General features: G+C 47.1%; 2 protein-coding genes and 2 pseudogenes across 2 annotated transcripts; 2 read left to right on the top strand and 2 right to left on the bottom strand.

Moving 5' to 3' along the window:
• The first annotated feature begins 34,285 nt into the window (after window positions 1-34,285).
• LOC147725009 (endogenous retrovirus group PABLB member 1 Env polyprotein-like) lies at window positions 34,286-42,736 on the top strand (annotated as a pseudogene).
• Window positions 42,737-44,154: 1,418 nt separating this feature from the next.
• On the bottom strand, window positions 44,155-45,087 carry LOC147725008 (uncharacterized). Its single transcript, XM_086966479.1, has one exon. The coding sequence runs from the start codon at window positions 45,085-45,087 to the stop codon at window positions 44,155-44,157; it is 933 nt and encodes a 310-aa protein (XP_086822605.1).
• Window positions 45,088-46,944: 1,857 nt separating this feature from the next.
• LOC147725007 (uncharacterized) lies at window positions 46,945-49,860 on the bottom strand. Its single transcript, XM_086966474.1, has one exon. The coding sequence runs from the start codon at window positions 49,858-49,860 to the stop codon at window positions 46,945-46,947; it is 2,916 nt and encodes a 971-aa protein (XP_086822600.1).
• A 6,909-nt stretch (window positions 49,861-56,769) lies between these two features.
• Window positions 56,770-57,573, top strand: LOC147725006 (ADP-ribosylation factor-like protein 6-interacting protein 6; annotated as a pseudogene).
• The last annotated feature ends 14,516 nt before the right edge of the window (window positions 57,574-72,089 follow it).

Raw genomic sequence — 72,089 nt, 5'->3', positions numbered from 1 at the left:
GTGAGCTTGCTAGATGAAGGAGTACTTGAGGATCTAGTTCGCCATGGTTGTCTCAAAACCATTTCTTTAAAAGCGTGGAGTTCCTCTTTGATATGGTGAAGAGCAGACATAATCTCGTCTAGTCTGGTGTCTGTCATGGATATAGCTGGGGTTGGTGTCTGAGATAGAGGCGTGGATGTATGAGCATTGGCCTGGTTAGGTGCGTGAACTGGCGCAGGATGGGGTAGTATTGGAGGCGGGGTTGCAATCAGGTGATGGGATGACCTGTTAGGTGTCACCAAATGGCCTGTGGGGTGTTGGTTGGCCTGGGGGGAGTCCGTGTTAGGGATGCTGTTGTGGGGCAGGGATGAGGTAGGAGGAGAGATGAATAAGGAATGGGTGGTGTTAGAGGGCGGAGGAGTGATGGTTGCATCCAGAGGGTGTTCCACTTCTGTTGTAGGTGAATGAATCGTATCCATATTGAGGGGGTAGGAGTGCGTGTTAGGGGTGTCGGTGTGATGCCGGGATGGGGTAGGGGGAGAGATGATTAGGGGTGAGGTGAAGTTAGAGGGTGGGGGAGCCCTTATAGTGCCCGTAAGGGGTTCAGTTTCAATAATTGTGCCCGTTAGGGGTTCTGCTTCAGTCGTAGGTGCGTGGATCACTTCGGTGCAAGGGTGGGGGGAGTTCGTGTTGGGAGTGTCATGGTGAAGCGAGGCTGCAGTGGGAGAAGAAATGTTTATGGAGGGGGATATGATCAATGAGGGGGGCTATGATCGTAGCAGGTAAGGGTTCAATTTCTGTTGTGAGTGTGTGTGTTGTCTCAATTGCGTTCGGTAGCGGTGGCGTGTGAGGGTTAGCTGAGGTGATGAGAGGTGTGTTGGTGGGAGGTGTGTTGGTGGAAGTGGTGGCGGAGGCATTTGGATCCGATATCCGTGGTGACCGGATAGCAGGGGAGAAGGGGGTGATAGAGGGTGTTGGAGCTGTGATATCCTGTGCAGGTGGAGGTGGATTGGGTAAGTGGTATGTGGATTAGACACCTGTGCTTTAAAGATGTTATCCAGTAGATTTAAACTACGGTCTGTGGATTGTATGAGTATAATACCGTTATTGTAGATAGTGATGGTTGCTGTTGCTTGGAAGAGCAGGGAGTGTGCAAAAGAAATCACTAGACCATGTGTGGGTTTCCTGGTGGCAGATATCGAGAATAAGGCTAGGAATGCTTTCCACCATTGGGCTCCACGTTTGGTGTGGAAAATGATGTCCGTGGTTGTGGTCCCATTGAGTAATGAGAAGTAGGGATCGGCGAAGGGAGTTTCTGGGTGAGATTTTATAAAATTGTGTTTGAAGCGTTTAGCAGCTTTTTTTGAGAGGTTGGGGGTAAATGGTGTTGTAAGTATGTGTACCTGTGAGTTCCATGCTATGTGTTAAGGGTTAGGTAAGGTGAGGGAGAGTAGGAGTGTGTGCGTGAGGAGGAGCGATGGGATGGGTGCGTAGATGTGTATCGGGGGAATGGGATTGCGGAGAAATCCAAAACCTAGGGAGCAAGGAAGGAGGGAAAGGAAGACACCGGGTATCTACTGGCTGTGAGGGGGAAGTGGGGTAGGATCAAGTGTTGTCAAGAAGGGAGTTTCCTGCGTGCCCGGTGCTGGGCAGGCACTGGGGTAAAAAGAGATAGGCAAGGGGTGGATGGAGGGATTAAGGTAGCTCAGGTCTGGCGTGCGGTGGGGGAGAGTGACCGTCGGTGGTTGACTGGGCTACGGAAATCGTGGGGGTAGTTCCCTGGCTGTCAGCTTTTAAGTGGGCAGTGTGGGACGATTGTAATGCGGTCTGACTGTGAGGTGAGGGAGTGGAACTGTCGGTGGCCGGCCGTGACAAAGGAAGATCAGGGCTGTACCACAGTGGTGAAGGCACTCCAAGATGGCCGATTTATAGCCTGGGACTACCTCAACTGTTGTGTGGTCTTTTGTTTATTTCCATCAGGTGAGGGGGAAACAATGTAGTCTTATTTTACCAGCCACTCCAAGATGGCAGATTCTTTAGTCGGGTCCTCCTCAACTGTAGTGTGGTCCTTTGTTTATTTCCATCAGGTGAGGGGGAAACACTGTAGTCCTATTTTACTAGCCATCAGATTAATGGGGAATGAGGGAGAGTCAGAGAAGTCCTTTTTCGCTGTCTATCAACCTATGGTATTATTTCAAGTAGAGTGAGAGTAGTTGCCAAAAGAACGTGGGGGAGGCACCTTGCCCGAGTTTTATGGACAATCAGCCATTTTGAGATAGGTAGAGGTCCTTACATCCATGTTGTAATAGTAATAGATCTAATTCTGTGGGAAGGGGCCAAGAAGCCAAAAACAAGTCAACAGATAAGAAAAACAACTACCTCAGTCGCGCTGTATGAGTTGCAGTCCCATCTGCTGTGGGCCAATCCGTGCACCTTGCTAGAAGCCTCGTGTAGACATGTAGACCTCGCCCTCCACAGCACTCTAGGTCGTGTATTGCTTCAATGAAAAGTGTAAACAACAGACGCATAACCAGCGTTGATGTGTGCTCATTGCTCCTGAAGGGGGGCGAGGCGGCGTCGCGACCTCACTCCACGGGCCGCCACGATCAGAAATGGAGCCAAAGTTCAGCAATCTTAAAGCGCTCTCCAGCGCTATGCATCTGCTGCTATGGGGGAGGAACCGCCATTATGATCTGCGGGACACCTGCGGCAGCAGCGAACTTTCTGTGCCCTTCCTGAGCCAGTTCCAAGGGTCCCGCTGAGTCCAATGGGGGTATCTTGATGTGGTTTGACCAGGTCGATTAACACAACCCTGTTCTCCTTTTTTCCAGCAAGGGGCGGCAGCAACACTGTTCTTGATCTGTGCATTGCTAGGACAGGTTCTGGTTGTCTGTAAGAAAGCCCAAATTCCTTCTTGTCCGCGATCTTTTCTCCGACTAGATCCCCAATCTTTGGAATCCAGACAGGCATTGCTGGGACGGTCGGTTTCTCTTCAGTGGTTGTTGGCTTCAGGAGTACGTTACTTTGTTTTTTCCTTATTTCATTTAAGTCCTGCAAAACAGCCAAACGATCTTTGATATCAAAGGGTTTTTGTTCCACCACTGAAGTCTGACAATCGAGGTCCGCTATTATCATTCTAGTTCCAAAAAGGACTTCATATGGAGTGATACCCCCTAGAGAACTTCTTGGCAGATTATTAAGACTATGTTGGACACTTATTAGATGTTTGACCCACCCGTCACCCGAGCCTAATACCTTAGCTGTTATAGATTGCTTTAAGTCCCGTTTTTTTCTCACCACTACCAAATTTCCCTCAGGATCGAATGGACTAGAATACCACAATGCAACGCCCAGATGGCCATGGCCTCCTTGTAAGCTCGAGACCTAAACGCAGGACCCTGGTCAAAATGTAATCAAGATAGAAAGACAGTAAATGAAGCTACACCGTTTTTATTCACAATGTAGGTATATATTGAATATCTTAACTTGAAATGGACATTCAAAAAGGCTGTGGAGTGCCCAGGGGAAAAGGGAAGTGATAAGGTGAGGATGGTGAGGATAAGGAGTAGTGACAATAAAAACAACCAAATGGCTCAAACACATCTATCAGTTAATTTGAATATAAACCAACAGAAGACCATAGGTTCAATACATCACTATATCGAAATCAAACTTCACAAAATACATTAATATAATAATTTTGGCCTGAAGCTGATAACCAAAAAACAGTCATCGACGTTTCGACCCTCTAATTGTTGCAGGAATTAGTTGTACCCTTGCTGCGGGGTCTTCATCAGGACCGGCTCGGTCTCTGGATGAGATACATCCACAACATCCTATTGATCTGGGATGGGGATTTCAATCAACTGACATCTTTCTATACATGGCTCAACCAGCAATCTCCACATCTCAAATTCACGATTCAGTCTGATAACCATACCATGAATTTTCTGGACATTACCATCTATGAAAACTCAGGCATTTTACTTACAACACTTTTCCGTAAGCCAACTGAAAGGAATTCCCTGATACAATATAACAGCCACCATCCTCGTGCTCTCCGTGACAATCTGCTGTTTGGGCAGTTCCTACGGATCCGTAGGAACTGTTCCAATAAGGATCATTATTTTCAAGAGTCAGAAGATCTTTCCAATCGTCTCCAACAACGTGGATACCCGAGACAACTAGTGAGAAGAGCAAGGAAACGCGCTTGGTTCTACCCTCGAGAACAGTTACTCACCCCTGAAGATAGAACTGACCAACAACAAGAGAGAATTGTCTGTGTGACAACATTCTCAACTAAAAGCAACAAAATAAAGCGCATTGTGAATCAACATTGGGATTTGATTGCAGATGATGTTAAACAGACGAGTACACCATTACACGCCTTCAGGAAAGCGAAAAGTGTTAAAGACTATGTAGTACGGTCTTTCCTACCAACTCCAGAAGATCCAACTATCACCTCTCTATGGAATCTCCCACCAATCATCGGTCATTTCAGGTGCGGACAATGTAAGGCCTGCAACAGCACTATACAAACGAAGGAATTCGAGCACAACCAACGGAAAGTCCAGCTCAAATCTCACAGCAACTGCAATACTTCCAATATAATCTACGCAATAACATGTCCATGCAATTTGATTTATAGTGGGCAAACACAACAGAAGGCCAAAATGAGAATCGCGAAACATATGAGCCGGATCAGATGTGAGGTACAGGGTGCACCACTGGTAGACCACTTTAAATCGGCCACGCATCCCCCAGAGAGCCTCAAATGGGTCGTGCTGGAGAAGGCAATCTTGGGACCTCGTGGAGGTAACATCACCAACATTCTCAATACACAAGAATTAAAGTGGATGCTTTTCTTTGATTCAATTCAAAATGGCCTCAATGAACATGACAGCTCCTTCTCCCAATTAGCGACTCTGCCCTAATTTTCCTCTAGATATCTTTCTGATAGTGGTCTATTGGGTTGTTTGATCTACTCTATCCTTAAATAAATGGCCTATACCGTCCTGTGATTGATACGCCATTTGTGGGATGATCGGAGGACAAATGTTAATTACATTTATTCTATAACATTTTCTCTCACGTACTGAGCTGTTGGGGAGACGGCCTCTAGTAATTTTACCATCGTGCTATTCAATGGCCTTTACCATCATATGATAGGTACGCCATACAATGATTGTTATATGTATTTATTTTTCCTTACAGGTCACTTCCAGCTGTTCTACGACCTGTGATTCGCATTTTGATTTATGATGCTTTCATGGTGACTTATTCTGACTTTTATTATCAATTGATGATGACTAGTACGATTTTATTTTCTGAGTGATGATCAACTGTTCCGACTGTTATGAGGTGTATACCAGATTGTTTCTGTTATGCGCATCATTAACTAGTGCAAATCATGTTTGGTATCTCCTGGAATTCGTTCTCTATATGGGAACTTAACCAGAATTTAATGCATCAGTAATCTGTTCTGGGTATATCATAATGATTCATGTTTCACGATTGTTTCAGTTATTTATGGGCAATCATTATGCTTTCCCCGATCCTTATTCACATGCCCACTTAATAACACAATGACTGGTATTCATTTAAAAATTTTGAATTTTACGTAATTTTGTTATACATTGGGGTTTCATCATCCAGTTAAACACTTTTAAGTTCTGCCGATAATAACAATCTCGAGGCAATATCACTAGTCAGTTATTGGTGGTTCGCCCTTGCCTTTACAGTCAGTAGTCTGTTTATGGTGTCTACTCGCAACCTTGCGCACACGTGACGTGGTTGCCTTAGTTACAGCCCCAACAGGAAGCGCAGTTCGCCATTGCGAGACGCGAGCTCACGAGACGACGGATTTATTCTGCCTCCGGTGAGTGTTCTAGGCCAATTCTGACATGGTACTTTTCAGTCAACAGTCGGCTGTTATACTAAATGGCCCTTAATCTTTTCCCAGACAGCGCCAATGTGCCGTTGCCCCTTACGACGATCGAACGTGGACGTGATCTGCTGAAGTCTGCCTTCGGGTAAGCTTCTTCAATTACTTTACGTCACACAGTCGGGTCTGCTCCCGTTCATATTGCTAAATAGTCCACCTTTGTTTAACAGATTCTCCTTCCTGACCTCGGTCCGTGATTCGTTTTGATTCAACCGTCAACGCCAGTCCTCATTGTGAGTCCATGTCCCATTAATATATAATATGTAGTATGTGACATTGCATATGTGCCAACTACATTTAATTACCACTGCTATTAAAGTTATGTCCATTTTGTTTAATTCTAGACCTGAGGGCCTTTAACCTCGGCACAACATGTAAGTGCTTTTCTAGTCAGTTATTCGCTATCAATACCAGTTTAAAGCATGTCCTTACCCCGTAATAATTTCCTAATTCTTTTAACCTCAGGATTTGAAGTTAATAACATGAGATGTTTATCACCCTTCCTACTATCAAATTGAAGAAGAGCTACAATTGATTTGGTATGCTCTATTTTTCATAGTGTGCTACATTCTTTGCTCCCGCTGTTGACCTATTGCTAGGAGTCAAATTGTATCCAATTAATTATTGATATGTATTTAATTAGGTTGTCTGCCCCCATCCCGTCCTGATGAAGACCCCGCAGCAAGGGTACAACTAATTCCTGCAACAATTAGAGGGTCGAAACGTCGACAACTGTTTTTTGGTTATCAGCTTCACGCCAAAATTATGACATTAATGTATTTTGTGAAGTATGATTTCGATATAGTGATGTATTGAACCTATGGTCTTCTGTTGGTTTATATTCAAATTAACTGATAGATGTGTTTGCGCCATTTGGTTGTTTTTATTGTCACTACTCCTTATCCTCACCATCCTCACCTTATCACTTCCCTTTTCCCCTGGGGCACTCCACAGCCTTTTTGAATGTCCATTTCAAGTTAAGATATTCAATATATACCTACATTGTGAATAAAAATGGTGTAGCTTCATTTACTGTCTTTCTATCTTGATTAAATTGTGGCAATTGATGACTATACACTGGGACCCCTCTTTCTCAGTATCGATATTACCCAGGTCCCAGTGACTATGTTTGGGTGAACCCGTTTGTTATACTCCACTTCGAGCAGACGCTGGTCTGCGAGGTTCTTTTTTTCTTTTTGAATTTATTTCAATTTAGCACACCATGGTAGAAAGGGAACTTCTTTCTTATTCTGAAGAATATATCGACAAACTTCTTGAAAATCCTGATAACATTTTCCTATCCACCAATATCCCTACCATTGATTTCACTCTGAAGGACAAAATATCGCGTTTAGAACGGTTGGAGAAGAAACTAGTCCACACTCGGTGGCATGGTCACTTACTAACGAGATATCTTAAAGAGAACATCATCCCAGTTGGCTTACAAATCAAAATTGAGCCAGCAATCTTCATCGAGGTGCCCAAGTTTACGGAGGGATTTAGTCACGTCGCGAACAACTGCTCACGCCACTGGATGGTGTTGGGTGTGGAAACTGCTGCTGAACAGATCCAGCTTATTTCAGCTGAAATCACGGCACTCAAGGCAGAAATAGCAGCTGATGCCAACGTTGCCAGTGCTAAGGAAACATTGAATAATCTAGAGGCATCACTTAAGGATTTTTATCTTACCACACAGAATCGTAAATTGGAAAAACTTGCCCATGATATACGTCTATATGATAAAAGGAAAACTTATCCTTACCTCCAAGAGGATTATTACCGCCAGGACAATCAGGGGCGTTTCACTAACAGAGGACACGGGTCCTATCGTGGTAGACGTAACTACACTACCTTTTCTGATTCATCATACAGTTCAGAGGGCGAACAGGATCAAGCAGGCCCCAGTTACTCCTACAACTACCAAGACTACGGATACCAGCAAAATCCATATTATCCTCCTTTTTTAGGACAACGACAAGGACCATGGCCACCTCCGAGAGGCAGGGGCAACAATCGGCCCAGGGGCCAACAACGTGGTCAGCAACAGAACGCCACGAATTGGGATGGAGGCCGTGGTCAAGCTCAGAAGCAGGTCCACTTCCAGCAGGAGCAACATGGCAAAAGGGTAACACGCAACAAGACTTACCGGTGGTAAATCCTACATCTACTCCCAGCCCGGTTGTCAATATTTCTCAATACAATCTGAACGACGATGAATTGCAAGTACTAAGTAAAGGATTATCCTATGTCCCTACAAACAAACCGGATAACTTTACAATACGAACTGAACTCTTCCAATTTTTTAGAAAGATCCGGTTGAAATATTTCTTTCGTAACTCTGTGCCTTATCAGAATCCATCCCACACTGGTCTTAGGATACCTTCTACTTTTGTTCCTCCATCCAGTACAATGTCACATAAGATTCTGGCATATGAGGCTGTTGTTTGGAGAGATGTGTAGGAAGGTGGATACCTGACTATGGTTACCCCCAACTTTTTGCCTAGTGTTTTGCTGGTTTCTGACTTAGTTGGCCTGGGATCCTGCTATTCAGGACCCCAGGCTTCCTGCTCTCTCTGTTAAATGGACTCCATGTACCATAGGTACATAAGCAATTGGTACTGGGCCACCTTATCAGTCCCTGTACAGTATACCTTAGGTATCCAGGGCATAGGTGTACCCAGGGCCTACCAGGGGCTGAGGCATGTATTATGCCACCCCTGGCTGGCCACCTAAAACTGACACAACTGGCTGCACGGCATCTGGGGCAAGGTGGTGTAATCACCCTTTGCTTTAGATATAGTATACCTATATCTAACCCTAAAATGGACACATATATTCCTATCAGTCACTCCTATGGCAGGCCTTATCGATCCGGAAGGCAGAGTGCTTGGAATTATGTGAGATGGTGCTCTGGCATGAGCTGAGCCCGTTTGCAGCTGGCGGAACCAAGTCCAAATAGCTGTTCCATGATAACGCTATACCATATACTCTTAAGTGCATTATAATCCTCGCGGTTAAATGCTAACTTTGGTATAACATTATCAAAACATGTCGAGTAAGGTGTCATACGAATTGGAATACTAACCCCTCGCCAATTCTGGCGACGGGGTTAGCATTCCACCCTTCTAGAGGGACACGACATGTATGTAACTGTGAACCCCGGTTAAAGTCAGACATAGCCTCAGCTCCACAAAATGGATGCTGCCACCGAGACACAAGTCTGCCCTCCTGCTGCTGGGAGTCCTTCCTGCAACGGAGGCATGGACAAAGGGTTTCCTGTCAGGGGCGGTGCCAGCACCATCCCAGACAGGATTTTGTGTATTCCAGGTAGGCAGGGCTGAAAGGAAGGTGACTGCAAGTGGCACCCCGGTGCTCACTGTGCATATGCCGGCTCAAACCAGTTCCTGGGGCACACCAGCCCCTGAGCTGGGGAGAGACCAGACAAAGGAGAGGGGTGTAACCACCCCCCTCCTAGTCCCACCCATAGGGCAGGACTTATTCGCGTGCCAGCCCCTTTTCTTAGTATAAAGACAGGAGCAGGCCCCCTTCCCAAATTAGATAATTCTGAATCTTGAAACTACTTTCCCCGAAAGGAACTCTTGACTCTTCTGAAGACTCTCCCTTGTGGCTAAAGAGTAGCCACCCTGCACCAGCAGGCACCATCGAAGCTCTTGCGGTTTGCTGAAGTCCATCCTCCGGATCAAGACTGCCCAGCTCGACGAGACCCGGATTCCCTGCCATCTCTGACCTCTACCTACATCATCCAGCACAGCTGAGATTCGTGGGTGCGACGAGACCCGTGGGACCGGCCATCTTCAAGACCTGCACGACGCTTCACCAGCACAACCCCCGAGAGATCCTCGAGTAAGTGCACTGGGGTTTGAGAAGCCCTAACCCTAAGCAGCTCCAGCACCGTAGTCCAGCCTCCCAGCATCCACGAGATCTGCGTGGGGCCCTTCTGCTTCTTTGCTGCTTGCCACGTTGTCCGGTCACTTGCCCTTTGGCTAGTGACCCTCTTGACGACGTACCACGACGATTTCACCACTGGTCTGGTTGCTCCAGACTGGCCCTTGCTCCCCTCCAACAGAGGAGCACCCTGGACCCTCCTGGTCCACTCCAGACGCCATCTTGAGTCCACCGCGTGGGCTTGCCTTTGCCAAGGCTTGTTGCTCCAATCCTGGGTTCAGCAGCGCCGACAGCAGACACCCTCGTGGGACAGCTCGCCCCTCCATCCTGGTTGCCGACCACGCCTCCTGGTCCGAGAGACTGCAGAGCCAAGCGTCGCCCACTCACCTGGTCGAGGTGCACTCATCCGGTGCCATCCTGGTGCCCATCTGATCACTGGCTAGTGATCAAGAACTGAGTCCCCTCTGCTTTCAGGTCATCTTCAACTCCGATCCAGGCTTGGATCCCATCGAACTTCATCACTGGTCGCCTGCCAGCAACTTCTTCTTTCAGGCTCCATAGACTGTAACGAGGATTCCCGACGTCTTTTGAACCCTATGCAGCCGCAGCCCCTGGGCTAGGTAACTCGAGCATTTCGGTGCTCCAACGTAGGTTCACTATCTAAGTGTCCAGATCCTTTTTCGTTTTCAGCCTAACTAGTCGGATTCGTCCGATAACACTAACTTTACGAAATCTGGCATCCATAGACTTTGTCCCGCATCCCGCGTGAGAGTGCACACTCTGCACCCGATCTCCCTAGGCCTCCTGCTCGTAATCTTAAGGTTCAGTAGTGTAGTTCTAGCGATCCTGAAGCCTCTGGATCTTGTTACTTACCTGCTAGTATTTCGCATTCCACTTTTGTAGTATATGGTTTTTCGTGCCCCTCGGGCATTTGTGTAAATTGTTCATTTTAAAGTATTTTCTTAAGAGTTTTGTATTGTGCTTAGCTCCCTGACTCATAAAGAGTTCAGGGTAGAACTGTTATTAATAAATATCCTATATTTTTATAACAACTTGTGTGGTGTCCTTTCACTTGGTGTTCAAGGGGTATATGTGATGGTAAAACAGCTGGCTTAACACGACCTCTAGAGTTTAGCCTGAAGACTGCTCGTGTCCCCGCTACTAGGATAGCTGGTCTGAAAGGTTGACTTACAACCAATCATCAATAAGGGTTGTTTGGTATGATACAAAGTGATCACTAGAATAGTGAGCACTATATATCAGCCCAACTTCTCACATTGGTGTGCAGCGGTTGGGATTTGAGCTTGCTGTTGTTTTACCTTGCACGTATCCTAAGAATATCAATTGAAAGATCACATAAGTACCCAGGTACATATAACTTAACTTAGAATACTCTGAGTTCTACTGAACCAACTGTTGTAGTGCAACAAGGCTTAGCACACCTTGACTACAACTCTTAGCAAGGGATCAGTAGGTAAACCCATAGTGTATGTAGGTGCATCACTTACACCACACTAGAAGCATGTCTACCCATGGAGAGTCTGCAGAGACTCCCCTTGTGGCTGTTGACCCTCCACAGGTCACTTCCAGATATGCAGGCCTTAGCTTCCAGGAGATGAGACAATTGTGTACCTCCAGGAAACTAAAACAGGGTTCTAACCCTACCACTCCTTTTCTGTTAGGTCTCTTAGAGACCTTTGATGCTAGGAAAGCTTCTCAGACAGATGGGAGCATGCCCCCCTTAGAAGGTACTCGTGGTGACCCAGACTCCAACCTCCCTGAAACAGAAGTAGAGGAGGAGGAGGATGAAGAGGTTATTTCTGGGGATGAGGCAGACAATGGTCCTGAGCTAGTCAGGCTTACTATGGCCAACTTAGACCTACATAGGGAAAGATCTGGGGGACCCCCAGTACTGACCCTAATCAGGCCTAACTTTGGAGTTAGAAGAGATAGGTCTCATTCTAGGGACTCCAATAGATCTGTTCACTCTCATGCCTCTGCTCAGAGGAGAATGATCTCTCCCCAGAGGAGACTGACTTCCCCTCAGAGAAGAGAACATGAAGCAAGGATGAAACAGGCTAATCTGAGGATTCAGAGGGAAGAACTTGCCCTTGCCAAGGAGAAGCTTGCCTTTGCTAGAGAGCAACAGTTGTGTAGGGTAGTCCCCACTGGTGGCAGCATTATCCCCAAGGATAAAGACAGGAGTTTTGATACTAGACACCTGAGTAAAATAGTGCCCCCCTTTAAACAAGGGGATGACATCCACAAGTGGATGACTGCTTTGGAGAGGGCCTGCACTGTCCAGTGCATCCCCCCAAATCAGTGGGCAGCTATATTGTGGCTCTCCTTTGAAGGTAAAGGTAGAGATAAGCTCCTCACTACTAGAGCTGAGGATGCTAACAATTACCAAGTCCTGAAGAATACACTGATTGATGGGTTTGGCTTAACAACTGCGCAGTACAGGTTGCTGTTCAGAGACACCCAGAAAACTCAGTCTCAGGATTGGGCTGACATTGTTGATTGTGCCACTAAGGCTCCGGAAGGCTGGCTACTGGGTAGTAAAATTACTGACTTCACAGGATTGTATAATCTTATTATGAGAGAGCAAGTCTTAAATAATTGTCAGAACCAGTTATTACACCAGCACCTGGTAGACTCTGATCTGACCTCTCCACAAGAATTGGGTAAGAGTGCAGACAAATGGGTCAGAACCAGGATTAGGCCTAAGAACCAAGGTGGTGACCAGAAGAAGGAATCAACCAAGCCTCAAGAGAAGGGTGGGAATAAATCTACAGATCAAACCACATCAGGGCCCCAAAAATCTTCTGAGGGGGGTGGGTCCCAGAATCCTTCCAATACCCAGAAGAAACCTTATTGCCAAACCTGCAAGCAGGTGGGTCATTGGAAAACTGACAGCAGTTGCCCAAAGAACCCCAATAAGGAGAACATACCCCCAAGTAACATTCCCAAGCCCCCTGTTACTACTAGTAGTAATCCCCCAGGTGGTGGGAGTGCCCCCAAGAATGTGGGTGGTTTTACTTTGGGAGTTCCTGGGGACTCTGGCCTAACCAGGTCCCCTAACTTAGATACTCTTGTCTGTGAGGATGGCATGGGGTTTGCCAATTTCACTGATTGTCCCAACACTTTGGGCAAATACAGACAGGAGCCCCTCATCAATGGTTCAAAAGTTGAGGCCTATAGAGACACAGGGGCTAGCATCACTATGGTGACTGAGAGCCTAGTCCCCTCAAGGCAACTTATACCTGGTGCCACATACCAGGTGACAAACATTGATGGAGTGCAGAAGAGTCATCCCATAGCAGTGGTAAATCTCAGCTGGGGAGGTGTCACTGGCCCCAGGAGAGTGGCAGTGTCATCAAACTTGCCTGTAGATTGCCTACTGGGGAATGATTTAGAGATCTCAGCCTGGGCTGAGGTAGAACAATAAACCAATTCTAAAATGGTAAATCTTCCTGAACAGGTTAGGAGGGCTGTGCCAGTCTCAGCCCAATCGCAAGTAGATTCCCTCCCTGAAAAGGTTAGCAGGGCTGTGATGGTAACAACCCATACCCAAACTGAGTCCCTTCCTGAAAAGGTTGGTTGGGGTGTGATGGCCACAGCCCAAACTCAGACTGATAATAGTGTTGTGAAGCCTGAAACTATGGATCACTCCACTCAAACAGAGAGCATTGAGGAGGAAGAGAAATCTCCCTCCCACCTGACTTTAGGAAAGGTTCAGCCTCCTCAGGGAACTGATCTTGCCCCTTGTGAAGGAGCTGCCCCAGAGGTAGTCAGGCCTAGCCTGGCAGATCCCCTGATACCAGTGGACCCTTCCAAGGTGGGACCCAGTCTGGAGCAGGTAACCTGCCCCTCTCTACCCTGCCTCAGTCAGCCCAGGGCTGTGGAGGTCAGGGAGGCCAGTGGTGGACCCCAAAGGGCCCCCTGTCCAAAAGAACTCCCCAATCAGCAGATTAAGGGCACTGAAGCTAGTAGTCCTAGCCACGTGAAAATAAAACAAACTCCTGAGGGATCCCCCTTAAAATGAGTTAGGGACCTCCCACAGATGGGCACTGTTGGGCACAGCCAAACCTGGGACCTAAGGGCCCCAAACCTGACCTGTCCCTCCAGTAAGCCAACCAGAGGGACCCAGCCTCCAGCTTTAGGTAGCCAGAGGTTGGCCCTGAGAGCATACAGCAACTCAGTCCTGGAAAGAAAGGCATGTGTGGTGGATAGTGATTGGAGGAAGCTGAGCCCAAAATTAGTGGAGCCTCACTTCAGTACTCCATATCAGCACCAGCCTTTTTCTTTACCAAAACACACCACAGGTAGAGATTCCCTATGGTGGAGACCCTCAGATACCCTTAGGGTGAGGGATTGCTTAGTGGACCATGAAATAGGGGGTAACCATGCCAGTGCATGCACCTCCTCATATGGCCACTCAGGCAATATAGGCTTACCTGGTCAAGGATAGCCTTATCTCCTTTCGTTTGGGGGGGTTATGTAGGAAGGTGGATACCTGACTATGGTTACCCCCAACTTTTTGCCTAGTGTTTTGCTGGTTTCTGACTTAGTTGGCCTGGGATCCTGCTATTCAGGACCCCAGGTTTCCTGCTCTCTCTGTTAAAATGGACTCCATGTACCTTAGGTACATAAGCAATTGGTACTGGGCCACCCTATCAGTCCCTGTACAGTATACCTTAGGTATCCAGGGCATAGGTGTACCCAGGGCCTACCAGGGGCTGAAGCATGTATTATGCCACCCCTGGCTGGCCACCTAAAACTGACACAACTGGCTGCACGACAGCTGGGGCAAGGTGGTGTAATCACCCTTTGCTTTAGATATAGTATACCTATATCTAACCCTAAAATGGACACATATATTCCTATCAGTCACTCCTATGGCAGGCCTTATCGATCCGGAAGGCAGAGTGCTTGGAATTATGTGAGATGGTGCTCTGGTATGAGCTGAGCCCGTTTGCAGCTGGCGGAACCAAGTCCAAATAGCTGTTCCATGATAACGCTATACCATATACTCTTAAGTGCATTATAATCCTCGCGGTTAAATGCTAACTTTGGTATAACATTATTAAAACATGTCGAGTAAGGTGTCATACGAATTGGAATACTAACCCCTCGCCAATTCTGGCGACGGGGTTAGCATTCCACCCTTCTAGAGGGACACGACATGTATGTAACTGTGAACCCCGGTTAAAGTCAGACATAGCCTCAGCTCCACAAAATGGATGCTGCCACCGAGACACAAGTCTGCCCTCCTGCTGCTGGGAGTCCTTCCAGCAACGGAGGCATGGATAAAGGGTTTCCAGTCAGGGGCGGTGCCAGCACCATCCCAGACAGGATTTTGTGTATTCCAGGTAGGCAGGGCTGAAAGGAAGGTGACTGCAAGTGGCACCCCGGTGCTCACTGTGCATATGCCGGCTCAAACCAGTCCCTGGGGCACACCAGCCCCTGAGCTGGGGAGAGACTAGACAAAGGAGAGGGGTGTAACCACCCCCCTCCTAGTCCCACCCATAGGGCAGGACTTAGTCGCGTGCCAGCCCCTTTTCTTAGTATAAAGACAGGAGCAGGCCCCCTTCCCAAATTAGATAATTCTGAATCTTGAAACTACTTTCCCCAATAGGAACTCTTGACTCTTCTAAAGACTCTCCCTTGTGGCTAAGGAGTAGCCACCCTGCACCAGCAGGCACCATCGAATCTCTTGCGGTTTGCTGAAGTCCATCCTCCGGATCAAGACTGCCCAGCTCGACGAGACCCGGATTCCCTGCCATCTCTGACCTCTACCTACATCATCCAGCACAGCTGAGATTCGTGGGTGCGAAGAGACCCGTGGGACCAGCCATCTTCAAGACCTGCACGACGCTTCTCCAGCACGACCCCCGAGAGACCCTCGAGTAAGTGCACTGGGGTTTGAGAAGCCCTAACCCTAAGCAGCTCCAGCACCGAAGTCCAGCCTCCCAGCATCCACGAGATCTGCGTGGGGCCCTTCTGCTTCTTTGTTGCTTGCCACGTTGTCCGGTCACTTGCCCTTTGGCTAGTGACCCTCTTGACGATGTCAGATCCGAACTCGGGGGTTGGGATACTCACTCCGTTTTTCTTCAACAAAAGTTCTTAGCAAGTGGGTGGTGCCCGTGGGGTGAAACCCTCTGTACAAGGGTTGGAGAAAACAGAAAATGATGCACTCTTTCCTCAAAAAAAGTGTCTCCCCAGAGCACTCTATAGCAACTTTTTCAAAATAATGTTCAACAACTTGATATTGGGTTTTTCATGTGTTTTAATTTTCTTTTAAACACGTAGTTCATTTTTTCTTAGCATGATTCATCTCATGTTTTAACATTTCAACTCGTTGGCCCAATGCATTTCGGGCATAGCCCTTCTTCGGGGGCCCTGTGTACAAAATGATATAAATACGGTATCACAATGCAAATTCATCAACATGTCCTTTTAATTTTCACTTTAGTTCATATACAGAGGAAGAGACTTGTCAGTGTTTTTAATATCACAGGTTATCTATGATTACGCTAGTATAGACGCGGAAAATGTGTTCAAAAGGCTGAAGAGGTGATTCAGATTACATGCCACAGAAGTAAGCCGCCAAACCTTAGCTTAAGCTATACATATCTTTTCCGTCGTCCGCGGAGAAACGTATTTTGACTGTATTATCACTTTTTGCAGACTCACGTTACCCGCCAAAGTACTACGGGGCATTCACTGTCCCATTACAGGTCAGATTTAAACGTAGACACAGAGCACTTTTTTGAGCACCGTGTTCGTTTTAAATACCCCGTTCACCTCACACCCCTTCTCATTTTCACTTCTGTGGCATGTAATCTGAATCACCTCTTCAGCCTTTTGAACACATTTTCCGCGTCTATACTAGCGTAATCATAGATAACCTGTGATATTAAAAACACTGACAAGTCTCTTCCTCTGTATATGAACTAAAGTGAAAATTAAAAGGACATGTTGATGAATTTGCATTGTGATACCGTATTTATATCATTTTGTACACAGGGCCCCCGAAGAAGGGCTATGCCCGAAATGCATTGGGCCAACGAGTTGAAATGTTAAAACATGAGATGAATCATGCTAAGAAAAAATGAACTACGTGTTTAAAAGAAAATTAAAACACATGAAAAACCCAATATCAAGTTGTTGAACATTATTTTGAAAAAGTTGCTATAGAGTGCTCTGGGGAGACACTTTTTTTGAGGAAAGAGTGCATCATTTTCTGTCCTCTTGACGATGTACCATGACGATTTCACCTCTGGTATGGTTGCTCCAGACTGGCCCTTGCTCCCCTCCAACAGAGGAGCACCCTGGACCCTCCTGGTCCACTCCAGACGCCATCTTGAGTCCACCGCGTGGGCTTGCCTTTGCCAATGCTTGTTGCTCCAATCCTGGGTTCAGCAGCGCCGACAGCAGACACCCTCGTGGGACAGCTCGCCCCTCCATCCTGGTCGCCGACAACGCCTCCTGGTCCGAGAGGCTGCAGAGCCAAGCGTCGCCCACTCACCTGGTCGAGGTGCCCTCATCCGGTGCCATCCTGGTGCCCATCTGATCACTGGCTAGTGATCAAGAACTGAGTCCCCTCTGCTTTCAGGTCATCTTCAACTCCGATCCAGGCTTGGATCCCATCGAACTTCATCACTGGTCGCCTGCCAGCAACTTCTTCTTTCAGGCTCCATAGACTGTAACGAGGATTCCCGACGTCTTTTGAACCCTATGCAGCCGCAGCCCCTGGGCTAGGTAACTCGAGCATTTCGGTGCTCCAACGTAGGTTCACTATCTAAGTGTCCAGATCCTTTTTCGTTTTCAGCATAACTAGTCGGATTCGTCCGATAACACTAACTTTACGAAATCTAGCATCCATAGACTTTGACCCGCATCCCGCGTGAGAGTGCACACTCTGCACCCGATCTCCCTAGGCCTCCTGCTCGTAATCCTAAGGTTCAGTAGTGTAGTTCTAGCGATCTTGAAGCCTCTGGATCTTGTTACTTACCTGCTAGTATTTCGCATTCCACTTTTGTAGTATATGGTTTTTCGTGCCCCTCGGGCATTTGTGTAAATTGTTCATTTTAAAGTATTTTCTTAAGAGTTTTGTATTGTGCTTAGCTCCCTGACTCATAAAGAGTTCAGGGTAGAACTGTTATTAATAAATATCCTATATTTTTATAACAACTTGTGTGGTGTCCTTTCACTTGGTGTTCAAGGGGTATATGTGATGGTAAAACAGCTGGCTTAACACGCCCTCTAGAGTTTAGCCTGAAGACTGCTCGTGTCCATGCTACTAGGATAGCTGGTCTGAAAGGTTGACTTACAACCAATCATCAATAAGGGTTGTTTGGTATGATACAAAGTGATCACTAAAATAGTGAGCACTATATATCAGGCCAACTTCTCACAAGATGTACAACAAACATTGCAAGAAAAAACCTACACCAAGTTTAACTAAGCAGAAATGAGAAGGCGGCACTTCAATCCCTTGCTTGCAACAATGAGGTTATCATCAAACCAGCCGACAAAGGCGGGGCCATTGTTGTTCAGGATGTGTCCAAATATGAAATGGAGATATTTCGACAACTGAATGATGGTATTAGCTATCAACAACTGAGATCTGATCCATCAAAAGCCTTAGCTCTTGAAATTTTGGAATTGACCCAGGAAGGCTGGGACCAAGGGTTTTTGTCAGAAAACGAGTTCCATTATCTGAATCCTAAAAATCCTAGATTAGCCACCATTTATACCATACCGAAGATTCATAAAAGCATGGTTGACCCCCCTGGACGTCCCATCGTCTCGGGCTGCGGTTCCATGCTTGAGCCACTCGGGCGATATATTGACTTTTTTCTGAAACCGCTTGCGGAATCCACTAAATCATACCTGCGTGACACCATGCACACAATAAATATTGTGGAGAATTTACCTTTCGACCCACAACATCAAATCCTGGCTACGTGTGACATCGTCTCTTTATACACGTGCATTCCCCAAGAGGAAGCTCTTGCTGTGATAACTAGATGTCTCCAACAACGACCTACTCCAGTGACAGTACCAACGGAGTTCATCATTGCCTTACTCAGGATAGCTATGACTAAAAACTTCTTCATATTTAAGAACCAGTTCTTTCTCCAGATCAAAGGCGTAGCGATGGGGGCTCCATTTGCCCCGGATGTGGCTATTCTATACATGTCAGCATTCGAGGATGACACCGTCCTTAATAATATCAATCCATTCAGAGACCGGCTCGGTCTCTGGATGAGATACATCGACGACATCCTATTGATCTGGGATGGGGATTCCAATCAACTGACATCTTTCTATACATGGCTCAACCAGCAATCTCCACATCTCAAATCAATCAATCAATCAATCATACCATTTGTATAGCGCGCTACTCACCCGGAAGGGTCTCAAGGCGCTTTGGGGAGGGGTCAGCTACTGCTCGAACAGCCAGGTCTTGAGTTGTTTCCTGAAGGCGAGATGGTCCTGTGTCAGCCGGAGGTGGATGGGGAGGGAGTTCCATGTCTTGGCTGCCAGGTAGGAGAAGGATCTTCCTCCGGCGGTGGCTCTTCGGATGCGTGGTACGGCAGCGAGGGTGAGGCTTGTAGAACGTAGCTGACGGGTGGGCGTGTAGAAGGTCAGGCGGTCGTTGAGGTACTTGGGGCCCAGGTCGTGGAGAGACTTGTGTGCGTGGGTAAGGAGCCTGAACGTGATCCTTTTGCTGACGGGGAACCAGTGCAGGTCCCTCAGGTGGCCGGAGATGTGGCTGCGTCGGGGGATGTCCAGGATGAGTCGGGCGGAGGCGTTCTGTATGCGCTGGAGTCTTTTCTGTAGTTTCCCGCGTAAAGGGTGTTCCTGTAGTCCAGTCGGCTGGTGACGAGGGCCTGGGTGACCGTCTTCCTGGTTTCGGTAGGGATCCATCGGAAGATCTTTCGGAGCATACGCAGGGTGTTGAAGCACGATGAGGTGACGGCGTTGACTTGTCTGGTCATCGAGAGGGAAGAGTCCAGGATGAAGCCCAGGTTGCGTGCGAGGTTGGTTGGCTTAGGAGCGGTGCCCAGGGCGGGGGCCACCAGGAGTCATCCCAGGCGGAGGGCGATGGTCCCAGGATGAGGACTTCCGTCTTGTCTGAGTTCAGTTTCAGGCGGCTGTTCTTCATCCATTCGGCGACGTTTTTCATCCCTTCGTGCAGGCTCGTTCTAGCGGTGGCGGGGTCTCTGGTGAGGGAGAGGATCAGTTGGGTGTCGTCGGCGTAGGAGATGATGTTGAGGTTGTGCTGGCGTGCGATGGTTGCAAGAGGTCTCATGTAGACGCTGAAGAGGGTGGGGCTGAGTGATGATCCTTGTGGTACGCCGCAGATGACTTCGGTGGCCTCGGATCGGAACGGGGGGAGGCGGACTCTCTGTGTTCTCCCGGCGAGGAACGAGATGATCCACTCCAGTGCCTTCTCTTGGATCCCGATGTTGCTGAGGCGTTGGGCTAGAGTGCGGTGGCAGACGGTGTCGAACGCTGCAGAGAGGTCCAGGAGGATGAGGGCCGCTGTTTCCCCGTTGTCGAGCAGGGTTCTGATGTCGTCGGTGGCTGCGATGAGGGCGGTCTCGGTGCTGTGGTTGGCTCGGAAACCGGACTGCGAGGGGTCGAGGGATCCGTTTGTCTCGAGGAAGGCTGCAAGCTGTCTGTTGACGATCTTCTCGATGACTTTGGCAGGAAAAGGGAGTAGCGGGATGGGGCGGAAGTTCTTGAGGTCGGTGGGGTCCGCTGTTGGTTTCTTCAGTAGGGCGTTGAGCTCAGCATGCTTCCAGCTCTCCGGGAAGGTTGCGGTGTTGAAGGAGGTGTTGATGACGTCCCGGAGTTGGGGTGCGATGATAGAGTCTGCCTTGTTGAAGATGTGGTGGGGGCAGGGGTCGGTTGGAGATCCGGAGTGGATGGTGTTCATCGTGCGGGCTGTGTCTTCAGTGGTCACCGTGGTCCAGGTGCGGAGGGTGGCGGTGGGGGGCGTCGGTTCGGCGGTTGGGGGCGTGGGTGGTGCGTCAAAGCTGTTGTGGATGTCGGCGATCTTGCGGTGGAAGAACAAGGCGAGAGAGTCGCAGAGATCCTGTGAAGGAGTGATGTCGTTGTTGCCGATGCTGGGGTTGGAGAACTCCTTGACGATGCTGAAGAGCTCCTTGCTGTCGTGGGCGTTGTTGTCCAGTCGTTCTTTCAGTGATTTCTTCTTGGTGGTGCGGATGAGCTGGTGGTGCTTGCGGGTGGCGTCTTTGAGGGCGTTCATGTTGTCTGTGGTCTGGTCGAGGAGCCAGGCTTTCTCGAGGGTGTGGCAGTTCTTCTTGGAGTCCTTGAGTTCTTCGGTGAACCAGGAGGCCTTCTTGCTCCTGGGTCTGCTAGGAGGGTTCTTCAGTGGTGCGAGGTCGTCGACGCAGGCGGTCAGCCACTGCGTGAAGTTGCGGGCTGCTTCGTTGGGTTTCGTTGTGCTGGCAGGTGGGTTCTGGCTGAGGCAGGTGGTGAGCTGGCCGGCGGTGATCTTGCTCCAGCTCCTGTGAGAAACCTGTTGCGGGTGGCGGTGGGTCGTGGTCCTTCTGAAGCTGAAGTGGACGCAGCTGTGGTCGGTCCAGTGAAGTCCAGTGGAGTGGCTGAAGGTGATGTGCTTGCTGGATGAGAAGACGGGGTCAAGCGTGTGGCCGGCGTAGTGGGTGGGGGTGTTGACCAGTTGCTTGAGTCCGAGGTTGGCGAGGTTGTCCAGCAGGGTGGCGGTGTTGCGGTCCTTGTTGTTCTCCAGGTGGAAGTTGAGGTCGCCTAGGAGGATGTAGTCAGCGGAGCGGAGGGCGTGCGGGCTGATGAAGTCCGTGATGTTGTCGCTGAATTGTGTACGTGGTCCAGGGGGCCTGTAGACGAGGGTGCCTCTGAGGGTCGTCTTTGGGTCGGTGTGTATCTGGAAGTGGAGCTACTCGGTGGCGGTGAAGGTGTAGTTGGAGTCGGTTGTGATGCGGATGGTGTTCTTGTGTACGATGGCGATGCCTCCTCCGGTCAGGTTGACGCGGTCTCTCCGGATGATCTTGTATCCGTCTGGGATGGCGATGGCGATGTCGGGCGCTGAGGAGGCGTCCATCCAGGTTTCCGTGAGGAAGGCGACGTCTGGTGAGGTTGTGTCGAGCAGGTTCCAAAGTTCGATGGCGTGTCTGTGGATGGAGCGGGTGTTGAGCAGGATGCACTTGAGGTGGCTGTTGTTGGTGCTTGGCTTGGTGGCTGCGGTGCAGGTCCGGAGGCAGGTGAACTTGCAGGCTTGACAGGTGAAGGGTCCGTGGGTGCGTCTCGGGGTCGCTCGGTGGCAGGCTCTAGGTCGGTCGGGTTTGAGTGCGATGAGAGTGGCGGCGTCGTAGGTCCGCCGGGGGCCAGGGGTCCTGGCGCTGGGCGCGGTCCAGGCGCGGACGGGGACAGACGGGCTTGCCTTTGGCGCGCCTTCGGCGCACAATCAGCGCGCCCGCTGCGCGTGAACGCTGCGCGTGCGCGGGGGTGACATAAGAGGGCAGCCGGGAGGAGGGTCGGCGGCGGGTCGGCCAATGGGCTGTCGGGGGGCGGGGCCGCAGGGAGGCAGCGGCGGGAAACTCTGGTGCTCTGGCGCGGGCGGGCGGCTCAGCGGTGGCTGGGTCGCCCGGGCGAAGGCAGGCAGGCAGGCAGGTGAGGCAGCAGGAGGAGCGTGGGGGGCGAACAGGCCACAGGAGTGGCACAGTGGACGCTCCGAGGGGTGGACGCGGCTCCCTTAAGAGAGCAGCCGGGAGAAGGGTCGGCGGCGGGTCGGCCAATGGGCTGTCGGGGGGCGGGGCCGCAGGGAGGCAGCGGCGGGAAACTCTGGTGCTCTGGCGTGGGAGGGAGGCTCAGCGGCGGCTGGGTCGCCCGGGCGAAGGCAGGCAGGCAGGCAAGTGAGGCAGCAGGCAGCAGGAGGAGCGTGGGGGCGACCAGGCCACAGGAGTTCAGACATGATTCAGTCTGATAACCATACCGTGAATTTTCTGGACATTACCATCTATGAAAACTCAGGCATTTTACTTACAACACTTTTCCGTAAGCCAACTGAAAGAAATTCCCTGTTACAATATAACAGCCACCATCCTCGCGCTCTACGTAACAATCTGCCATTTGGGCAGTTCCTACGGATCCGTAGGAACTGTTCCAATAAGGATCATTATTTTCAAGAGTCAGAAGATCTTTCCAATCGTCTCCAACAACGTGGATACCCGAGACGACTAGTGAGAAGAGCAAGGAAACGCGCTTGGTTCTACCCTCGAGAACAGTTACTCACCCCTAAAGATAGAACTGACCAACAACAAGAGAGAATTGTCTGTGTGACAACATTCTCAACTAAAAGCAACAAAATAAAGCGCATTGTGAATCAACATTGGGATTTGATTGCAGATGATGTTAAACAGACGAGTACACCATTACACGCCTTCAGGAAAGCGAAAAGTGTTAAAGACTATGTAGTACGGTCTTTCCTACCAACTCCAGAAGATCCAACTATCACCTCTCTATGGAATCTCCCACCAATCATCGGTCATTTCAGGTGCGGACAATGTTAGGCCTGCAACAGCACTATACAAACGAAGGAATTCAAGCACAACCAACGGAAAGTCTAGCTCAAATCTCACAGCAACTGCAATACTTCCAAGATGTCCATGCATTTTGATTTATAGTGGGCAAACACAACAGAAGGCCAAAATGAGAATCCTCATACATATGAGCCAGATCAGATGTGAGGTACAGGGTGCACCACTTGTAGACCACTTTAAATCGGCCACGCATCCCCCAGAGAGCCTCAAATGGGTCGTGCTGGAGAAGGCAATCTTGGGACCTCGTGGAGGTAACATCACCAACATTCTCAAAACACGAGAATTAAAGTGGATGCTTTTCTTTGATTCAATTCAAAATGGCCTCAATGAACATGACAGCTCCTTCTCCCAATTAGCGACTCTGCCCTAATTTTACTCTAGATATCTTTCTGATAGTGGTCTATTGGGTTGTTTGATCTACTCTATCCTTAAATAAATGGCCTATACCGTCCTGTGATTGGTACGCCATTTGTGGGATGATCGGAGGACAAATGTTAATTACAGTTATTCTATAACATTTTCTCTCCCGTACTGAGCTGTTGGGGAGACGGCCTCTAGTAATTTTACCATCGTGCTATTCAATGGCCTTTACCATCATATGATAGGTACGCCATACAATGATTGTTATATGTATTTATTTTTCCTTACAAGTCACTTCCAGCTGTTCTACGACCTGTGATTCACATTTTGATTTATGATGCTTTCATGGTGACTTATTCTGACTTTTATTATCAATTGATGATGACTAGTACGATTTTATTTTCTGAGTGATGATCAACTGTTCCGACTGTTATGAGGTGTATACCAGATTGTTTCTGTTATGCGCATCATTAACTAGTGCAAATCATGTTTGGTATCTCCTGGAATTCGTTCTCTATATGGGAACTTAACCAGAATTTAATGCATCAGTAATCTGTTCTGGGTATATCATAATGATTCATGTTTCACGATGGTTTCAGTTATTTATGGGCAATCATTATGCTTCCCCCGATCCTTATTCACATGCCCACTTAATAACACAAGGACTGGTATTCATTTAAAATTTTTGAATTTTACGTAATTTTATTATACATTGGGGTTTCATCATCCAGTTAACCCCTTTTAAGTTCTGCCGATAATAACAATCTCGAGGCAATATCACTAGTCAGTTATTGGTGGTTCGCCCTCGCCTTTACAGTCAGCAGTCTGTTTATGGTGTCTACTCGCAACCTTGCGCTCACGTGATGTGGTTGCCTTAGTTACAGCCCTAACAGGAAGCGCAGTTCGCCATTGCGAGACGCGAGCTCACGAGACGACGGATTTATTCTGCCTCCGGTGAGTGTTCTAGGCCAATTCTGACACGGTACTTTTCAGTCAACAGTCGGCTGTTATACTAAATGGCCCTTAATCTTTTCCCAGACAGCGCCAATGTGCCGTTGCCCCTTACGACGATCGAACGTGGACGTGATCTGTTGAAGTCTGCCTTCGGGTAAGCTTCTTCAATTACTTTACGCCATGCAGTCGGGTCTGCTCCCATTCATATTGCTAAAAAGTCCACCTTTCTTTAACAGATTCTCCTTCCTGACCTCGGTCCGTGATTCGTTTTGATTCAACCGTCAACGCCAGTCCTCATTGTGAGTCCATGTCCCATTAATATATAATATGTAGTATGTGACATTGCATATGTGCCAACTACATTTAATTACCACTGCTATTAAAGTTATGTCCATTTTGTTTAATTCTAGACCTGAGGGCCTTTAACCTCGGCACAACATGTAAGTGCTTTTCTAGTCAGTTATTCGCTATCAATACCAGTTTAAAGCATGTCCTTACCCCGTAATAATTTCCTAATTCTTTTAACCTCAGGATTTGAAGTTAATAACATGAGATGTTTATCACCCTTTCTACTATCAAATTAAAGAAGAGGTACAATTGATTTGGTATGCTCTATTTTTCATAGTGTGCTACATTCTTTGCTCCCGCTGTTGACCTATTGCTAGGAGTCAAATTGTATCCAATTAATTATTGATGTGTATTTAATTAGGTTGTCTGCTCCCATCCCGTCCTGCAACAATTAGAGGGTCGAAAAGTCAACGACTGTTTTTTGGTTATCAGCTTTACGCCAAAATTATGACATTAATGTGTTTTGTGAAGTATGATTTCGATATAGTGATGTATTGAACCTATGGTCTTCTGTTGGTTTATATTCAAATTAACTGATAGATGTGTTTGCGCCATTTGGTTGTTTTTATTGTCACTACTCCTTATCCTCACCATCCTCACCTTATCACTTCCCTTTTCCCCTGGGGCACTCCACAGCCTTTTTGAATGTCCATTTCAAGTTAAGATATTCAATATATACCTACATTGTGAATAAAAATGGTGTAGCTTCATTTACTGTCTTTCTATCTTGATTAAATTGTGGCAATTGATGACTATACACTGGGACCCCTCTTTCTCAGTATCGATATTACCCAGGTCCCAGTGACTATGTTTGGGTGAACCCGTTTGTTATACTCCTGGTCAAAATGTAGTGTGCCGACTGCGTATGTGCTGATAAAGACTCGTAAATCTTTTATAACAGTTTGAGCGTCAGCCGAGCTCTGAGGCCACATCCAAATGAATCAGGTCTTAATATTTGTGGGATTGCATTCGTCCACAGGGACGTCTGCGTGTAGAAAGTCTAATGCTGTCTAACAATGGTGTCTGTCCCGGTTGGCTATGATATAGTCCGGTATCTGGCGGCGTTCTAAGCTGCGATCTCTAATTCAGTTGATGCAGTCAATCACAAACATGTGAATGAGAGCATTCATCCCTGGCCACCTGTACATCTCTTTTACCTTTAATATAGTTTTAGATATCCCTTGATGTATCAGACCATCGCCCAAATGTGCTTCGTATATCAAAGCTACTCTAAGTTTCCCGTTTGGAATCACTCTACCCCCCACTCCAGGGATCCCAGCAAAAGGAACGGAGTTTGCATCAATTATGTATGAATATTCGAGTGGAAACTTATTAGGTAACGCTGCACCACTGCCTTTGCATGAAGCATTGACGGCTAGCATTATTTCACCGTCTATTTTCGTTTTTGAATGAGTGATTGCAGCTACGGAAGCCATTTGCATAGCTGCCTTCGTGGCTTCATCAGCCAATGAATTCCCTGCAATGTGAACGCCATTGTGTTGATGATGTGGTTCTGAAAATTCTGGACTTATGTAATTATTCTGGACTCAAGAATAAAAACTTCATCATAACATGACAAATTTAGTATCAAAAGACCGAGAATGACGAGTACACCATGTACAAGCATTTTCAGCGTATTCGAGTGACGATTTCACCTCGAAATCGCCATTATCGTTCAGAACCCTTGGCTTCCATTTTATGTATGGCAGCCATTTTGCTAGTTGCCCTTTACATAGGCCTATAATCCAGCTGAATTCGATCCCAAAAGGACACGTACACCTTAATCGACTTTCCTATGACCTGTGCAAGTTGGAACCATTGCCCCAGGCCGAACTCGTTAGGTCAGTTCCCCTCCCAGTGGCCGAACAAGATAGCATCAAAGCTCAACAAGCCATAAAACCATTTCAGCGCACACACCTGCCGTATCTTGCTCGCATCTGTCTCTACTCTCTTTACCTCACTTGCTTTATGGTGGGGAGGTGCCCGTTTTTATTGGGGGTCCACCGATATCTGATGAAATGTTGGGCCTTGCCGGGTGATTTGTTGTAGGCAGCACGAAGTGAAATATGGACATGTCATCATGACTCTGCTTTTTCTTTGTATTGAAAATATGTCAATGATCTACTGTAAAACCAAGAATGTTTGCCTGAAGCTTAAAATTCTGTATAAGAAGAGAAGCCTGACTTTGTAAATTTGAGCAGTCTCCTGAGAATATACTTCCCGTGTGTTGTACTTCTAGGACACTTGTTACCTTGGTTGCAGCCAATAAAATCAATCCTTGACTTCACCTAGAAGACTCTGAGTTTCTGTGGTCTGAATCAGGAAGGACTCGAGGTCTCTGGGTGTACCCTGACACCGCTGGGTTGCCGGTTCTGTGCCGGTTCTTAAAAACCCAATACCTCAGCTGGCGCCCAACGTTTGGGGCGATTCCAGCGGTACCAGCCCAGCCAGAGGTTCGTGAGGAGCTTCGTGTGAAATTTCCGGAGGACGGCCAACCACTTCATCGACCCCTGCATGTCGACATGGTCCGAAGGTCTTTGCTGCTAGGTTCCCCGCTTCCCGACGGCTACGAAGGACTGCTGCCCTGGCTTTCGCCCTGATTTGGACCCTTGAAGTTTGGTAGAGCGAAACACTAAGACGAGTCTTCTGGTGACGTCATCGATATCTCAGTTAAGTATAAGTGGAGCGTCTCCCAGTCCTTAGTTGGCTTTGATTTGGAGCTTGCAAGCGCCAAAGCCGAAGGACTCGTGTATTCACGAGAAATATCATAATCGATAATCCTTTGAAGTTTGGAGCTAGACTAGAGAGCGAAGATGCCTGGTCTTAGACTTGGAAATTTGTTTTGTCTTGGTTTTAATAATAGGGACTCCCGATTGGAGGACTCATGTCCGGATCCTCCGGTTGGAACTCCAACCTACGAGTTATATGTCAAACACGGAGTAGGCCCCATCACCTACAATGAAGTATGGATCAAATACACCAGAAAAGATGGTGTTTTGAAATGGCCCCAATATGGTAGCTTTGATACCGAAATCCTAGATAACCTCGAAGTTAAACTTTTCAAAAAGAAAGCCCGGCCGGCGATGTTCGACTCTTTTCGCCTATGGCGTAAAGAGGCCAAACAAAAGGAAATTAAATTAGAGAAGAAAAACTAGAGAGAAAGGGGTATTTCAGTAATGCAAGCTGCTATGCAGTTTAAAGACAATGAAGAAGAACAGATGAGCGAGCAGTTGCACAGGCAACGTAAGATGGCAATAGATAAGTGCTATCCAGTTTTGCCGCCTCTTAAACAAAATGCAGCGAAAAACATTGAAAAAGATCCATTAATGACGCATTTATTAAGTTCACCACCCCCCTATGCACAGAATCCTACAGCACCTCCGCAACCCTTAGTTGCACAACCAGTGATTACATTGCCTCCTGCTCCTTCGGTGCAGCCTCCTCAAGGCCCACCGACCACATCTACCTCACCTGTGCTTTCTACGACTTTGCCTAGTGCACCTTCTATTTCTCCTAATACTCCCTCTGCTATTGCCTCTACTTCTGCCTTATCTCACCCCGTTTTTCCACCAGTTCTTCCTTCAGTTTCACCTTCCGTTCGGCAGAAAGTGGCCAACACTGTTACTAACCTTTTCTCACCTCTTTTCGGGTCGCCTACTACGACCCCTAACACAGGACGAAGACAGTTGCGAAGTCGACTGCCTGACTACCAAGAGAGAGATTTATTGAATTGTTTAGCGCGTAAATGGGTTATGGATACCGTAAAGTATGATGTAGAGTCTGTCATGGAAGTCTTCCGTCAATGGGAAGCACCGACTAAGAGATATGTTTTTGAACAAATGTGTGTTTTCCTTTGTGAGGATTTGGAAGACAATGATCTGGAATGCAACCCGCAAGAGTTGTGTTGTGTACGGTTCAAGTTTGGAGAGGGTATGATCGTAGGTCCCGAGGTCGAGAGAGCGGTTGAAATATTGTTATCATATCGGAGTAAGGGGAGCAGTTCTGGGTCACAATCTGCATCTAGTAGGAAAAAGGCGCGACAATACCCCATGAGAGAAGTTCCCCCACAATGGAGAGAGGGCGACACAACTGTTGAACCCCCTATTCTGCCACACTTTCAGCGTGTATGGGTACATGTCCCATGGAAGCGAGCTGAAGTTTTAGCACTCAAACAGACATTACCTGATCCCCGTAAAAATCCTGCAGGGTATTACAAAGAGTTGTCACAAACTGCTGGGTCATGTATAATGAATTTAGCCGATATCGATATGTTATTTGGGAATGTTGTTCCACAGCCTTTATGGGGTAAGATTCGTCACACCGATCATGATCAGGAGTTAGGTGACTCATGGGCTAATATTGCTGCTGTAGATGCCCAACAAGTTGGTGGTGCTAAGCCTGAGCCTTTAGTAGCAGAGCTTCCTGGTAAAATAGTTGATTACATGAAAACGATAATGCCTGCAATACGTGTGAATTGGGATAAGTTGTCTGCATGTAAGCAGAAGAAAGATGAGACGGTCTCAGATTTCTTCACCAGGTTTGAAGAAACATTTGTCGATCACAGTGGTCAAGATATGACCACAGAAGGTGGTCAGAGATTGTTCGTCGATAAATTCGTGCACAATCTCCTTCCAGAATTGTGTAAAAAGTTGAAGGATTCAGAAAGTTCTTGGGCTGTTTCATCTTCAGCCCAGATATTGGCTACTGCACAATATTACGAAAATAGAGACAAGGACGAGAAAGATAGAGCAGAAAAGAAAACCAAGGAGTTGAAAACGAAGGTTTTGCTACAGCAAGCATATCCGCCACGTGGTGGTGGTGGTCAAAACAATAGTGGTCAGAATAACTATCAGAATAATTTTCAGCAGCCTCAACAGTATCAGAGGAACCCGCAAAGAGTCGAGTACACTCAGCCACGTGTCCCTGTAGGCCCCAACCAATGTTCGTATTGTAAAGAAGAGGGTCATTTCAAGTATAGTTGTCCTATTTTGTTACAGCGTGCAAATGGTGGTTCTAGTGTAAGAGGTCGTGGTGTTCAGCAAGCGCCTAGAGGTAGGGGACGTGGAAACGTCCCCCAGAACACACGTCCCCTTCCACCCCAAAACTCTATGAATAGGTTCGATCAGCAGAACAACGCATCTGACAGGACAGCTCAATACTATGTTGATGATTATTATACAGAAGATGAGTATTTGGAAGGTAATGATTGCTAGGACAGCCATAGACAAAGAGAGGGAGTTGTTTCAGTTCCAATAGATCAGAGTGGACCTTACGTTGAGGTGATTACATCAGGTGTGTCAGAGCCTTTTCTGTTGGATAATGGTGCTACAAAGAGTTCTATTATGCACTCCAAACTCCCTGGCGCACCTTTGTCTGGCGAAATGAACGTTTCTGTAGGTTTTTCTGGAGCCCCAGTTAGAAATCCGATTTCTGACCCTTTGTCTCTTTCTGTTGGTCCTTGCGAATTCGAAGCACCCCTTATTCTGACAACAGGTTGTGGTGAAAACTTGCTAGGATTGGATTTGTTAAAAAGATTGTATGCAACTTTGTACTGTTCTCCTTCAGGAGTACAACTTACTTTAGGTAAGAAAGTGGTTTCTCCCATGTATCTGTCAAGGGATAAACTTCCAGCAGAATTGTCGTTTCTTCCAGATATTCTTTGGGCTGCTGGTCCTAATGATGTGGGTCTTTTAGAAATACCACCATATGTTGTAACATTGAAAGCTAATGTTCCAATGCCACGAATTCCCCAATATAGAATCTCTGGTGAAGGAGAAAAAGCTTTGCTAGCGATCGTTTACGAATTGATTGAAAAAGATGTGATTGAAGAAACACGAGGAAACGTTTGCAATAGTCCTGTTCTGCCTGTTTTAAAACGAACTGATCCCTCTCAGCCACCTGTGTACAGATTTGTGATTGATCTCAGAGAGGTGAATAAAATAGTTGTGCCACAATTTCCAGTTGTCCCCGACATTACTACATTATTGACTATGATTCCAGCTTCTGCCTCTTGGTTTTCTGTGATTGACCTGAAGAATGCTTTCTTCAGCATCCCGATTGCTGAGGAGAGCAGGGATATTTTTTCCTTCAGTTTAGGAGGTCGCAGCTTCCGCTTTAAACGCGCTCCCCAGGGCTACTGTGAAAGTCCATCAATATATAGTCAAGCTCTAAAAACACAGCTTGATACGATTGTTTTACCTGAAGGTGCCACTCTTGTACAGTACGTCGATGATTTGTTTATTGCTGCAGATACTGAGGAAATTTGTAAGAAAGCAACGATATCATTGTTGTGCCATCTGTGTGATTTACATCACAAGGTGTCACTTTCCAAACTGCAATATTGCCGACAAGAAGTGACCTACTTAGGTCACCTCTTATCGAAGGAGGGAAGGAAACTGACCCCAGAAAGAATACAGGCAATAGCGAAATTCAGTGTGCCAAAAACGCAGAGAGAAGTGCGTGCTTTCTTGGGCATTACATTGTACTGTAGACAGTGGATTCCAAATTTTTCGTTATTGGCCAAACCTTTGGTGGCATTAACGTGTAAAGACACACCCAATCCTATTCCTTGGTCTGAAGAGTGTCAGAAAAGTTTTTCTGAATTACGCACAGCATTATGTTCGGCTCCTGTGTTAGGTACCCCCAACTACAGTAAACCCTTTACATTATATGTCCATGAAAAGGAAGGTTGCGCATTGTCAGTTCTGACTCAGTTATTTGGGGACAAACAGCGTCCATGTGCATATTTTTCGTCGACTTTGGATCCAGTGGCTAGAGCGTTGCCAAGTTGTTTAAGAGCCACAGCGGCAGCAGCTGTTTCTATTCGACAGTCTGCTGGTCTAGTAATAGATAATACACTAGTCGTGATGGTCCCACATGCAGTAGACACGTTGTTAAATAGAACCAAGACACAGCACTTAACTAGTGCTCGATTGTCGGGTTACGAATTAACATTGTTAGCCAGTCATGTGCACATAAAACGGTGCAACACTCTGAACCTAGCTACATTGTTGCCAATTGTAGAGGAATTAGATGCTTCAGAACAGCATGATTGTTTCCTTAGAACAGAGGAAGAAACGAAAGGGAGAATAGATCTCCTGGACACTCCTCTTGCTGAATGTGATGGTACATTATGGGTGGATGGTTCATGCTTCAAGCTCCCGAATGGTGACACGACTGCAGCATATGCTGTTACGACTTTGCATACAATTGTTGAAGCTGCACGTGTCCCACATAATTCAGCTCAGGCAGCAGAATTAATTGGACTTACAAGAGCATGCGTGTTGTCAAAAGGAATAAAAGTGACTGTCTATACCGACAGTCAGTATGCATTTGGTGTGGCTCATAGTTTTGGAAGATTGTGGAGAGAACGTGGGTTCCTGACTTTGCATGGAGCTAAGATTCAGCATGGTCAGTTGGTAAATGAGCTTCTTGAATCACTGACCTTACCCCTGCAAGTGGCGGTTGTGAAATGTAGTGCTCACAAGAAGGTGAATGATGATGTTGGTCGTGGAAATGCATTTGCTGACGAAATCGCGAAAGAGACTGCAAGGAATGTGATGAGCTGAATGTATGTTGCAGGCCCTGCAAGATGGACTGGTGATGTTGGAATGTGTGAAGACACGATAGAAAGTGTGAAGTCCATTCAAGCTGAGGCCACAGAGAAAGAGTTGAGCACGTGGAGAGAAAGTACGGGTAGAATGGATGCAAACGGTTGTTGGGTGGAATTGTCAGAGCATCAGAGATGGTTGTTACCCATTGCATATGTGCTTGCAGTGGTTACAATGGCTCATGGAATGGCTCATATCAGCGTAAAAGGGATTTGCGAGTTGTTGGCTCCAGTATGGCAAAATTCAGGAATTCCCAAGTGTGCAGAGAATGTCGTCAAGAATTGCATGGTATGTCTGAAACACAATCCTGGTAGGGGAACCCCAACTCCAGCTGGTCATTTTGCACCTCCTACGTATCCGCTCAAGGTTTTGCAGTTAGATTTCATTCACATGGAGAGGTGCAACAATTTAAAATATGTACTCGTTGTTGTTTGTGCCTTCTCAAGATGGGTAGAAGCCTATCCCCTAAAAGACAACACTGCCTTATCCACAGCAAAAGCCCTTGTGAAAGAGTACTTCCCCAGGTTTGGAATGCCTAGAATGGTCTGGTCTGATAATGGAAGTGAATTTGTGGGTCGTGTGATGAAGAGAGTGTGTGAAGGGCTAGGTATTCGGCAGAAGTTCCATGCTGCAAATCACCCCCAATCAGCTGGATTAGTAGAATGCTACAACGGCACTTTAAAACTTAAACTGGCCAAAATCCAAGCGAGCACAGGTCTTAAATGGCCTGATGCTCTACCCCTAGCACTCCTGTCCACCAGAATGACTGTGCATTCACGAGTGAAACAGCCCCTATGAAATCATTTTCGGCCGTCCGGCCAACATATGGGGAGTGCCTAGACCCACCAAGTTCAGTGAACTCGAACACCCTGTTTTGCTTGATTATCTGTATGAATTGACGGCTAAATTGCGTGTTTTGCATCAACAGGTTCACGACACCCTGCCTTCGGTCTCTGAGACTCCAGGTCACTCCATCGACCCTGGCTCCTTGTTAAAAACTTCCAGAGAACTAAGAACGACCAGCCCAGGTGGACCGGACTGCACCTCGTCCTTCTTTCCACAAGATCGGCTGTTCGAGTCGAAGGGAAGGCCAACTGGATCCATGGGGTCCACTGCAGAAGAATCCCTTCACCTCTGCCATATGACCAGTGGGCCCAGAAGGGTGTTGCTGACCCAGAACCTAAAACCGTGCCACGTGTCATCTCTTTCAATGTTGCACATGTAAACTCTTGTTCCAGGATCAGACAGTACCCGGAAGAGAACGTTACAATTTGAGACCGAGACCTATGAACAAATAAAAGATATTTCTTTTTCCTTCCAAGTACTATTTTTTTAAGTGCAGCTCTCCCATCTGAAGAAAACTTGCTTATTTTTGTTTTTCGAACCACCATCCGGGTTCCGCTGCTAGGGCCGTGATTGCTTAAAGTCTTTGGGGTGCAGCTGACGACGTTAGGTCGGCAGTTCTGGTTGGTCTAAGGGAGTTGCCCTGGACTGACAGAGGCATTTCTTAGCAGAATCAACCTGCCGTCGCGGGCAGCACTTTAGAGAGGATGGAGTTTTCCGAGATGGAGAGACCTGCCAAACCAACGAACTTTAAACGCAAATTATGTAATGTGATGACAAAGAAAAGCTTTTTAATATTGTGCATTTGTATGTTATTCAGTATGATGATATTTTTAATAAGTTACGTTCTATTCTCTTTCCGTGTAACTTTTGCACCCACTGCACCACCCATCCCTCCTCCTACTGTTTCCTCTCATTCTTTCCACCCTCTTCCTGACCATGAATCCAATAGGAGATTGGAGTTCATTAATAACTCCTTCGTTCAGCTGTTGCACCAACATCAACTCGTAATGAACACGACTAACTGTTGGGTGTGTGGTCTCATGCCTCACACAACGGATAAAGGTATCCCTTATCTGGTCCTGCCATTTAGCCACAATGGTTCTGTGTGGGCATACAGAACAATGTTCATATACGCACATGAAGTCTACCCCCTACGTTCTGTAACAGACAATCCTAAAAATAGTGCTCTAGTTAAGGGTATAGTAGACATGATTAAGGAAGGTATTTCTTATGAGACTATCCCGAGAGATGAGACACCAGTGTACATAGGATGGAACATAACCGGATATGGAGCTACTCTGAGTGAGAAACAGCAAGCTAAGAGATCTTCCCCGATTTGGATTGTACCCCATCAGGGTCATCTGTGTCTGCAAGGTAATGGCACGAATCCCAGAGCTCAGTTAGGGAAGAGTATCTGCACTAAAACGTATGTTTTTGCAGCCCAGACTTCCCCTTCGTTTTTAGCAGCTAAGGGTACCTATTTCATCTGCCATGATAGAGCCTATACATGGTTGCCCCTTGACTTTTCGGGCTCATGTTTTGTTTCATTTCTGTTGCCCCCCACCTACACAGCAGCGGCAGATTACCACAGGACAAGGATAGTTAGAGGCGTCTTGAGTGAAGAAGACACTGCAGGTCAAGAATTTGGGGACTTTGCAAAGGGTTTTCTGCCGTTCTGGGGATCCATGGCTAACAGCAGGAACATAAGGTAATCGACAAGGGTAGTTGAGTCCACCGTGATTGAAACTGCTGGTGCCCTTAGTAACTTGACTGCTGAGCTCCAGTCGGATCGACTTATGACCCTTCAGAACCGGGTCGCGTTAGATGTCATACTTGCAGACCGAGGTGGGGTATGCAGATTGATCCAATCGAGTTGCTGTGTTTTCATCCCAGATAAGGCTCCAACGGTGTACCAGGCCATCTCCAAACCACATAAGATTTCCGAATCTATTCATGTGGATAAAGGAGATTGTGCATTAATGGGATGGTTCTGGGAACTGATATCCGCCTGGGGATGAAAAATTCTGATGGTCATTGGGACAGTCTTAGCCATTCTTTTTCTGTTCTGTCTATGCGTGCAGTGTGCTCCTGCAATATGTGGCCTCGGTGTCACATCATGTGTAAGGAAACCTGTATCAAGAGACGAACTTAGTACTAGAATGATGTTACAGCAACATCTCAATGACTTTAGGAATATAGATCTGGACTCAGATTAGCATGAGGATAGATTAATTGCCTATGTAAGGGCAAAAGGAGGGTTTGTGGTTCTGAAAATTCTGGACTTATGTAATTATTCTGGACTCGAGAATAAAAACTTCATCATAACATGACGAATTTAGTATCAAAAGACAGAGAATGGCGAGTACACCATGTACAAGCATTTTCAGCGTATTCGAGTGACGATTTCACCTCGAAATCGCCATTATCGTTCAGAACCCTTGGCTTCCATTTTATGTATGGCAGCCATTTTGCTAGTTGCCCTTTACATAGGCCTATAATCCAGCTGAATTCGATCCCAAAAGGACACGTACACCTTAATCGACTTTCCTATGACCTGTGCAAGTTGGAACCATTGCCCCAGGCCGAACTCGTTAGGTCAGTTCCCCTCCCAGTGGCCGAACAAGATAGCATCAAAGCTCAACAAGCCATAAAACCATTTCAGCGCACACACCTGCCGTATCTTGCTCGCATCTGTCTCTACTCTCTTTGCCTCACTTGCTTTATGGTGGGGAGGTGCCCGTTTTTATTGGGGGTCCACCGATATCTGATGAAATGTTGGGCCTTGCCGGGTGATTTGTTGTAGGCAGCACGAAGTGAAATATGGACATGTCATCATGACTCTTCTTTTTCTTTGTATTGAAAATATGTCAATGATCTACTGTAAAACCAAGAATGTTTGCCTGAAGCTTAAAATTCTGTATAAGAAGAGAAGCCTGACATTTTATAAATTCGAGCAGTCTCCTGAGAATATACTTCCCGTGTGTTGTACTTCTAGGACACTTGTTACCTTGGTTGCAGCCAATAAAATCGATCCTTGACTTCACCTAGAAGACTCTGAGTTTCTGTGGTCTGAATCAGGAAGGACTCGAGGTCTCTGGGTGTACCCTGAAACCGCTGGGTTGCCGGTTCTGTGCCGGTTCTTAAAAACCCAGTACCTCAATGACTCAGTGTATGAATCACGTGAGTGTTTTGTAGTCCTTGTCGTAACTGAACTACTTGTTCCCAAAGCAACTTATGCTTGATTGTGGCACCTTTTGCATCTTTGAAACCGTTTTGAATCCAGTTCTGCAAGTACTCATTGTAAGATTGAATACAGTATTACGAATCGCACACTATAAGTGTGGGGAATTCACAATCAGTATTTTCAAGCGCCATCTTGAATGTTTGTAGTTCAGCTTGCTGAGCTGTACAATGTCCTAGAGATTGTGTTTTAGTGACAATAGGTCGGAATTTACCATCTCGCCAACGACCTTTAACGATCGCGCGTGCAGCACTTGTTTACCCCTTGTTTACCCCCTGTAGCGGGCTGTGCTGAACCGTTAGTATAAATTATACATTCATACTTCTCTAGAGGCAGACTTTCAATAGGCAGAGGACATATTGTTCATATTGTAGAAATTCTTGTGTTTTCAGATATGGGTCAAAAACGTATTCAACGTCTGTTGCAGCAAGAGAATTAACCCATTGTATCCATCTTGGATGTAATGCTTTAGCATTAGGAATGCTTGCTTTTGTTACTGCCTCTAAGGCAGGTACAGGTGTAATGACCATATTGTGCTTACCCTGTGTGAGGGCTCTCTCTTTTGCTATTGCAGTTTGAACAGCTGCCAGAATTTTTTCTGTAGAAGTGAATTTCATTTCTGCTTGTGTGTACAAGTGTGATTTGTAAGCTATTGGTACTTTTTCTCCCTCGTTAAATGTTAAGTACGTGAATCCGCATCATCCTGAAATGATTCAGATCACTAAATTGCGTACGTTTACGCAAGTTTGTAAATGTTTTGTTGTTAACATGTCTGTTTGGACCGAACACAAAATTTCTGTGTTTGTGTCCAATTAAGTGTTTTAAAATCAGGTTTGATTAATTCGTAGAGAGGTTTAACCCTTTCTGCGTAATTTAGAATGTATGTTCTTCCGAAGTTCAGGAAACCTAGAATCGACTACGTTTTTCAGTGTTTTTGGAGGTTTGAGCAGCGCACACTTTTCTAAAAAGTTGGCTGCCAGGCTTTTGCCTTCACTTGATAGCTCATATCCCAGAAAAGGGACATTGAGGTGGGCAATCTTCGATTTCCTAAAATTTAATTTGTACCCTTCAGAGGCGAAGACCCGTATAATGATGTTCACCTTGTTCAAGTGCCTATCCAAGTCATCGTCTGTTTGATAGATGTCATCTACATATGACAAAGCTTCGTCCTCATACGTTTGTAGTAATTTGGTTACCCTAGCTGAAAATATCCCAGGACTATTCTTGAATTCCTGAGGGAGACGACAGAAGTGACGCTGTGTCCCCATAATTGAGAAAGCGGTCAAGTACCTGCTTTCATGTGCAATGTTTTGACAGAAGAAACCGTTAGAAATATCTAAAGTGGTTTTGTACTTTTTACGCACAATATTATTCATTAATGCTGCACTGTGTACATTTTTTACTGAAAAAGTGTGCAACAGGAGATTAGATGTCTGTAATCCAATACTAGACGCTATGTATTGTCGGGTTTGGAGACAGGAAACAAAGGATTGTTCATTGACGAGGTGCATGTTTCAATCACCCCTTGGTATTCAAGTTGATCTAAGATCTCCCTGACCTGTTTATTTAGATTCTTGCTTAACTGGATACTGCCTTTGTGCAGTTGGATGAGTTTTCATATAGATTTTATGGCGAGGAGAATCCTCATCCCATCCTACATGATTTTTGTATAATGCAGGAGCCTGGGCTACTGCCCATTTACTGGCATATGTATATTTTAAATGAATTGGAATGTGGTTGGAGAAGGCTGGCATAATGATGTCTTCGCCATGTGGGCACTCTCTGACAAATTCTGGTGGCCAGTCTTGTTCAGCGAGAAGAATGTCATAACCCTGAGAAAGTTGCTCCCAAAAGAGTGCTCTTATTTTTCTTGTTATATCTCCCTCCATCCGGAGTGTTACTTCATAAAATTTAGGTGGATTACTAGCCCTAGTATCTTCAGTTTCAACTTGAATGTATTCATTCAAGTCCACTGTCTCCAGATAATCCTTCAAATTCTTGCGAGCTATGGTGACTTCTGCTGTGCTGTCCAACATTGTCTGAGCCCAGTCCCTGTTCTTGAATTGTGTCCTCAAGATCCTCAGCTTGTCTGATTTTTAGACTTGCTACCTTCTTTTTGGTGAATTAAGTTTTCTTGCTTTTCTGAACGTGTTGATCGTCTTTGGACTTCACGCGTCCTTCCTTGTGTTCGGACCGTCCTCTTCTTTTGGATTTCTGTGACGAAGTCTGAAAGGTACGAGAGAAACGTGTATCAGTTTCTTAATATCTATCTGTTTTTCTCAAATTATCCCTATTCCTGAGGTTGTACCTCCTTTCAGAGGACTCCTTTTGAGGAGACCAACCCCTGGATTGAGAACGCTTCTCTATAGAAGTTTGTCTAGTGTTCTCCCACTTCTTTTGAGGAAGAGTAGGAGTGTTTTAATAAAGACCTTTTCAGGACTTTCAGTCAGTTGGTGTTTAACTGGTTTACCACCCAAACTGTCTCTTCCTAATTCGTCATAGGATTTTTCAATTATTCTGGCTCGTTCTTGAGGTTGCTCAGTTACATCGAATTCCCTTAATTTCTGGCGGATCGCCACGGATGCTGCTTCACCTTTACTATTAGCTAATGTTTTTGTTGAGACCTGTTTGAAATCTTTCATTAATTTCATACCCAGGGTTAAAGCAAGCTCTGCCCTTTATTCATTTTGAATCTGTATCAGGACGTCTGGTATAACCGCCATAAACGGAACACCATGTGTTTTGGTGTAGATTGCAGCAAAGACTGTATCCCAAGTGTTGCAGTCCTCCAGATGTGGTTCAATCCCCATTGGTAAACAGATTGTTAGAATTCTGTGCTTTTCATGAGGGGTAGTATCAGGAAATACTGCTTCAATTTGAGTAATTTTTTGAGCTATCCAGAATGGAATGTGTTCCCGTTTTGCGGGTAATTTACCAATGACTGAATGTAGAGTCTGGGGTGTAATTTTATTTGTGTTCCCCTGATAAGGGGCTTGTTGTGGAATCCTAATTGCCGGTTGGACTGTTAGTGTCCGCATGACATATTGGACCAATTGTCTATAGATTTTAATTAGCTCTTTGAGTTGAACTAATAGTTCCGCATCTGACATTTCATTAATTTCAGGATGTGGTGTATAGCTGGCTAAGACCGGCCATGTTGCTCCTGGTCTACCTAGTGGACCAAGCCTGGTAATGTGATTTATATGTTTTAGGGAGCCTTTAAACCAGAGCGCATGCTCTTGGTATGTTAGTGGAATTTCGATATCCTCAAAAGGGATGTAGTCCGCTGGTGGATCATCTTGTAGAAGTGAAACATTTTTGTTACTGGATTTGCTTCAGGGAAGACTATCCATGAATAGAATACCTCTGTCTGGTGATACTCTGGTGCCTCTATCACAAAAACGACCCTACCACCTCTTGCTGATAGGCCATTTCTTATAAGTTTTATAGTGATGGCTTTCCTTACATTTTCTGGAATGCTTATCGCATCCTCGTCGGCTTCATTAAAGCCTGTTGTGTTAAAAGATGCAACAACTGGATCAATCGCAGCTCCACCCCTCTCGGTGTTATTGCCGTCCGGCATTTTGTTGACTGGAAGTTCGCAGAGCAAGTTTCAAGGAAACACAGATAAGGTGATCAATATTTTGGAAAACTGAATCCTTCAACGTTGAACAAACCAAAAACTAATACATTGTATATAAATAAATAATACCTGATCTAGGTTTGTCTGGATATAGCAATAACAGATAGCTCAATAAATAAGAGTCAAGATTCGAGGTAGTAGGAGTTTTGCAGGTTTATTACAGCATAAAGGACAGGAACAGGACAGCCTGCATAGGAATAGGATGGCAGGGCCCGGCAGCTGCCGGGGCTGGATCTGGGATGAGCGCGCTCGCATTTAATAACAATACACACGCATATATAGTAAAACAGTTGCATTACAGTACATATGATAGGCGGAGCAGTGGGTGGAGCAAAGGGTGTGACGCGTAGCAGTCGCGAAAGATAAGGGTGAAAGTAGGTGTAACAGGGCGTATACATAGACATGTGATGCAAACGTAACAGAATATGTCATGAATGGGGCGGAAACAATGGAGGGGGCTACCTAAGGAGCCGGGACCTCTAACCTGGTGGTGCGCGCAAACTGGCAATGACGTGTTACTAGGAGAAGCTGGGGCTATGAACTCTGTGCTAGGAGTAGAGACTGAAGTCTGGAGAGTCAGGGCGACATGTACCTAAGCAGTATCTAGTATCTGATGTTTAGAGAACATGTTGATATAAACTAGAAGTCAAGAGGGGAAAGGCTAACAGACACTAAGACTGGAGCATGCATTATTCTACATGTAGTGCGTGATGAAGAATATTAAATGACCATTAATACAGTATTTCTCTTACATGGAGCCGTAAAGGCTAGACAATGATGGAAACTATTGATGCGATTCAGTAGCTTTAGGAATGCAGAGAAGGAGGGCTGGACTGATAACTAGAACTCTTGGCAGACTCGTAGGCAGAGCCAGGCTGAACCGGGCACTGTGAGGCAGGAAGTAAGTGAAGGGTCAGGGATACAGGTGGGGGCCGCATCGCTCCTTAGCGAGGGCTCAGGAGACAGAGGCTGAATCGGGTGTCCAGGCCCTTTTGAGGCCTGGAAACGGGGACTTTACAATGCAATAGCGTGCACACTGAGAAACGTGGCAACATAACTTTACATAGGCCTGATATTCGTAGTATTCACGAGAACTGGAAATTGGCATACTAGAGGTGGACACAACTGTAATTGCGTCTTTAATCGGACATGGGGAATAACATATGCATATTAATCATGCACACATGACATATGATGGAGGACGCGTAGGGACACAGAACATGGCAAAATTTACTTTTCCACATTCCCTCCTTGTCACTACGTTTCCATCAGGAGACATCAATATTCATGATACCATCTATCATTTCATACAGTATCATTTGCTCGTCTCGAATTTTCTTGGAACGGGTTTTAGAACGGGACTTGGGACTAGGAATACAAGAGGTAGCACAAATGCCACAAATCGCAGGGCCACATTGTATACAGAGGCAGCAGCTAAATATGATCGCTACTGCAATACCTAGAAAGGACAAGACTTTCCATCCCCAAGCGGAAATTATATTCCAGAACCAACCGGACCATGTCCAGGTGCCATGTCCAGGTGCCTGGATTCTGGTGTAACATATGGGCAATTTTATGGAGTCTGGTTATAGCTGAATAAACAGACGGCGCGTTATTTGGAATGAAAATGCAGCAACTAGATCCGATGACTCTACATGCCCCGCCCCTATCGGCCAGTATGACGTCAAGGACGAGACGATTCTGCAAAACGACAATTCTCATAAAGGATTGCTCTTCAGTCAAGTTACCTAGAGCAGAGGTAGTCTCAATCACTACTGCTTCGAGGGTTCTGGTTAACCTACGGATTAGTTTACTATTCACTACAGTACCTAAGTAGGGGAAAACACCTTTATTGATATCTATGTATTGTTCTAGAGCAGTTTCAGTATAATCGACAATCGGGAGGTCTCTCTTGTGTCTAGTATGTACTAGGTGGGAATTCCTATGGTAGTCAGGTGGGGCTAGGAAAACTGGTGGCAGTAGAAATGCAATGTAACAGGTTCCCTCCCAATCGAGGGGCAGACGAACATATGCGGTTTGACCACAAATAAAATAAGAATGACGTGAAGCTTTGAAAATAGATTTCCCACTGTCACTATACTTGACAATAGTAGTACAACCACTATGTCCTACATGTACGGAACCATTATTTCGGACACATAATTCGCCTTTGACTGGTAGTACTGAAATAGCAGGTAAGTCTGGAGTAGAATCAGACTGAACATTCAGGACCATGAAATTCGAAGAATAATTACCTAAATTATAAACTTCATTCTCTAGATCTAACCCGGTTCTGTGGGGAAGACCTTGCTTGTCTGGAAAACATGTACTGTTTAGAAAAGACATATCTGTTGAGGATGACGTTAACGTGGACCATGCTCCACACGAACCATTATGTGAAAAAGGATAAGGAAAGAGTGGCAGAACTCCCTTCGGTGTCTGGAAAGGGGGGAGTCGACCACATACCCAACAATTAGTGGCATTGCTGGTCTGGTGTGAATGATGTAACATGCGGATAAAAGTATTATTACGCATAGCGAGGCGGTAAGAGAGTTCATGAGGAGGCAGATCACTAAACGTGTGCTCTACTGTAACATTAGAAGACTTATTTACATGAGAAACTGGAAAATACAGATAAAATGCATAACTGGTGCAGGAAATCATAATGCTGAGAAACAAAACGAAACTTAGAAAAACGATACATCGGATTGAGTTTTGACTAACTCTCTCACTATGGGGGTCTATTTTATACATGTCAGAAACAGTCTAACCGTTTCACCTAGGGGAGGACTTAGACAATCAAACTGGCTGACTTATTTTACTAGACCGGAGTTTCAGTTTATACTCCTGCTGCGGAGTTTTCTCTAACAGGGAGGGTGCAGTATCAGTGTCTTTTGCGGGACAGTCCTTGAAAACAATATTTTGGCAGTCTTTCAAATCCTGGGAAATGTTCTTTGAAACTGGTTTCAATCCATAAAACTTCTTGATGTGCGAAAGATGCACCCAGCCTTTGCGTCCCTCCAACTTCACGGCTGTACGGGTGGCGAGGAGGACCTGTCGGGGCTCCTTCCAGCGAGGCTCCAGCGGACTTGATCGATCAAAATTGCGCACTAGGACCATGGATCCGGGAACGATTTCATGCGGTGCCACCTCGGTATTGTCTGGAAATGCGGCGGCAACCTGTGAACGACAAGAGTTGAGGGCAGACATCAAGGAAGCTAGGTAATCTGTCAGCATATTACTTGAAACATCGGTAATACTTCGGGGTCTAGGTGTACCCCATATATTAGGGGGGCGGCCGAAAATGACCTCATACGGGGACAGACCTGATCTGGAATGTGCGACCATGCGCATATAGAACAAAGCGACTGGCAGAGCTACTAGCCAGTCCACACCTTTCTCTTTACATACTTTGGCGATGCGGATTTTCAGGGTCTGATTATGTCTCTCTACGAGACTGCTGCTTCAGGATGGCGTACGCAATGGAACTTCCACTGGTACCCTAACAAAAGGGAAACGTGTTTCATTAGCTTGGATGAGAATGGCTGGCCGTTATCAGAATACACGACCCTAGGGAGTCCATAACGGGGGAAGAATTCACGAACCAACTGCTTGGCAGTGGTCGTGGCTGTATAATCTGGGACTGGATATGCTTCTGTCCACCTGGACAAAGCGCATACAACTACAAGAACATACTTGAAACCTCAACATCGCTCCATCTGAATATAATCCATCTGGAGGACTTCAAAAGGGTGGTCAGGAGGCTGGAATCCCCCTTGTTCCACCGGGACACTTTTACCTGGATTAAACTGACAACATATCATACAGGTACGGACTTTCTGCTTGGCTGCAGCTCGTAAATGCTTGTTGAACCAAATGTTCTGGATACTGTCTAACATAGCTTTCTCTCCTAAATGTGCTGGACTATGTGCGGTATTGATAATGACTTGAACCATAGAGTCGGGGAGAAACCATGTGGCTCTTCCCTTCGTCACCCATCCTTGATCTGTCTGGACCCCTCCTTGTTCGGACCATTTCTTGATTTCATCGGGAGTAGCATGTAACTGGATATCTATGACATCTTGAGTAGGGTCTTTAACTGTCATACATGTAGTCGGATCTGGAGTGTGTGTCATGTTAAATGGAATGTCTGGAGTCTGAGCTGTGAGCTTGGCTGTGCGATCTGCTAGATCGTTACCTTGAGAAATAATGTCAGTGACTTTCGTATGTGCCTTGCACTTCATGATAGCAATGGATGTCGGTAAATGTATTGCATCTAACAGAGCTTGAATGAGGAGACCATGCTGAATCTTGGTTCCATGAGAAGTCATGAAACCTCTCTCCTGCCAGAGCACTCCAAAGTCGTGTACGACTCCAAATGCGTAGCGTGAATCTGTGTAAACATTAACTTTCTGGTTCTTGGCGTGTATGCAGGCTTGTGTCAGAGCAACTAGCTCTGCTGCTTGAGCGGACAGAGTGTCAATACGGTGTGTCTCTACAACTTCAGTGTCAGTGGTCACTGCATACGCGGCCACTAGTTCTCCTGTACTTGTTCTCATGCATGAACCATCCACATAAAGTGTCAGGTCGGGATCTGGTAATGGAATATCTGTCAGATCTTGTCTTGGCTTTGTCATGATGTTAACTACTTCCACACAGTCGTGTGTGTCCGGACTTGAAGTAACTGATGGTAACAGTGTAGCAGGGTTCAGGATGTTGCAGCGTCTGATTTCTATGTGTGGCTGAAACAGTGTCAATTCATAACCTGTTAAACGTGCAATGGTCAAGTGCTGAGTCTGTGTTCGGTTTAAAAGAACTTCCACGGAGTGTGGAACTTGTACTGTCAAGGAATGTCCTAATACTATGGAATCACTTTGTCTGATAGCTAGTGCTGTGGCTGCAACTGACTTGAGGCATGCAGGCAGAGCCTGGGCTACAGGATCTAATGTGCTCGAAAAATAAGGACAGGGCTTGTATTGTCCTGCTTGATCTTGTGTGAGAACAGATAATGCTGTACCTTCACGTTCAGTGACGAAAAGTGTAAAAGGCTTACTGTAGTTTGGTGTAGCTAGGACTGGAGCTTGACATAGGGCTTTCTTTAACTCATTAAAACTAAGTGTATGTTCAGATGTCCAAGGGAGAACAGTCGATACGGCTGCCTCCTGTGTCGTTAACTGTATCAGTGGCTTGGCTAGAAATGCATACTGAGGAATCCATTGTCTGCAATAAGAAGTAAGGCCGATAAAAGCACGTACCTCCTTCTGGGTCTTGGGCTGAGGAAGACTCGCTATTAACTGGATACGGTCTGGTGTCAACTGCCTACCCCTCTTGGACAGTAAGTGTCCTAAGTAGACCACTTGCTGGACACAGAATTGAAGCTTTGAAGGGGACACCTTGTGCCCCATCTCGGCTAGGAAATACAGAACCGTCAGTGACGCTCGCTCGCAGTCACGTTCAGAACGGGCTGTGATCAGTAGATCATCGACATACTGGAGCAGGGCAGTGTCAGTTGGCATGTGAACATTATCAAGTTGTCTCTTAAGTGCTTGACTGTAAATACTAGGACTTTCTGTGAAACCTTGAGGAGCTCGTGTGAACTGGTAGCTCCTTCCATTTAAACAGAATCCGAAAAGAAACTGGCTGTCTGGATGAATGGGAACACTGAAAAATGCGTTCTTGAGGTCGATTACAGTAAAGAACGTGGCTTCGGAATCAATGGCTGTTAATAGGGAAGAGATATCTGGAACAACTGGGTACTGAGGAATAATACATTTATTAAGTTCTCGTAGGTCAATCACTAATCGATATACTGGGGGTGCATTTGGATCAGTACGTTTCATGACTGGAATGATCGGAGAATTGCATACATTGGAGTCAGTTTCTACAACTACTCCTTGAGCTATGAGCTCATCAATAATTTTGGATAAGGCTGCTACAGCCTCAAGTGGCAATCTGTACTGTCTGATTCGTGGTAACACTACACCTGGTTTGAGAGTCACACGATGGGGTGTGATTTGCATGTAACCTACATCAGTTGGACCTTGCGCCCATAAATGCTGCGGAACATTAGACAATCTGGGATCAAAATCTCGTAATACATAGTGACCCTTGAAGTCACGTAGGAACAATCGTATTCCCTCTGGGGAACAGCATATAACTGCACCTAACTCTTTCAGTGTCTTAATGCCTAATAAGTTTTCTGGACATGACTTTGTAAGTAACAGGTCAGTAGTACGGGACAATGGACCTACTTCTAGAGTAACTGGCTTTGATATTTCATTCACTATTGGCTTTCCTGAAAATCCAAGGGAAACATTTCTAGAGCCTGAGAGCGGAGCCCCTGGAACTTCGGCGTGACTAATTGTGGTCCTACTTGCCCCTGTGTCAATCAGAAACTTTCTATCTTTCCCTAATACTTGACTGTGAACATAGGGACCCTCTTGATCTACAGGTATCTCGATGAGAGGCAAGCCTACCTCCCTCTCTAGGCTGTTTCATGAATACGGTTGATACTCTGGATACTCGGACTGTGCATACTGGTACATCTGCTGTGTAACATGCTGTGTTGCAGCAATAGGCTGCGGTACTGTAACTGTCTGTTGTGCATTCTGTGGCTGAGGAGTCTGTGAAACTTGTTCTTGTCTAGGTGGACGTGGTCTTTCTTTAGTCTTACCGGTAGCTATGTTGTGTTTCAGAACTGCACACTCGTTTATAAAATGACCTGGCTGTTTACAATAATTGCATTTCCCTTTAACGGGAGCTGCAGGATGACTGGCTTGATTCGGACCCCTCTTCTGGCTGTCTTGTGGAACAGATTGTGCAACTAATACTTTCATTTTCGTGTCTTTCATACGTTTTCTCTCATGTTCTTGCTCTTCTCTGATTCTATTCTGGTGATATTGGAGCATCTGTAACATCTGGGACGGGGTATTAGCTTGCCAGGTACTTTCGACCTTCAAAACTCGATTTTTAATTTGTGGACTTGAATTCTCGACTAATTTAGTAACAAAGAGATGAGGGTATGACTCACTACTGGTCTTGAGGCCACTATTGATGCTAAAGCATTTCTCAAATCTAGAATAAAAATCACTAATATCTTCGTCTTGTTTCTGTTTGCAGGCTGAGATGGCATCCCAGTCTTCCTTTTTAGTTGTTAGTAATCTGGGTAAAACTTGAATCAATAATTCAGGTAATTCTTTACATTTCGCTCCAAGACCGGTACCTGGTACTCGTGCCTTGTCTTCAGCTTCTAGAACTGCCCAATCGATCTTTTTCTCTCCCACCTCCCATTCTTTTTCCTTGAGCTTTTCATACACCCCTGCGGGCAACAGAACCTTTAACATTTTAATTATATCTGGATACGTGTATTCTCCCATACGGAGCATGTCTTTTAATTCTCGGTGGAACCCTGCTGGATCTTTATCATGACAGGGAATTAATTTTTTCATCTCTAAGAGTTCCATCTTTGTGATCGGGGTGTAAACAAACACTCGTTCTAGTTCGCCACCCGTTCCTCTAACTGGGTGGACTTCTCGTAACGGATTCTGTCTCTCCATGTAAAATGGTTTACTTTCTGGGGGTGAGACATGAACAAAATGCGGGTTCAGAAACGTTCTATATTTGTGGCGCTGTTCTAGAATGACACTAATTAAATCGGTACCTAGACCTTTCCATCTATACTGGAGTAACTCGTTCAGGATATCATGTAACGGACCTGGATCAGAGTGCTGACCCTCATACAGAGTAATGAGGTGCTGGATCATATACATACCCACCAGTCGCTGCTCGGCTGGGGGCAGTTTCAGAAACATTTGTGCCACTATTTCGTCTGGAAAAGTGGTAGAATCAGTAATCCATCGGACTGCTGATCGGGCTAGTTCTTGTTCATGCATAGTACTTAACTCACTGTAACCGATTCGTGATTTCAGAATATGATCGGTAGCTTGAAATACTTGTTCTAGAGAACCTTGTTCTGGTGCTAGATGGTGAAGAGCTGACTTGTGTTCTAGGCGTAAATGGCGATCTGGAAATCTAGATTTTCCTACATACGCTATTCTGGCGGGATTCTCGTCGTCTACCTCTTCAGTATCAGAGTTACTTTCTTTCTCGCTTACTTGTGCTGCTTTACGTTGTTCGTGTAACTTTATTATTTCTTTACGGATTTTCTTGTACATACTCTCCATACCACTGATGGTCTTGTGCTTACCCTCGGCTATATTATCACTCCACCTTGTCAGGATTCTCATCTCGGCTTGATCTTTGGACGGGTAATCTTGTTCTCTTACTAAACAATTAATCAGAAACTTTAGTATCATGAGCTGGATCTCAGCTTTCCTTTGAGACATGGCTTCGCCAATGCTTTCTGGATCATCCCCTGTACGGATGAAACGATATATTCTGTCTAGATCTTCTTTCATATTCGGTAAAGTGACTAGATACTCGGTCACCTTTCTTACGCGCAATGAATATAAAACCATATTATCCTCGCCTGGGACTGGATCATAGCCGCATTCGGTAAGGGCTTTCCTTATTTCTGCAACAGACTGATGTCTGGGCGTACGCTGTGACGCTTGAGCATGTAATTCGACTGACGTTAAACGCTTGTGTGGCGGCGGGGTTCCTGGAGGACCTCCTCCTGCGGCCCCTAAACTAGAATCATCGACTGATGCTCTTCGTACTAGCGCGGCGGGAAATTGAAATGTGGGCTGAACTTGTATGGCGGGCTGAACCTGGGGGACCGTAGCAGGTACTCCGGTGTCTGGAGGAGCGGGAAGTGCCTGATTTACAGGGACTGGCGGAGCGGGAACAGGATTTGCATATTCTGGGACTGTGTCGTCCAAATAGGACGAAATGAAAATATCAGCTGCGGTCGGTTTGTGACGTAGCTTGGTCGGAACTAATGGTGGCGGATAATTACTGGATGCCTCCGGGGTCGCTTTTGGCAAGCCCTCGGCAAGAAGAGGGTACATATCCTTAATAAGGGCGGTCCTCTGTCTGTCTGACTGTTTGGTTTTAACTCGTTCACCTATCTCGATTAATTCCCTTTCTTGGGCTCGTTCTAAGGATTCTCTACTTAGTTCTGACTTTCTGATTTCTTTTTCTGTTCTTTTATGAGATTCTTTGCGCCATAACTCGATGGCATCTTTCTGTGACTGTCTGGCTTTCTTTTTCCATAATGCCTCTTCTACTCTCATGATGCACTCGGCATCCCACGTACCTGATACGGGCCATCTATACTTTTCTTCCAACTCTTTGGTATACTCTACCCATAAATCTAGATATAATATGGCACTTATGCCATGCTTCTGATACATAAAATGACCTGGACTGTCCCTGGGCGGGACGGGAACTGCTGCTTCCAGCAGACCCTTTCTAGTTTTTAACTGACGTAATTTAGAAAACAAGGGCATGACTGAGCTGTGACTGAGACACAATACGTAATTACACAATAAACACGATAATTACTTCACACTCATACCACGACATTAAAATACATGAAGAACATTTAGAATAACAGTTCGAAGATACTGCTACCTGGAATACGGAACACAGAATACATGAATTTTCTCGAGAACAGAACTGACTAGAACAGAAACTAGATGCACTGCTGAAACAGTACGAAACTCACCGGTCTCGTAAAGAGACACGTCAGGACCCGCATCCACAGAAGTGGACACTTCGTTTGTGGGTCTGTGTACCACCAACCCACGGACCAGAGTCAATTAGATTGACCCTGTCTAGATACTACCCCAGTAACGGTACTCACCGGGCAGCAAGAACGGAAGGCCTCTGACTGGACTGGACTGCTACGACGACGGACGACGAACTTCGGACTTCAGTTACAGGTGGGCCTCCGGATACCTCGGACCTTGGACTCTCGGCTTGGGCTCTGGTCGGGACTCGCCGCGTTCCTCCACCGCCTCGTCTGGATGCTGGATCGCCTCCTCCGTCTCCTCCGTGGGCCTGAGGGATACTTGAAGCAGAAATATCTGCCGGTGCACGGTATGGTTCCGTCACGGCTGCAGAGGGTCAGGGGGCCGGCGTGGCTTCACCGGCGCGTGGGGAAAGGGCAAGTCCCTATTCGGGCGCCATTATGTGGTATATAAATAAATAATACCTGATCTAGGTTTGTCTGGATATAGCAATAACAGATAGCTCAATAAATAAGAGTCAAGATTCGAGGTAGTAGGAGTTTTGCAGGTTTATTACAGCATAAAGGACAGGAACAGGACAGCCTGCATAGGAATAGGATGGCAGGGCCCAGCAGCTGCCGGGGCTGGATCTGGGATGAGCGCGCTCGCATTTAATAACAATACACACGCATATATAGTAAAACAGTTGCATTACAGTACATATGATAGGCGGAGCAGTGGGTGGAGCAAAGGGTGTGACGCGTAGCAGTCGCGAAAGATAAGGGTGAAAGTAGGTGTAACAGGGCGTATACATAGACATGTGATGCAAACGTAACAGAATATGTCATGAATGGGGCGGAAACAATGGAGGGGGCTACCTAAGGAGCCGGGACCTCTAACCTGGTGGTGCGCGCAAACTGGCAATGACGTGTTACTAGGAGAAGCTGGGGCTATGAACTCTGTGCTAGGAGTAGAGACTGAAGTCTGGAGAGTCAGGGCGACATGTACCTAAGCAGTATCTAGTATCTGATGTTTAGAGAACATGTTGATATAAACTAGAAGTCAAGAGGGGAAAGGCTAACAGACACTAAGACTGGAGCATGCATTATTCTACATGTAGTGCGTGATGAAGAATATTAAATGACCATTAATACAGTATTTCTCTTACATGGAGCCGTAAAGGCTAGACAATGACGGAAACTATTGATGCGATTCAGTAGCTTTAGGAATGCAGAGAAGGAGGGCTGGACTGATAACTAGAACTCTTGGCAGACTCGTAGGCAGAGCCAGGCTGAACCGGGCACTGTGAGGCAGGAAGTAAGTGAAGGGTCAGGGATACAGGTGGGGACCGCATCGCTCCTTAGCGAGGGCTCAGGAGCGAGGGCTCAGGAGACAGAGGCTGAATCGGGTGTCCAGGCCCTTTTGAGGCCTGGAAACGGGGACTTTACAATGCAATAACGTGCACACTGAGAAACGTGGCAACATAACTTTACATAGGCCTGATATTCGTAGTATTCACGAGAACTGGAAATTGGCATACTAGAGGTGGACACAACTGTAATTGCGTCTTTAATCGGACATGGGGAATAACATATGCATATTAATCATGCACACATGACATATGATGGAGGACGCGTAGGGACAGAGAACATGGCAAAATTTACTTTTCCACAGGATCGCCACGGATGCTGCTTCACCTTTACTATTAGCTAATGTTATTGTTGAGACCTGTTTGAAATCTTTCATTAATTTCATACCCAGGGTTAAAGCAAGCTCTGCCCTGTATTCATTTTGAATCTGTATCAGGACGTCTGGTATAACCGCCATAAACGGAACACCATGTGTTTTGGTGTAGATTGCAGCAAAGACTGTATCCCAAGTGTTGCAGTCCTCCAGATGTGGTTCAATCCCCATTGGTAAACAGATTGTTAGAATTCTGTGCTTTTCATGAGGGGTAGTATCAGGAAATACTGCTTCAATTTGAGTAATTTTTTGAGCTATCCAGAATGGAATGTGTTCCCGTTTTGCGGGTAATTTACCAATGACTGAATGTAGAGTCTGTGGTGTAATTTTATTTGTGTTCCCCTGATAAGGGGCTTGTTGTGGAATCCTAATTGCTGGTTGGACTGTTAGTGTCCGCATGACATATTGGACCAATTGTCTATAGATTTTAATTAGCTCTTTGAGTTGAACTAATAGTTCCGCATCTGACATTTCATTAATTTCAGGATGTGGTGTATAGCTGGCTAAGACCGGCCATGTTGCTCCTGGTCTACCTAGTGGACCAAGCCTGGTAATGTGATTTATATGTTTTAGGGAGCCTTTAAACCAGAGCGCATGCTCTTGGTATGTTAGTGGAATTTCGATATCCTCAAAAGGGATGTATTCCGCTGGTGGATCATCTTGTAGAAGTGAAACATTTTTGTTACTGGATTTGCTTCAGGGAAGACTATCCATGAATAGAATACCTCTGTCTGGTGATACTCTGGTGCCTCTATCACAAAAACTACCCTACCACCTCTTGCTGATAGGCCATTTCTTATAAGTTTTATAGTGATGGCTTTCCTTACATTTTCTGGAATGCTTATCGCATCCTCGTCGGCTTCATTAAAGCCTGTTGTGTTAAAAGATGCAACAACTGGATCAATCGCAGCTCCACCCCTCTCGGTGTTATTGCCGTCCGGCATTTTGTTGACTGGAAGTTCGCAGAGCAAGTTTCAAGGAAACACAGATAAGGTGATCAATATTTTGGAAAACTGAATCCTTCAACGTTGAACAAACCAAAAACTAATACATAGGATTTTCGTCCCACTCAGCTATGGCGGAAATTCTATCCTTTTACCTACTCCGGACGTCTATTGGAGTATTTACGGCAAAAGGGGTCTCAGAGAAAAGCACGACTGAGTTACTTTAGTATCTAGCATTTAAATTAGTGCCTTACCAAACACTGGGTGCCATGTAGTGTAGTTTCTATATTCCCTCTGCTCTGCGCATTGGAATAATATATCCTATAGATTTGACGTAGGACTTAGGTCAACTAGGTCTCTATCTAATATACTCAACTTAATTGTGATTACAAGTTAGCTCAGGTGACTAGAATCTTTCTCGATACCGCATAAACATGACAACTTTGTTTCACAAGAATAAGAATATATCTCTCAGAGTCACGGAAACAATAAATAAGTATTTCACTCAGTCAATCGTGCATGCTTCGTTTCTACAGAGTTGCGGAGAAATTGTGAGACGGGTGTTTTCAATAAAAAGGGTTTATTGAACAGTTTTCTTTCTCATGCAAGAGAAGTGAACTGCTACAATCGTTAGGCAGACTGCAAAGTATAATGCGTACAGTGACAATCGTATTATAAAATAATACTGTAAGATCATTGTATGGTTTCTAAGCCATATAAAAATACATACATAAGTACACAGGCTAAAATACTCAACTGGTGCTTCTAAAATACGCCTACCCCATTGTACCTAACCTATGGCTAGTACGAGGGGAGAAGTATTGTCTTTTGCATAGGTTTAGTTTTGCCAAGAATCTACCAAAGGTTTCTCTAGGTTCTAATCAGCTTCATACCTTTAGAATGAAGGAGGTCTGGTATCTCAGTCTCAGGACTCAATTCCCAACACCCCGCAAGGGGAGTCAGAAACACTGGAGCTGGATTTCTAAGCAGAGCAGGGTAGCTTCCTGATCAGTGTGTCAGCTGGAGAGTCGGCTTCCTTCGGCACTTGCTGTAGCGAACTGCGTCAGGCAAGTAGGTCGTCAAACTGCTCAGAACCACCGTAGTTTGCCATAGCAAGTGATGGTGTTTAGGAATGCCATAGTTGACGTAAAGTCGGGCATATGAACGTCATGAATGAACCCCTGGGGAATAGTTGTTCATTGTAAAACTAACGGAGTTCTTGGAGAAATCAATATTCAAGCAAGGGGAAGTCCCTAACGGCTTAAGCTGGTTTTCTAAGAAATCGTTGTGACGTTTGGTGATCGGATGGAAGAGCCATGCCTGCATTTGGGTAGCATGGGCTATGCCTAAATAAGGGCTTGATTTCTATGCCCATATAAGGGCAACACAGATTGTACCTATATAAGGGCATGAATCGGAAAATCGTTTCGGAATCTAAAAGGGTACACAACAGTAGTGCCTGTTACACTCGTGCACAAGGGCGAAGAGACGCCTGCCAGCCTGCTCTGTAATGTTGAAGTGCCTCGCGCTTGCATGTTTGTAAGGCCTGGAGTGTGGATTCATGTCAGAGTCATGGCTGTAAAGGAGCCATGTTCATTTATGCACAGTCATGTGACGGGCACCCACATTAAAGTGCACCCAACCAGCCAACACTTCGTGACATGTCCCAGTCACTGTCCCCAGGAACGCGCGCGGCCGCGCGGGCGCGCACTTCCCTACCCCCGATCGCGCAGTCCCATGTGTGGAGCGCGCACAGAGGGCACATCCCGCGGGAGTATTCGCGCCGCTGCCGCTTTTAAAAGGCGCGTGCCGCAAAAAAACTGGCATTTCCTGATTTTGGAGGACGGCGGCGGAAGTGACCACTTTGGAGTGATTGAATACTATGGAGCAGAGGTAAGTGTTCTAATGTGGCCACTTGCTTGCCTTTTGTTTTTGCTGGGTTTGCTTTTGTTTTGCCGCCCTGTAGTACGCACTGTTGGTTCTATATTCTTTTATTTGTAAAGCGAGGCTGCTGGCAGATTTAGTGCTTTTGTTAAAGTATCCATGATAATCGCAGCCCCTTCACGAGCTGCGATTAACATGGAAACTTTAACAATAGCACTCAATCTGCCCGCAGCCTCGCTTTACTTACAAAACAATGCAGTAAATTTGAAAACACTGCTTGTGGGCTTTTCAGGGAAATCTGCCCGGTTTGCAGACTTGCTGCATTATTTTGGAAGTAAAGCGAGGCTGCGGGCAGATTGTTTTTTTATTTAGATATCTATGTTAATCGCAGCTCGTGAAGGGGCTGCGATTAACATGGATACTTTAACAAAAGCACAATCTGCCCGCAGCCTATCAGCAACAGACCGCACTGCAGTCAGTGGCTCTACTACACTGAAGGTAATCTATCAAGAAGAAACCAGTAGGGATGGACTGAGGGCCAGACTGGCTACTAAACAAATGCAAGGTGCGATAAGGAGTGTTTTGAAAGCCTGTACTGTTATTGGAGAGAGTATCACGGCTGTTGAAAGTAGGACTGTGACGCTAGAGACAGACCTTGGGGAGCTGTTAGGTCAAGCAGAAGCTCAAGTCTACCAAATCTCAGATATCCAATGGAAATTAGAGGGCGTTGAGAACAGACAGAGGCACAATGATCAGAATGCCAGTATTTTTTTCATGTATTTTTAAGAAAGCCACTGTTCTAACATGACCCCAAAAAGACATAAACCCATCATGTTACCACGACAGAAGTGCAACAACTGGAAGTGCAACAAAAGTTTGTAAAAAGTACTCACTTAAAGAGAAGCTAAATCATCCAAACTGTAAGCACTTATCTCTCTCTCTCTTTTTTTTAAGATGTACACCGTGCGTGTTTGGGAAGATGAAGTAGGCAATAACTAATTGTTGCAATTAACAGCGTGCATCCTCAATTTACCATTGAGTGACTTAAATAATCTACTCTACCTAACTATAATGCTCTTGACCCATAAACTAGTTTCAAATGATGAGATCCTTGGCAAATATTTTTTTAATTTACTGAGCCACCTTTTTCTCTATATCAAATATGACAGCTCCTTCAAATACGCAAGTGCAGCGTGTCTGCTGTCAAAAAACAAAACAAACTCATGTTTGATTTTTATTAGACTAAACGTTTGCTCCATATATAATACAAATCTAATCACATACAGGATACACAACAGCTGACTTACCTCTAAGTTTATTAACCACATTGTCAGCGGAGCAGGAATGTTTCTCATATGTTTAAAAAAATATCACTTTTAAACACACTGAAAGATAAAGTTGTAGCACTCTTATTTGCAATCAGCAGATTTTCCATTGACATGGCCATAACATTTCCCACTGACGTGGTTTTACTAAGAAAACTATATAGTGTTTCATGTTAATTGCAGCTCATGAAGGGTGCTGTTATTAACATGAAAACATTAACAAAGGCGCACAATAACCCAGCAGCCCAGCTCTTTTAAGGGAAGAAATACAGCAAGCATACAAACACATCATTTGCTTCCAGGGACCAGGTGACATATTCACGGACCAACGGCCTGGGCAATGTACATGTAAATAGAAATAAAGTGCTTATCGTGATGCGCAGAAGTGTGGCTCAGGGGTTAGAGGCGGCAGACCCGGAAGCTGAGATCGGTCCTGGACCAGGGTTCAATTCCCCGCCTCGGTGGGTCTTGGGCTAAAAAATTCCACGGACTCGATAATTCTCGTTCCGGTGCCTCCTCGACTCACGGGTTCACACTCTGTGACTCTGGGCAATAGCTTGCTTAATCTCCACTACGGCCCCTCGCGGCGGGATTCCTGGCTTTCACCTTGTGGATACCCTGCTGGGGTTTCCCAGGCAAGCGCCTTGATGCCTTCGGGTGATACGTGCGCTATATAAATCGCAATACATTTACATTTACAGTGTGCCCCTATCGGCAAATTGTGGCGAGAGCCTCGAACTTGACATCTGTGTTTTGTAGTTGTTTGATCTTGCAACCTGCCTGAGGAAGACATGGCCCTCACTAGGAGCACAAGACGAGGGGGTAACCGATGCATCCTGATATCTGGCATGGTGCTTGAAGAGGAGAGCGGAGGAGGCTCTATGTGCCAACAGGTGCGCCCAAGCTCGGGTCCCGATGTGGCTCTTGCCACTCCTACGCCCTTTAGAGAGGACCTATTAGCCACCAATGAGTTCCCCCAGCCCGTCGCCGCACCCGCCCGTGGGAAGAGGAGGCCAGCGAGACTACTGTCAGTGTTAATACAAATAACACCAATGTCGATAGTTTGAAGTAAGTATTTATTGAATGAATAAGGCCTGTCAGCAGCGGGAGGGAAAGGGTATAAAGAGGATGAACAGCTGACAAAATGACATGAGCGTCAATCGACGTGCGCTAAATAGTGTGTGAACATTCCATATGACGTAAGGGATAGGAGTTAGGAAGACACTGTGATGGCAAGCCTTCTGCAACCAAGCTTATAAATGACATCAATTACAACATGTTGCTTGATACTTGTGGCTGGTCTGGCCTTCATTCTGGCGTTTTCTTTGTTTTCCTGAAAGAGCTGCCGTCCGAGAAGACAAAGAATGAAGATAGAATGGAAACTCATTTGTTGGGCTTCTGGAGTCTGCTGGTGCTGACAGCCTGACTCATGTTGCAGCTTCTCTGGGACCTTTGAGCCCGGAATGTTTCCACCAACACCTCTGTCGCCGGCAAGGTTCAGGCAAATGACAGGACATTCTTTTCACATGGGCTATAGCATGGCACTTCTCAATGGCATCGTGGCAGCTCCTACAGTAGTATGGAGTTTGATATGATTCCGTGCTTTGCCATTATGTAGACATTCAAAGGAAATACTCAAGGATTTTAACGGAAACTGCAGTATGGACTGTTTTTTGTACCGCTTTGGAACGGCATTTAGTCTTTCACATAAGAATGTGAATTCTTCACACAACTTGCAACTTATCGTGAAACTAGTTAGGAGGAGGGTGTTGTTGCAACTCGTTTCCCAAACCACCTAATTTGCCTCTTTAATGGACGAGTGACCGTTGACTCTTTTGTTACCCATAATTTTACAAAATAAAAATTCATAGAAAAGTTGGGAACCAAGATCCACAATGTTAGTATAGGGGTGTTTGCGCTTTTGTCATTGGGAATGTATTCAAACTGTTTGAAAAAATGGACATAACCTTTAAAAAATAGTTTAGCTTGAATGATGACGGAGGGCTTGGGATTGGGAAGGGAGGAAGCGCCACTCTCCCCGCAGCAAGAAAAGTGGAAAATGACAGAGCCTCTGGATATTGTATTACTCCTGCCCAGCCCTGTTTCCAATCCGGGGGAGGTATTCACCCGTGTAGACATTTATACTGAGGAAGAACTGTGCCCATCAGCAAGCAGCATAACGGGGGAGGAATGTGCACATCATCATCAAGAACTCCATTCAAGAGAAAATGTGCACGGCTGTAAAATGCTAACACTGGGGAGAAAGGCACATCTCTAACTATTATATACAAGTTTATGCATTACAAATCCAGACGTGATAATGTTAAGTCATTTCATTGAATACAGAACCAATTCCCCTTCAACGCGTTTCGGCGATTTGCCTTCCTCAGGAATTCTGTATTTACACGTTGATACTTTCTATGAAATGGTAATGGCTCCAATTAAGTTATCTGATATTTGTCTTGGCTGCGCCTCTTTCAATTACTTAAACCGATGAAGGTAAGGGCTGCAAACAGCTACTGAATTATCTACTAACGATACTGGGAGGAGCCTTTGTTTCTATCACGCATCCGAGAGTTCTTAAGAGAGCATCGCGTATAAGAGGTCCATATCGCTAATATTAATCATACCAGTGTGCACCCCACATTGGAACGCACACTCTTGCTGAGACTGCGTCATCGTGAAATGAATGATTAACCGGAGACTAGAAAAATACAAGATCTCCGATTCACGTAAAGAATTAGGTGGAAGCAGCAATTGTCAAGAAATGTAAACTGGACAGATTGCCTTGAGATGTATGGTAAGACTGCCTTGGTGCCTGGTGGAGTCCTGTATGGTAAAACTGTGTGGTGCCCTGTGGCGCTCTGCAGGATAACATTCTGCATGGTAGAGCCCAGTTTCTGTTCAGGTTGTGTATTTGGTGCCCTGTATATTACACTTTGCACCACAGACCCATGATGTATATCACTGTGCATGAAAATCCCTAAAGATATACTAATATCACACACGATGTAGCCCTTTAAGACAACATTGTGCCTGACAGAACCCTCTGTATCACTATTGCCCTGAGTATATGGTGATATTGCACATGATATAGCCATGTGTAGGATAACATTGTTGCCCATAGAACCCTGCGTGGAACTGTTGTGCATGAAAGAGTAGACCCTATAATGATAGTGTGAACTGTTGAGCCCTGCAGTGATATTATGCACGATAGTGCCCTGCATAGGATAATAGCACCCCTGGTAGAGGCATGTGTGATAATACTGAGAGCTGGAAATCCCTCGGGTTAATAATGTATATTTATCACACATCACACTTTTTAACATAACATTTTTAACTTCTGTAACGCATGGCCACAGTGCCCGTCTATTAGAGCGGACCCGCCTTCTCTGGCCAGCGTTCTAGTTGTTTTGGCCCTGCCCCTACATAACTCCGGATGCGGCGTTGGCGCCGATCGCGTGCCAAAGGCAAGCCCGTCTGCGCCCGTCAGCGTCCGATGGTGTGCCAAAGGCAAGCCCGTCTGCGCCCGTCAGTGTTCGATGGCGTGCCAAAGGCAAGCCCGTCTGCGCCCGTCAGCGTCCGATGGCGTGCCAAAGGCAAGCATCCCGGAGGCGCTAGGTGCAGGCCTCTGCCGGTTTCACAAGCTCCATCTGGAAGACTCTATGCTACAGCAGAGAGACCCTAATGGTAATTAGGAACACAATAAAATGCAGGTATCCAACTGTTCTACATAAAGATATTTTTATTCAGTGTTCTAAAGACTGTAATTGGGATGTTTCAAATGGCTGCTCAGAGTAATTTAGTTGCTAGCCTCCCCCATAATTCGGTTGAGATTACAAACAATCCAGAAAATATTAGTGCCCTCTTGCTAAACTGTCGTTCCCTGAATAAACATGAACTATCTATTCATGATTTAATATGTGAAAGAGCCAGATTTACTTTTTCTAACGGAAAATGGCTCACCAAAAATTCTAATTCGACAATATCTGTGGCCATTCCCCCAGGCTACTCTATTATGGGGAAAGACTGCGTGGGTAACAATGGGGGTGGAATTGCTATTATCAGCAAGATAGACTTCCCTATTTCCCACCATTCCTTGTGGAAGATATTGAAGGGGCAGAATTCCTCAGTTTCCAGTGCACACTTTCCCCACACCAATGCTTAGCAGGAGTTCTAATTTATAGAGCCCCGGGATATGCAGGGGCTTTTTTGAAAACTTTCAGTAATGCCGTAGTGTCTCTGGCCCCCAGATTCAAACATTTTTTTGTCCTGGGGACTTCAACATTCACATGGACAATCAGGAGATGGCCGACACGTCCTCCTTATTAGAATCCATGGAAGCCCTAAATCTTTCCCCGTATGTTCTATCACAGACACACAACAAGGGCCATACCCTTGATCAAATTTTGGCTAATATTCCTATTCAAACAGATGCGCCCCTGCCTTTACCCTGGTCTGGCCTTTTTGTTTATTGGTATTAAGGTACAGAAATTAGGTAAATCCCAACAGACTCAGAAGAGGCAGGCATCTGCTACACATAGGCCTTTGGATAGAAATACACCAGAAGCTTTTAAAGATGAACGAGCCAGGCATCTAATCGTGCTGAGCGGTAACAGAGCAGGATGCAGAATCCCTAGTAAATTGGGTTGAGCAAGGCACACAGGCTCATGCCCCTTTGGTTTCGCGACCGTCTAAATCTGTCAGACGCTCTGCTCCGTCTACTCTGAACCAGAATAGGAAAGACTGTAAGCGTCCTCCACTCTGGCCCCTGCAGAGGGCACCACATTTCAATCAAATTCACCCACCAACGAGCCAAACTCTCTGACGAACGTGAAAGAGCTAAGCGGCCTTATTGCGAAACTAAAGTCTGAGGGAGCGGCCGGGCCAAACGGCATTCCTAATGCAATTTTTAAGTATAATCCAAAACTGTGGTCCTCCGTCCTCACTCCACTCTTCAATGAGATTTACATTCAGTCCAACATCCTGGCTTCCTGGAGGGGGAACATCATCCACCCCATATTCAACAAGCATTTACAATGCAATGGTCTCGGCATCATTAAAAGTAGAGCTATTGGCATTGCTCATGACATTTCTTTTTTTTCCTTAAATCATAAATAACAGCACTCACTGCTCTGCGCACTCACTGCTCTGCGCACTCACTGCTCTGCGCACTCACTGCTCTGCGCACTCACTGCTCTGCGCACTCACTGCTCTGCGCACTCACTGCTCTGCGCACTCACTGCTCTGCGCACTCACTGCTCTGCGCACTCACTGCTCTGCACTCTGCACTCACTACTCTGCACTCTGCACTCACTACTCTGCACTCTGCACTCACTACTCTGCACTCACTACTCTGCACTCTGCACTCACTACTCTGCACTCTGCACTCACTACTCTGCACTCTGCACTCACTACTCTGCACTCACTACTCTGCACTCTGCACTCTGCACTCTGCACTCACTACTCTGCACTCTGCACTCACTACTCTGCACTCTGCACTCACTACTCTGCACTCTGCACTCTGCACTCTGCACTCACTACTCTGCACTCACTACTCTGCACTCTGCACTCACTACTCTGCACTCTGCACTCACTACTCTGCACTCACTACTCTGCACTCTGCACTCTGCACTCACCACTCTGCACTCACTACTCTGCACTCACCACTCTGCACTCTGCACTCACCACTCTGCACTCTGCACTCTGCACTCTGCACTCTGCACTCTGCACTCACTACTCTGCACTCTGCACTCACTACTCTGCACTCACTACTCTGCACTCTGCACTCTGCACTCTGCACTCACCACTCTGCACTCACCACTCTGCACTCTGCACTCACCACTCTGCACTCTGCACTCTGCACTCTGCACTCTGCACTCACCACTCTGCACTCTGCACTCACCACTCTGCACTCTGCACTCTGCACTCTGCACTCTGCACTCTGCACTCACCACTCTGCACTCTGCACTCACCACTCTGCACTCTGCACTCTGCACTCTGCACTCACCACTCTGCACTCACCACTCTGCACTCACCACTCTGCACTCTGCACTCACCACTCTGCACTCACTACTCTGCACTCTGCACTCTGCACTCTGCACTCACCACTCTGCACTCACCACTCTGCACTCTGCACTCACCACTCTGCACTCTGCACTCTGCACTCTGCACTCTGCACTCACCACTCTGCACTCTGCACTCACCACTCTGCACTCTGCACTCTGCACTCTGCACTCACCACTCTGCACTCTGCACTCACCACTCTGCACTCTGCACTCTGCACTCTGCACTCACCACTCTGCACTCTGCACTCTGCACTCACTACTCTGCACTCTGCACTCACCACTCTGCACTCTGCACTCTGCACTCACCACTCTGCACTCTGCACTCTGCACTCTGCACTCACCACTCTGCACTCTGCACTCTGCACTCACTACTCTGCACTCTGCACTCACTACTCTGCACTCTGCACTCACTACTCTGCACTCTGCACTCACTACTCTGCACTCTGCACTCACTACTCTGCACTTTGCACTCTGCACTCACCACTCTGCACTCTGCACTCTGCACTCTGCACTCTGCACTCACTACTCTGCACTCTGCACTCACTACTCTGCACTCTGCACTCACTACTCTGTACTCTGCACTCACTACTCTGCACTTTGCACTCTGCACTCACTACTCTGCACTCACTACTCTGCACTCTGCACTCTGCACTCACTACTCTGTACTCTACACACTCAGGCAATATCGCATGTAACCGGGGCGGCGTCCGGACCGGAAAAGAAGGCAGGCGGACTAAATGCGTATCGCGGCCCGTCCAAACGAACGGTCCGTGAATGATTACGCTGCCCGTTGGAGACTCCTGGAAACATTTCCCAGGTAAGAGAAGCATTATGCCCCCCAAGTAGTCTGACCATCTGCAGACAGCGTGTACACTTGTTCACAGCCTCACACTTCGTATAACTTTTAGAGAGCTACGCCGAGATAGAGCGTAAACGATCGGCAACATCATTTCACCTACACCTTTGGTGTGCTGCAGCTAGACAAAAGAGTAAAGTCGAAGAAAAAACAGAGTTGAGCTCCTTCCTCATACTGTTTTTACAGAAGATTTGTAGCCAAGCAACCCTTTTGGTGTGCGGTACGTAGATTGCAGACACCGAAAAATGAGTAAGGACTAATAAAAACAAACGGAGAGTTGCTCCTTCCTCATACTGTTTTTACAGACGATTTGTAGCCAAGCAAAGCCCGTGTACGTAGCATTGTTTAAAAAAAACACAACGCGATCCTGTAATCAAAGTGCCTGGCCATAGTGTCTTCAATAATTATTAATTCTGGTGAACTTGTGTGTGTGTCTGTGTGCGACGGGGGGGGGAAGCACTCGTGTGTGTGTGTGCGAGTGTGTATGTGTGGGGGGGTGTCTGTATGTGTGTGCGTGCATGGACGCGTGTGTGTGTGTGCGTCTGTGTGAATGCACAACAGCAGCTGCCCACAGCGAGCGCGTTCGTGTTTCAAATCGCCTCCAAGGCGATGCGCGCGGCCAGGAGTGTCTCCTGGGAAGCACACACGCTGACAATAGGCTCTCGGCGACAGCGCGCTTCCGCGCGCTTAGCCGACACCTCCATGGTAATAGTGACTGGATTGGAGTCAAATAATGTTACACATACATCCTAAGTGGGTAAAAAACGTATTAAATCCTCTTTGGCTGTTAGTCAATTGCCTACTGGCAAACAAGGCTTGTTAGTCTTTCTTTTATTATTAATGGGAGTTAAAAACACTTTTCAATCTGAGGTCATCCAAAAACCTAAAAATGTAGACATTGTTTTAAGTCACCAGGTCCTTTATCAGTTGACGAAAACAGCCAACATCATCCCTCAAGAAATGAAAAGCATGCCAAACTCTTAACGTCCGGTCTTAATTATACCGCAAGACCTCTGCACACACTTAGGTGAACAAAACTAGTAATACTAATATGAATGCAGATGACAGTGTAGTCTATGGAGATACCAAAATATTGTGTAAAGTGCACACAACCACAAAACAGTAACCCATTTTGGTGAGAGTGCAGTAAAAGGAGATCATATGAACAATCATTACCACTAAGGTTGAAGACATCACACCATTGCGAAGATTCAGCCTTAATGTATGGACATTCGTACTGTCCAGCATATGTGTAAATGATGCTCCACTTACACGGTCACGGGTATAGATAACCAGCACTACACTTGCATAGAATACTATGAGAAGTCGAACATTCCACAAGGGTTTTAAGCCACTTCTGAGGTACCAGCCAAGTATTTCTGCCTCTTCAGAATCACCAGTGGCACTTTTTGTGCATGGTGTGAGGTAAGGGTTACTCTTTTGCTGAGATACAGAATCGCAGAGGCCTCCTAAAAGCAAAGTCGTTCCCCTGTGCAAAACAATTATCTTATCAGGCAGCCCGTGAGACAGTAAGCATGTGCGCAATACGAAGAAAGTGGAACGCGAAAGAACGCAAAATTGGATCGTTTCCCCCGATTTCAGTCGTTTCCCTCAATTTCTGCTTAGGGTCGTGTGACCGAGACTCGAACCCGGGTCCTCTCGGTCCGAGGTCGAGCGCCCTAGCCGTTAGGCCACCTCCTCTCCGCTATAAAAGCGGCTTGCGGGGAGCATCTTGTGGTTTTCAAAACCCATTTGTGCGGCCTACTCTCCGCCTCCGTATCCCGTGTAATCGGAAATGTGTGGCACCGTCACAAGCCTCTCCGTAATTAGCACCGGGGCTGAGTAACGAGAGTAACGAGAGAAAGGATTACTCCCTTATAAAGTGCTTGAAACACGGCTATCGGTATAAAGCGCCACTTAGATAAACAAGGCCACAGTTAATTGAATGCCCTCCATTTTTTAGGTCTAAATTCAATCGCGGGCCCTATGCTTTATCCCGTTCTCAAAGAAAGGGAACTTCGTATCCTTTAATGTAAGTTCTTGAACTGTCAGCACCGCGCCACTCAGTAAAACACAGCACTGCATGTTAGGCATTTCAAGAAACAAAATGAAATCGGTCCTTGCAATGGTAGCCAAGAAAACATATCAGTTTAGGACACCCTGATTTACACTAAACAATGTATGAACAAAGAATAGAAACGAAATCCAAACTTTGAATCACTAGGAACTGATGAAATTAAATAGGGACAACTGGGTCATCAGAATACCAATGAAGTTTGTGTGAACTTTTCCTCGGCTGTGGGTGGGAGTGTCCTAATTTTTTTGTGCAGTATCATAGCAATCGACCCTCGGTTTAAATCTGCGACTTAACCACTCAGACACGCTCCCTACAAGGCGGTAAACACAGCTACCCTGGAGTGTGCTGTCCACCTCCTTCGGTAAATGGCAGGACGACTGTACCAATGCGTCCCTGCACGGGGTCCCTTTGGACGAGCAGTCCATAATGCGGGGCAATGGCGGGCAGACAGTGCAAAAACATACTAGCAGCCAGTGAGGGCACACACTCACCCTCGGATAGACTGAAGCTTCACTCCGCTATTTAGACCGCTCGCCGCGCTGCCGTCGACGGCGGTGAACCCGTTCCTCTGAAATGCGGGGAAACCTAGCACACCACGCGTTAAGCATCGCTACAGTATCAGTATCAGTGTTTACGCCCGCCTACCCGATGCGGTGAGACCGCAGCCTGGCCACGTCCACCCCCCCCCCCAGTGATATACAACCACGGGCCCTGTACAACCTGGGCTTAACCCAGGGACGGGGCGGGGGGGGGCAGAGAGCATGGCACTCACCTTCCAAACGTAAAACGACGGCGATCGCGTACCTAACGACGGCGTGCAGTGCTCAGCCGATCAGCGCAGAGCCTAGGGGAATTGTGGCGCGGGAAGAGAGGTGAACGCGCTCGCACCATCTGGATTGCATTACACGGGCGCTCTGACAGCTCCTAATTAAGATTAATCACTCTGTGTGCTCGTTCGCGCACAGAATATGCCATGAAACTAACATCAATGACGGACGAAAAGTAAATACAGCCTATCACGTCAAGGCTACTACATAGACAGCACAGCGAAGACGAATCACTAGGCAGATACCATAAAATGCAAAGGAATGTGTCTGGCCAGAGCTCTAGAGATCCTTTTTTTCTCTTTAACATTAGGATCTCGAACTCCACCCACTTCGTGGGCGGAGGCCGAGCCCTAAAAAGGGAGATCATTGTAAGCCGGGAAACTATAGACTAATCTCACTGATAGATGTTGAAGCAAAACTGTACGCTTCGTGCCTGCTAATCCAGTTGCAAGGTTGGATGGAGGAAAAAAACATTATTCCAAAATTCCAGACAGGATTCAGGCAAGGCATGGGCACAATATCCAACCTTGCCACCCTAGCACTTTTGACGGAAAAAGCCCAAAAAAGGAAACTCTGCCAGTTCACCTGTTTCGTGTACTTCAAATCCGCATTTGACAGAGTGAGCAGGAGTCAGCTATGGAAAAAACTCAACGGATGGGGTTTGCCGAACATACTGCTTAACACCATTATCTCTCTGCATACTGACACCTGGGTAAGAGTTAAGCTAGGTGATGGGTTGAGCACCACCGCAAGCATCTAGACTCAAAGCGGCCTGAAACAAGGCTGTGTCCTTGCCCCCAGCCTTTTCAACTTGTTCTTATCTGATATTGCTCCATACATAGAAAAACCAGATTGTCACCCCCCGAAATTGGCCAACGAACCAGTTGCTGTCCTACAATACGCGGATGACATAGTCTTGCTGAGCCAAACCCCAGTTGGGTTACAGAGATCAATAAATAATCTAGCAGCCTACTTGGACAAGGAACAGCTGGAGCTAAATAAAGAGAAAACAAAAATCGTCCGCCTAATTGATAGCAATAAATCAAAGTTCAAATGGATGGTCAAAGGGGTTAATGTTGAAGAAAATAGCTCATACAAATACCTGGGCGTAATAATCGGGCAGGGTGCAACCCACAAAGAACACAAACTGGCACTTAAAGCCAAGGCACAATCACTGATCTATGCTTACAGGCTAATACGTAAAAAAAATGGACTGCCCAAATCACTCCCACCTGATAAAAGTAATGGCCGCCCAAATCCAACCCAGTTTGTCCTACGGCTTGGCACCTTGGTGTGGCAAAGACTCGCACCTACTGAATGAGTTGCAGTCAAAAATGTACAAAGCTGTCTTTGATCTGCCAAAATGTGCCTCGCCCGCCCTGGTCAGACTGGAATTCGGCCTCCAACATCAGAAGTACAGGGGAATGAGCAGCTTCGTAAAACTCTGCCACACATTCCGCTCCTCTGACCCTGGCACTCTGAACAGCCTATGCTGGGACGAAATTAAGTCTCAGAGGGAGCAAGAAATGCCAAACTCCTGGGGCAGCTACCTGAGTGATTCTCTGGTCAAGATGGAATTACAATCAGTATGGGACAAAGGGATGGATAGAGGAACCTTTGTTAAAATAATAAATGTAGCAGCCAAAAAGAAATCTTTACTGGAGGACAAAATGGCGCTCACTAAGAGACGGCACGGCTGGACAGTTATAAACTCGTATAGGTTTTTAAAGGCACAAGCCTATTTATCCGCCCATTTCAGCTCCTATCTAAAAACGAGCCTCATAAAGTTTAGAATGGGCGTGCATGACTCCAAGGACCTATACCCCTCATGGAAACCAGCTTTTAATTCAGAATCCTATCGATTATGTGGATTCAAAAAAGAAACCCTAATCCATCTATTATGCGCCTGCCCAGCCATCCAAGTCCAAAGGAGACAGTACCATAAATCAATTTTTAATGAGCTGAACATCCGGTCCAGCATGCAAGCAGTGATACACTGGTTGGTGGGCTCGTCGTGCATCCTGGCTTGCCGAGGAGTTAAATTCATGAAATTTGTCAATAGTCTCCTATTGCATGCTGACGCAGACTGTTGGACGGGGCAATCTCAGGGGGCCAGGTTGTGCTCACCCGGACACCCCAAGATCCACCTCTCCCACAGAACTTGCCGAGTCTTGGTTGTGAGGTCCTCGCCGGGGAGGACTTCGGGTCTAGGATCGCACACACTGAGCTCACACCACACTACGAACAGACACCACACCGGTGGGTTTTAGTAACAAGATCTTTATATAAGCAAATAACGAAGGGAGCACTCTGATATACACAGTGGTCAAGGGACCACAAAGTCTTAGAGGATTCGGGAAGGGGGAAGCGGGACAGTCTTTTAGTCTCTGGGACAGTACGAGGCGTACCCTGCGCACAGCTCTCAATCCTCGAGCCGGGGGGTACGGGACGATGGTCGTACGGGCTGCTTCGCCCACGTCGAGTCGGCTCGGTCGTGATGGTGCTCTCGATGGTCCAGCCGGACCCGAGTACTCCTCGAGCCGCGACGAGGGCAGCAGGGCTCGATCCGGAGAAGTTCGTGAGGAGCCGCGACAGCGTCAGCAGGGCTCAGATGATCTTAGAGGTCGAGCCGCGACAGCGTCAGCAGGGCTCCGATGGTTACAAGAGGACGAGCCGCGACAGCGTCAGCAGGGCTCCGATGGTTCAGTTCAGCTTGAGCCGCGACAGCGTCAGCAGGGCTCCGATGGTTCAGTTCGAGCCGCGACAGCGTCAGCAGGGCTCCGATGGTTACAAGTTCAGCTTGAGCCGCGACAGCGTCAGCAGGGCTCAGAGGTTCAGGATGAGTCTTCTTAGGGTCAGCCGCGATCAGATCAGCAGGGCTTCAGGTCCAAGATACAACTGCCCGCTAGTTGTCGGGCGGGCCCAGTTATAGTCCTCCTGCTCTTTGATCTCCGGACCCTCGCAGGCGGAGGTCTCAGGCCCTGGGGGCTGATCGTTGGCGAGGTCCGGCGGGTGGCTCTTTGATCCCTTTGAAGGATGGGTCCGGGGATTCCCAGACACCCAGCGGGTCTGGAGCCAGCCCTCGGGGAGGCCAGAGGGGTGATCGAAACTGGCCCACAGGGGAGGGCCAAAGGTGTGACAGAAACCAGCCCCTCAGGGGAGGCCGGAGGTGCCATCGAAACTCCCTGGCTTATCTCACTCGGGAGCCCTTTACCCCCCAGTCGGGACTGGCGCGCCTTTGGAGTCTGGGTTTCACTGGGGCCGGGGTCACGCTAGGCCTAGGGAGACAGGGATGTCGGGAAGGGAAGATGGCGTCCGGGCCTTGTGGGGCATGCAAGGCTAGGCGCTCGGAGCCGGGAGTGGAGCGGGGAAGGCAGGCCGGGTCGAGGTTCCAGGGGGATCTAGGCCTCGCTGGGGTAGGGCGACCAGGCTCGGGGTGCAGGTTACACTAACGGGGAGGCTGTGCAGGGGACTCGGGGTACAGGCCTATGCTCACAGGGGGTGGAGGGACAGAGGCGAACCACGCCACGAGGCCGGGTCCAACACGCGTCCCCCCCAGCTGAAGGCGGGGAGAACTACCCATCCTCTTGGGGGTTCTCTTCGCTGAGGCGGAAGAATCGGGACAGGCCGTCTGCGTTGGCGTGGTCAGAGCCAGGCCGGTGCTCAACAGTGAAGTCCATCCCCTGGAGGGAGATGGACCAGCGCAGCAATTTGGGATTCTCCCCTCTCATCTGCATTAGCCACCGGAGGGGTCGGTGGTCGGTCTGGATCCGGAAGTGAGTACCGAACAGGTAGGGCCTCAGCTTCTTCAGGGCCCAAACCACTGCGAAGGCCTCCCGCTCGATGGTGCTCCACCTTTGTTCGCGAGGGAGTAGCCTTCGGCTAATGAATGCCACTGGTTGGTCTAGGCCGTTCTCGTTCACCTGGGACAGGACCGCTCCGATGCCATGTTCGGACGCGTCCGTCTGGACGACAAACTCTCTGGAGTAGTCGGGGGCCTGTAGGATGGGGGCGGTGCACATGGCGTCTTTCAACGTTTCGAACGCCTCTTGGCAGGCGGAGGTCCAGCTGACGTTCTTCGGCTGGTTTTTGGAGGTTAACTCCGTGAGGGGGGCTACGATGCTGCCGTAACTCTTAATGAACCGGCGGTAGTACCCCGTGAGCCCTAGGAACGCCCGCACTTCCGTCTGGGTCGTGGGGGCCTCCCAGGCCACGATGGCATCGATCTTGGGCTGGAGGGGGGCTACGAGGCCGCTTCCGACCTGGTGCCCGAGGTAGATTACGGACCCTTGTCCGATCTGGCACTTGCTTGCCTTAATGGTGAGACAAGCCTTTCTCAGGGCGGTCAGCACCTCCCAGAGGTGCTGGAGGTGCTCAGACCAGTGGAAACTGTATACTGCGATATCGTCCAGGGATTGGTGTCACTACAACGCATGCTTTTACCACGCATGCCTTTACAACGCGGTTTTTACCACGCAGTCCATTACAACGCATAATGCTTTTAGGCGCTGGATAGTGAATTATTTAATTTACTATTCCAACTCCAGTCCCCGTGGATAGCAGGGAAGGTGTTGGATAGTATATTAAATACATTCCCTATCCTAGAGTGCCCCCCAGCGCATTGCGTTGTAATGGTTTGCGTGGTAAAAGTTGCGATGTAATGGTAGTGCGTTGTAAAAAATTTGTTGTAACCGTGCTACACCATCGTCCAGATATGCAGCGCTGAACTCCTCCAACCCTGCCAGGACCTGGTTCACCAGCCTCTGGAAGGTGGCGGGGGCATTCTTCATCCCGAAGGGCATCACCCGGAAATGGTAGTGACCATCTGGAGTGGAAAAAGCGGACCTTTCCTTAGCTCCCTCGGTGAGGGCGATCTGCCAGTACCCACTGGTCAGGTAGAATGTGCTAAGGAAGCGAGCAGCCCCGAGGCGATCGATAAGCTCGTCGGCTCGGGGGATGGGGTGCGCATCGGTTCTGGTGACTGCGTTGAGCCCGCGGTAGTCGACGCAGAACCTCAGCTCGGGAACAGCACCGGGGGCGGCCGCCTTCGGAACCAGGACCAAGGGGCTAGCCCATGGGCTGTCAGAGGCTTCGACCACCCCGATAGCTAGCATCTTTGATACCTCGGCCTTGATGCAGGCCCGGACTCGGTCAGGGATGCGGTAGGCTTGGTGCCGTACTGGTGGACTATCCCCGGTGTCCACGTCGTGGACGCACCAGTTGGTGACGCCGGGGGTGAGGGAGAAGAGGTCCGAGAACTGTCCCAACAACTGGCGACAGTCCTCGCGCTGCTCGGGAGAGAAGGAGGAGGAGAGACTCACTCCCTCTACGGAGCCATCTTTTTCTTTCGTGGACAGGAGATCGGGGAGAGGCTCCGTTTCTTCTTCTTCCCCATCTTCCGTGGCGAGGAGTAAATTCAACTCGGACCGGGCGAAGTGGGGCTTGAGGCGGTTTACGTGAAGGACCCGCAAGGGGTTCCGGGGGGACTCTACATCGATGAGATAGGTCACCTAACTCTTGCGTTCAACCACCTTGAAGGGCCCTGTCCACTTGTCTTGCAGGGCACAGGGCTCTACGGGGGCCATCACCCAGACCCGCTGCCCGGGCTGAAACTCGACCAGAGTGGCATTCCGGTCATACCACCGTTTCATCTCTTCCTGGCTGGCCTCGAGGTTGGCCTCGGCCAGTTCTCTGAACTTCCTCGTCTGGTTCCGGAGGGCCAGAATGTATCGAAACACATCGGGAGGGGGCGCTGGGGCCGCCGTCTCCCACCCTTCCTTGACCAGGGTGAGGGGTCCCCGGACGGGGTGCCCATAGAGCAGCTCGAAGGGGCTGAATCCCAGGGCCTTCTGGGGGACTTCGCGGTATGCGAAGAGGAGGCAGGGGAGGAGGACGTCCCACTTACGCCTCAGGGGCTCTTCGAGACCCATGATCATTCCCTTGAGGGTCCGGTTGAATCGCTCCACCAGACCGTTACCCTGGGGGTGATATGGGGTGGTGAATTTGTACGTCACCCCACATTGTTGCCACAGGGACTTCATGTATTTTGAGATGAAGTTTGTCCCTCGGTCGCTGACGACTTCTCGGGGGAATCCCACCCGGGAGAAGATGGCCATGAGGGCCCGTCCCACTACGGGGGCGGTCACCGTTCGGAGGGGAATGGCTTCGGGGTATCGGGTGGCATGGTCCACCAGCACCAGGATAAAGCGGTGACCCAAGGAGGTCCCGGGGGTAGAGAGGGCCCACGATGTCGATTCCCACCCTCTCAAAGGGGGTACTGACC

The sequence above is a fragment of the Lissotriton vulgaris genome, chromosome 4_1 (genome assembly GCF_964263255.1).
Source record: "Lissotriton vulgaris chromosome 4_1, aLisVul1.2, whole genome shotgun sequence".
Lineage (NCBI taxonomy): Eukaryota > Metazoa > Chordata > Amphibia > Caudata > Salamandridae > Lissotriton > Lissotriton vulgaris.
The sequence above is the reverse complement of the archived record's forward strand: the minus strand, read 5'-3'. Positions and strand labels throughout refer to the sequence as shown.

Excerpts from the sequence above, each read along its gene's own strand:
- LOC147725007 (XM_086966474.1), bottom strand. The coding sequence starts at position 49,860 with ATGCCCTTGTTTTCTAAATTACGTCAGTTAAAAACTAGAAAGGGTCTG.
- LOC147725008 (XM_086966479.1), bottom strand. The coding sequence starts at position 45,087 with ATGACAAAGCCAAGACAAGATCTGACAGATATTCCATTACCAGATCCC.